This window comes from Pagrus major, chromosome 6 (genome assembly GCF_040436345.1).
Source record: "Pagrus major chromosome 6, Pma_NU_1.0".
NCBI lineage: Eukaryota > Metazoa > Chordata > Actinopteri > Spariformes > Sparidae > Pagrus > Pagrus major.
In genome coordinates this window covers 28,077,084-28,145,852 of record NC_133220.1, presented here as the reverse complement: position 1 = coordinate 28,145,852, position 68,769 = coordinate 28,077,084, and the positions used below count along the sequence as shown (strand labels likewise).

Below are 68,769 nucleotides of genomic sequence, written 5' to 3'. Positions count from 1 at the left end.
AGGATCATGCAGATATAATTGGACAGCTTTTTGGGGATGGTAAAACGCATGCCGAGATTTCTACCACGCTCTGGTAACGTCAGAGAATTGACTGGCTCTGCTAACGTTAGCTTTGCTCCAGGCCACTTCCGGGTGACGGTAATTTCCGGTGTAGGTACCAAATGCTTGCAACATGAAACGGGAAACGCTCGTTATCCGTTTTTTCCATTATTCATTTGAGCATAAAATCGAAAACTGAAAAAAACGAGTCGTTATCCGTTTTTTCATTTTAGTTTAGGAAACGAATACTGAGAAAAGGAATTGTTTTTTCGTTTTCTTATTTTTGGTTTTATTTTGAAAAACGAATGAACGAATGATACACGGATTCCCGTTTCATGTTGCAAGCATTTGGTACCTACACCGGAAATTACCGTCACCCGGAAGTGGCCTGGAGCAAAGCTAACGTTAGCAGAGCCAGTCAATTCTCTGACGTTACCAGAGCGTGGTAGAAATCTCGGCATGCGTTTTACCATCCTCAAAAAGCTGTCCAATTATATCTGCATGATCCTCAAGTCCTGCCATTATTTTTGTTTTGCGCGCCCTCGCAGTACAGAGACAGAGACGGTCACTTCCGCTTCCGGCTCATTGAACTTTTTTCAGATCAAAATGGGATAAAACATGAAACGGGAAACGCTCGTTATCCGTTTTTTCCATTATTCATTTGAGCATAAAATCGAAAACTGAAAAAAACGAGTCGTTATCCGTTTTTTCATTTTAGTTTAGGAAACGAATACTGAGAAAAGGAATTGTTTTTTCGTTTTCTTATTTTTGGTTTTATTTTGAAAAACGAATGAACGAATGATACACGGATTCAGCAACACTGCAACACTGCAATAATCCATCTGTACCTCATTACTAGTGCACGTGATTTTGTGGCTGTGGTGTTCAGAGCTCTGCCATGAGACTGAAACACTGCATGAGTCCTGCCATCTACTGGCTGTTAAATGTACTACTGCTGTGTGTCGTCCCCTGAAAAATAATGACTACAGTGATAGCTCAATAACCCGTTCAACTTTTATAGGCCTACAGTATTTTTTAATAATGTTTAATTAAATAAATGTTCACAATATCAAAATAATGTCTGAATGCCAATATATAATGTTCTTTGGATGGATGCTGCACATTGTGATCCCATCCTGCCATTATGATGACAACACGTGCAAGACACAGCCTGAAAATATGTCAGTGTACATTATTACATTCATTTTACCTTTAAAATATACAGTGTCCCGTGTATTGCGTCTGCCGAAACCCGGGATCGAACCAGGGACCTTTAGATCTTCAGTCTAACGCTCTCCCAACTGAGCTATTTCGGCTTCTTCAGCACATGCCACATGGTCTGTAATTGTCGGTGTACCCACCAGAGGTCGTTCTAGCACAGTATATGATCTACTACAGGCATTACTGATATATTTAAAATAATTGCTGTGATTATTTCCACACATTAATAATAATTACTTGAAGAAACTGAAGGGGGTGTCAAAAACAGTTTTTTAAATACAGAAATAACATATTACATACACTCATATGGGGATAGACTCCTGTTGCTCTTGTGTGGTGTGCTATGCTATAGTACAGTCACTCAAATTTAAGGTAAATTGTCTCAAAAACAACGCATAAACTATATGTTTCTAGATGTTAGAATGGTGTAGCTATTAAAATGACATCATATGTCTTCAATTTAAGGAATCATTTTGCTAAAAGTTAGACAAGAGTCATCTGTCCATCATTTATGTGATACTCACCAGCATCATGGGACACAGTGACAACACTAAAGGCCACAGAGTCCAACTCGGCAAGAAACAGCAGCACTGGTTATAAACAGATAAGTTATGTATGTGTAATATAATGACTGTACTTAATTAAAGGTGAAAATGAAGGTAAACCTCGTTAGTGATGACCCAGAACATCCATTAGATCAAATGCACACATCCATCATATTCTGCTGGGCTACCTCAACGTTGACCTTGAGCTGTACTTGGACAAGTGAGGATGTCCAAATCATTAAGTCAAATCTCAGGGTGTAAACAGACAGGGCACACACTGGACAAAATATGGCCCAGATGCTGCCATACATTTTCCCAGATGGCAAGGGAGTAGGTAGTCCATGATGGAAGAGGTCATGATGCAGATACAGCATGTGTGACAGATGTTAAAGAGAGGGCTGAGAGACTCTGCTTACATTTGTAGGCATTTCCACTACCTACTAAAAGGTTGAGCAGTCTGGGCTCGTGAAAAGGTTTATCATTCTAATTTTACAGTGTCTGTCGCTCTAACAATATCTAGTTGTTGGGAAGAGCAGCGGGAATTCAGATCAGCAGCAGGATCTGCTCAGCTAGTGCATCATCATGAGATTCTGTTGTAAGTACTTTACTATACATTATCATCATGCTGTTTGCCTCACAGTGGGGTCTTCCTGATTCATTTCAGCACTACATGTACCCTTTAAAATGCTTTGCAGTTATATAATCAGCATCCTATTCTATACACAAGCGAGCCATGCAGAGAATGTAACCCGAGTATTTGTTCCTTGCAGACATCTTCAGAGTTTATAGAAGGTGTTTATTGCATATTTATATGATTGCATTTTAATTATATGAAAATGTAACTTTATACTAAAAGAATGTAAACTGTATCTATGATAGAGGTCATAGATTTTATCAGGATGTCATGTGAATGAAATTAACCGAAAAAGGGGGGTATCTTCATGGCTTTTCATCTTCTTCTTGAATGATTATTCTGTTTTTTCAACCAAAATTGTGGAGATGTGTCAACAAACGATTCCTGGCAAGATTTCAGATATGAGGTTACTTACAAGCAGAGCCATAGATGTGTTTTCTGTTCTCAGGTCTGGACTAACTTCCAGTTGAGGATGTTTTTTTTTTAACCAGCAGCTGCAAAATAACTGAGTTGGGAGTTGTGAGTGCAAGTTGGGAGTGAGCGTCAGCCTTTCAGCATTTTTGCTTAGTGCATCAGTTCCGTAAACTCATGTAAAACCAGTTTCCTTCAGCAAATACCTCACATGAACTCATGCAGTATATCTTGTGCTTATCTCGTAATGCGTGTGACAGGATGCTGGTTCCAGACATTTGTCAGTAAGCCTGACTCTGCACGTGTCCTCACAGCTTAATACTCCCATCGCCTTCGGTTAATATCACTGTATGTTCATTTTACTCAGAAATGTTTTCATATTAATCAGTTTTCACATTGTGGAGCACAAAATACATTGATGTTTTCTATGTTATGCTGTGGAGAGTTCATGACAACAATTATTTTCAGCATTAAGTGTCACCTCTGATCATCATAGTGAGCATCCACCAGATCCATGATTAAGAAGCTGGAGTTAGAAGTCACGTCCTGTTTGAATGTTGTGTTTGCTTATACATATATAGTCTTGTCAGTACAGTCTCTGACTTAAAGGTATACAGGAACCGCTGATGCCCAGAAATGTCCCAAACAAAGCAAAAATAATAAGAAAATTAAAAAGATTACAGACAGAGAGCAGGGTCTCTGCAGATACAAATGCTACACAAGTATTATCATAGATGATGATTGAGAGGGACCATTTTATATGATTCTATACATTGTAGTTTTGGGGAATTCATGCAACATGTATAATTTTGTTAATACTTATTTATACTTGTTATAGACCATTGCTATACCTTTATACATTTTTTATGTTATACCTGTTTGCAACAATCCATTTGACAAGTCTGCAAATTGCATGGTAAGTAGATGGTAATTATAGAAGCCCTAAAGTACGGAAGCCCTAAAGGGCCATGCATTCATACATTTTATTTCCTCCGTTTTCCCGTGATAACGAGTTAATTTCATTTGTTTTCTCGAGATCTCGAGTTATTATCTCAAAATAACAACTGCCGTTTTCCTGAGATAACGGGATAATTTTCTCGAGATCTCGAGATAACGAAACTTTGTTTTCCCGAGATAACGATATAATTAATTTGAGATCTCGAGATAATGACTGTGATATGATAGGCCTGAGATTATGGAGAGTTATTATCTCGAAATAACAACTGCTGTTGACGAGATAACAGGATAATTTTCTCGAGATCTCGAGATAACGAAACTATTTTTTCCTGAGATAACGATATAATTAATTTGAGATCTTGAGAAAACAAAACAATAGTGTAGTATATTAAATCATTGCAGGAAACATCATTCAGTGTAGCAATGTCAGAGGAGCAGGAGCATATCGATCACCACGTCACATATCTTTTCAATCAAGGCCTGACACAGGCTGAAATAGCATTATGCCTTGCTATTACAGATAATATACACATTAGTGTGCATAATCTAAAAAGACGTTAGCAAGGCTTCAGCTATATCGGCGGCGCAATCTAAGTGAGCCTGATGTCATCGTTAACTACATAGCTGACCAGCTACGAGGTCCCGGGCGTCTCCATAATCTCAGGCCTATCATATCACAGTCATTATCTCGAGATCTCGAATTAATTATATTGTTATCTCGGGAAAACAAAGTTTTGTTATCTCGAGATGTCGAGAAAATTATCCCGTTATCTCGGGAAAACGGCAGTTGTTATTTCGAGATAATAACTCGAGATCTCGAGAAAATAAATGAAATTAACCCGTTATTACAGGGAAACGGAGGAAATAAAATGTATGAATGCATGGCCCTTTAGGGCTTCCGTAGTTAATCACCAAGTAATTTGAAATTTCTTTGAAATTGCATCAAATTTACCACAATAATTCCTTCAAAATGTATTGACAATTATCCCAACATTATTTGATAATAAAAATGTCCTTGCATGGGTAATTATTTTGTTAATTTGGGGTCATTTTCAAAGAAATTCTAAATATGTTGTAATATATGTAATTACAACCTACTTACCATGAAATTTGCAGACGTCTAAAGTGTTACCCACGTTTTTATTGCTATATATATATATATACATATATTATATTTATACTTTCATGCAAATTATTAACTCTATATCTTTATTGCCTTTAAACTCTTTACTTCAATTACATTGTGGTTCTATTCCTTATCAGTACATTACATTGCTTTGTACCTTTCACTGCTATTATATTAATTTATTTTCTTTATTAACTATTTTCTGTCGTGGAGCCAAAGAATGACACAACAACAGTACTTTACATCGTATAAACATCTTATTGATATCTGACATAACTGTAGATTTTTAAAAAAAAAAAAAAAAAAAAAAAGAGGAACACCCGTCCTGCCGAAACCCGGGATCGAACCAGGGACCTTTAGATCTTCAGTCTAACGCTCTCCCAACTGAGCTATTTCGGCGTGTGTGAAAAGCGGGTGCAATGTGGCATTATAACGGCAGAGGTCCCCCTCGAGTTGCCCAAAATGTATATATAATACTATATATATAATACTCTCTCAATCTGAATGGCTAATTACTTTTAACAAACTGTGTGTTGGATTTAAATGCCATTTCATTACAACAAGAACTCACCAATAAATGCTAAAAACATTAAAAGTGGTAGAAGTTGTCTGATTGTTCGCTCGGTTTTAAGTGATGCAGAATTGCTTTTGTCCTACAGGCTTCATCCCACATAGATGACCTTCTTTTTCCCATACTGCAGAGGTCTGTAGCGCCTCCCTCCCACGCAACACAAAGCCCACGCAAAGTTTGCAAAAGGCATGCTGTTGGCAGCTTTTCAACTGGGAGGAGCATGACATAAACACTGGCAGGTACTGTAGGTGCTCAGTGCCTACTGAGGGCACCCATACTGGACAATGGATGCACCCACAGGAGAAAACAGCAGAGGATGGTTTCTCATAATCAAGCAGTGAAGTTTGACTCTTACCATGCCAACAGCGACAAGACAGGGCTAAAATTAACACATACAAATTGCACCTCCTACTCACTATATTACTGGCTGCATTGTGCTTGTTATAAGTGCGCAAACAGTATATCATACGCAAAAGCAGTCCCTGTTCAACACAGACCACAATAAAGAATGGAAATAGATGTTCAACACCAGTGTTTATTTATTGCAACAGTGTGTGGCTGTGTCAGTGAGAACTTGATGTTCTTCTTCTTGATGATGCAGTAGAAAATGTTTGTCCCCTCAGGTACAGAGGGAATCATCATGTGAGCTATACTGTTCATTGTGCTCATGCTGCTCCCATCACCGCAGGCTTCCTTGTAGAAATGCATTCATCACAACTACACCCAAGGACAGGGCTGTTGTCCCCAAAAAGCCTGGGAACCCCCAGGCCCCAGGCATTTTTCTCAGAAATATATTTATTGTATACTCTGTAGTATTCAGTACCTTCAAACAAACTCATAGCAGACAGCTCACATGAACAGACCTCAGTATTTCATATTTATTGATATAATTCAACAATGCATGGTGATACATTCACATAAAAACAACACCATGGAGAAAACCTATAAACATAGCATATTCTTGGTGTACACACAGTATAATATATATCTTTGTCATGTGTTTACATTCAAGAATGCATCACTTTTGTGTGTGTGTGTGAGAAAAATCACTTGACCTAGTCAGTGTGAGTCCCAGTGTGAGTACAGCATTCAAGCAGTGATCACTGGTCCTGTGCGTAATCCCACCAATGTGACAGTGCTCGAGTTGACCCATGGGACCAGATGTCCTGGTGCTGACACCGAGACGAGCCAGCTGCAAGTGAAACACTCCTCTAAAAGTCAGTCTGTAATCACATAAAGACCAAGTGACTTGAACTGTAGATTCACATGTAATAAATTTAAATCTGGACAGTACTTACAGCATGTACATGAAAGTTATTTCAAAAGATAACTGCATGCCAACAACCCAAATTGAACCACAGGGACACCTTTAATATAATGCATTCTAAATTATAGGCCTGCAATGACTGCTATTTGTCATGAGGCTGTGAGTTTTTGTTGAGAATGTGTTGGAGAGGTGTAAGTTTAACCTTTTTTGTTGGTTTGTTTTTTTGAGATTGTGGTCTTTGGTGTCACACTGGACTGCATCATACTGAAAGGTTATCCTTACAGCTTTTTATTCCAGCTAGCTACTTCAACAAAGCAGCTGACTTGACCCATTATTCTGTTAACATTTAATTCATTTAATAAATCATAGAATAGATTTATTTTTCACTACTTATGGGTCAGTTAAACAATTTCGGAACAATGCCTACTTGCTTTCTTGCTAAGAGTTAGTTTAAAAAGTTTAATTCCCCACTTGCACAATGTAGTTTGACGCATAAGTGTCAACTTTACAGTACATCTGTCATTATCTCAGCGCTTTTTCAACCGTTACTCAGTTAAAATACTTCACTTCTCACAGTTCACTTTAATAATATTGTTAATAGTTTACCGTACGAAAGATAAAACATAAGCGACATAGCAAGCGACATAGCGAGCCACATGCTAACGTTAGGTCGCTATGGCTCTTTCTTACACTGGACTTGTAAGAGCTGCCAAAAATGCCAAAGTAACTGACGCACACCATCTTGTGAAGGTGAGCGGTAAAGCCCTGACCTCATTGCTGGATGCACATCACAAACTTGAGAGAAACGTGACTGGTTCTCCTAGCATGTGTAAATGCAGAGACAGCTAGGCTAACTGACAGGCTAACCTCGCTGGTATAAAACATCTGTGATTATCAAAATGATCAAAAATGCTAAAAACACTCAAAAACTAACGGTAAACTATTAACAATACATACACAGCAAACTGTAAAAAGTGAAAGCATTCTAACTAAGTTGGGGATGAAAAAGCACTGAGATAACTGCAGACATTTACTGCAGTTGACACTGGAAGCAAAAGGACATGCAGTTCCTGAAGCGGATATACTGTACATCACACTACATTGTTCAAGTGGAGCACTCTCATGTCCGTATGGTAGCTAAAATGATACTAAAGTCAGCAGCTAGTTAGCTTAGCTTAGCATAAAGAGTTGGGGAAACAGCTAGCCCTGCTCATTCTTAGGGTAACATGTTATATATTACGTTTTTTTCATCTGTAAAAAAGTGTAAAAATGAGTGGTTGTTTTTGGACAGGGTTTGTCCGTGTGCTCAGTTAAGCTAACCTGCTGCTAGCTGTAGCTTCATATTTACCGTACAAACATTTAGATATTATCAATCTTTTTTATCTAATTCTCTGTAAGACAGCAAATGAGTCTATTTCTCAAAATGTCAAACTACTGGGCTATTTTTAACAATGTGCTCACCTTCTCCCTGCAGTATATGCAAAACATGGGATATTACAGCATTTTATACAAAGTGAGGAGAAAATCAGTTTCATTTATATGAAGGAGCTCAGCAAGATTTTGTATACACACTGAAACATTGACCGTTTAAAAACTACTCAAGCTGAAGCAAAACTGGATTTAATATTTCACACTAGCCTTTAATTGCTCTCTGACTTGTTCCTCGCCTTGTATCTGTGTCCTCCCCTCCTCAACCCTGACACATTTACATGTCATCACCATGTTTCATGCATACTCTCTGTGTTTAGTTCAGAATACACAACATCCCATTTAGCTAAACTTTCAGAGCATAATTAAGGCAGAGACAAAATTAAATACATTCAAGGAGTTTTTTGACAAAGTGTATTGACATTTCTTTAAAGCTGCCTTGGAGCAATTGAGTGGGTGGGAGATCTGATGATCTTCGGTCTAAACACATTCTTTGGAGCCATTAGGTAAACACCACTATATAACGCTCTATCATACAGCTCCATATGTAAACAGACTTCACTATTTCACAGAGTGAAGAGGCATATTATATACAATTTTGTGTTAGTTGTTGTATGATTTCCTTCAGCTGCAGAGGCTGTGTGCACCGCCACCAGAGACAACAGCCCCCTGCTCCCACTGCTGCCTGAGGTGAATGTTCGCTGTGTTTCACATGGGCTTGCTGCTGGTGGTTACATTAAAACATCTCCCAGGGGTGGAAATGTGTTTTTCACATCTCTTACACTGGCTTCACGCACCAGTGATTTTCATAATGGAACACACCTGTGACTGTATTCTGGGTTTTAATTATACAAGTTGGGCCCTTGTGTGTCAGTCTCACAGGACCTCTGCCAGGCAGCGGTCAGTACCTTCGCTCGCTTCCAGTCGCACCTGCCGGCTGGTTTTTCTGTTCTCCACCCAGGAGTTGTGTATGACAGTGCCCCCTGGAGAAGGGTCTACCTGGAGCAGGGACACTACCCTCTTCTTAACCTTGGCACGGAGGGCACGGCGCAGCTTCTGTCGGGTGAAGGCGTAGAGCAGTGGGTGGGAGACGGTGGTGCCGTAGGCCAGGGCTAAGAACCATAGGCGTACGCTGACCAGGGTGTCACTGGGGCCAATGCCAAGGATTAGCACATTGGTCACAGAGAGGGGAGCCCAACAGCCCAGGAAGGTGGTGATGATGATGAGGGACATCCTGAACACCCGCCTTTGTCGCTCGCGTCGATCCCTGTGTCGCCGCACTGCCCGTCTCAGGGCAATGATGGCCGACACAGAGGCCTGGACGCCCATGGTGGAGGGCATGTGGGTGGCAGCACCCGTGTCAGGGGTGACGAGTGGGGCTGAAGAGGATAGGGCAGGGGGGGAGGTAGCTGTGGGCGTGGGGGTAGGGGAAGGGATGAGGGGAGGGTGGCTGTGCTGTTTTGTACCATCCGTGGTGCACTGCTCCCCTCCCCCTCCAACCTCCGCACCGTCATTCATTCTGACCCCCGCCTTCTTTTTTTTCTGTTTCTTGTGGCGCCCCCCGCAGGAGGGACCCCTGAACCGCTGGCTCTTCTTCATGTGGGAGCCAATGCGGATGTTTAAAGCCCTCAGTATTCTGGAGTAGGTAAACAGCATGACAGCCACGGTGGCGAAGAAGATGGGCACCTGCAGGATAAGATGGTAATACATACCCTGGCCTGTGTAGTAGCCCTGCCCACCAATACACAGCAGCGTCCGGTTGCGCCATGCTGGCACCACTGTGGCACTGATGTCACGTGAGGACAACGACAAGGGTGTCCCCTGCCCTCTCTCCTCTGCTCCATCCCCACTGGACCACTGCTCCTCCAAGAACGGGATGAAGAACACTGCCACCGAGGTGACCCAAACAGCAGCCAGGAGCAGCGATGCTCTACGTGTCGTCAGCATCCTGTTGGCCGGCCGTACCGAGATGTCATATCGGTCCAAGCTGATAACCAGGATGTTGATGGCTGTGGCTATGCTGGCAAAGGTGACGCAGGCCTCATGGAAGCAGCAGAGCAGGGCCAGGTTTGGTCCTGGAGGCAGCAGAACAACCACCAGAGTGAGCGGCAGACACAGCACACACACCGCCACATCTAGCACGTGCAGGTTGACAGTCACCATATTGCTCACCGAGTCCACTAAATTGGATTGAGAGCAGTAGAGCACCAGTACCGTCAGGTTGCTGCTAAAACCCAACACCAGCTCCAGCATGAGAAAGGCGGTGAGCGGCACCTGGAAGCCCAGCGAGTATGGCATTAACCATGCCGCGGGGCTGCTGGACGAGCCCCCTTCTCCCTGCTCCTGAAGGACTTCCATTCCCTCCAGGCCGGCCACCATTCCAGCCCAGTCAGTGGTGGCTGGGCCCGAGGTGTAGCTGTCAGTCTCCATGACCACCTCTCAGCCCTCATATATTGTGTCTGTCACGCCGTTGATGAGCTCCCATGATGCACCAGGCTGATCCTCCATGATGCAGGGATGAATAACAGCTTGGTGACAGCGCTGGGGAGACAGGAAGACAATCCAGACAGATGAGAAATGAAGTATGGAGGAGGGAATCAAAACACATTTTCTCTCTCACCAAATCTCAACATAAGTTGTCATAACACAGTGATCATTACCCAGATCTATCTGTCTATCTGTCTGTCTGTCCGTCCATCCGTCCGTCCGTCCATCTGTCTTTATAAAATATGCATATATCAACCCCCAGTGTCTGCAGATTGAACAGGTGCTGCATAATGCATCGATCCAGCCTCCAATCTGTCTCCTTTCAGTGTCTCTGATTATGATTTTGGCTCGGCTACGGTCTGAGACCTGCACACAGGCTGTCAGAACCGCAGGCCGTCACAACAGGCCATCACTAATGTGCTCTGTAGCTCAGGGGAATGAGCAAATTGAATGGAGCAAAGTAATCAGACCTGCAGGTAATCAACTGCCCCTTCATTGGATCAGTGAAAACAACACATTCAGCAACTTACACACAATTGGTTAAGATCTCTGCTCTGCCAGCTGTAGTAGACCACATGATTTATTTATAATACCTCAAATGCCAGAGGAGCATAAGTGTTGGACGCTTAAAGCCAAACTGATGACTACTTAAGTTAATTCACTTCATATCTGAAGAGTGTTTTTCATTTTAAATATTCTGTGAAAGGACCTCGAGGAGGAATAGCTGCAGAATGAACCAAAAGTAAAAACCAATCTCAAAGAGGATTTGGGGGAGATTTGTATGATTAAATGGCAATTTTATCTACATTTAAACCTACAAAAAAACTTTAAAAAAAAAACGTTTTACCGAAGCACATTCAATGAATTGCTTTTGGGGAATGTGCTAGCAGCTGGAGTCAGGAGGAATTTAGCCTAGCCTAGCACACGGACTGTAAGCAGAGAGAAACAGCTAGCTGTCTGCCAGCACTTCTAAAGCTCAGCAATTAACAGGCATTTCGAAACGACAATGTAAACATGACAATGACGAGGAGCAACAACTTTATGAACAACTTTAAACTCCCTGTTAAACCTCCCTGTTAATATTTCTAATTGTGTGCAGATAAAACACACAACATACAATGTGGTTATTGGTGATGTTTAGAGGTGTTGTAGGCATATTTTTCATAGTTTTGAAAGAGCTAAGCTAACTAGCTATTGCTAAGCTAATCACGTTCTTGCTTCTAGCTTTATATGTTACACATAAACATAACCAAACATAACTTTTCTCTCTGGCTTTTTTGTGTTTGCAACCACAATCATCTTGGGCAGTGCAAAGCCCAGCATGCAGCAATGATGCCCTTGCAAAACAGTGTAGGGGGTGAGCACTTGCATTAAAATGGCAAAATCTCTGTAAAGAAAAGGTAAAAGCTGCTAGCTTTATCATTTGTTGTACCATTAGTGACCAGATTAAGGTAGTTTGTTATTATCGGCGTGTAGTAAGGGTGGGTGGTTTACCGGTTTGGTCAACATCACAGCTGTCATGCTTGGTCCCAACATGTATTTTGCAACACAGTCATTGATGTCATGAATATTTTAGTGGGTTAAAAATAACATGCTTTACTGTGGCTGCAAAAACATGCAGCTAGAGGTCTAAACACATAATCATAGAACTAAAGTTATATCCAGTAACTACTGTTTTCTGTGCGGCGATTCAGTTCATTATCACAAACATGTTGAAGGTAACAAAGCACCCCAACTTTTCCGTTGTTGTCTGCAAGAACCAGTGGATAACTTCATTTTTGATGGACATGTCCCCACAACAACTAGGAAACTCTTACAGGCTATATGTGCGCTAACCATTTTACCTCGAACTGCTTTCTCAACATAAAAAGCAGGATGCGCTTCATAACTCAGCTCAAGAAAGGATCATTACCAAGTTCAAACTTAAACCTGTAAGCTTTGCCAGTGCTTCAGGTTACTTTTTTTATCAACCTGCTGAGCTTAGCATTAGCACATACCCACACTAAAGTGACTCATGTCTATTGTAGCACATTGGAGATTAGAGTATTTAGCGCTCAGCCTTTGTTGAAGTAGATTAAGTTACTACAGTAGTAGGTTAGTTGTGGGAAACTGTTTTGTCACATTGCTTTTTGTGGAACTTAATACTGCAACAAAAGCTCAGCTGGCTCGGTTGTTAATGTTACACGAAAGCTCCTCCTGCTTCCTGATCCTCGACAGTGTGTGTGTCTGTCGCTGCTGTATGTAAATGTACTTGGGTTTTCTCCAATGGGTTTTCTCCAAATTAATGCTGTTGAGATGCCTCATCCTACCGCTTGACTCACTGTGAGAATGAATCACATTATCTGGCAGGCTACTCCTCCTCATACCTCCTTTTTATTCCAATTTTAAGACACTAAATGTTTTGTTTTTGTTTTTTATTTTTTATTTGTAAAGACACACTGCCAATAGAGTGAACAAAAAAAGCTAGAATCATGTTTGAGTGGAATATCCCTTTTACTGTTGTAATAGTGTGATTTGTCGCTGCAAAAAAAACAAAATAAACACAGTGAAATTTTAGGCCATATCGCCCACCCCTAGCGTGTAGGTTGTAGTTGTTTCTTTCATGTATCCACCTGGATACTGAAAACGGTAACATGCAGATAGCTGAAGGGGAGGAGAGTGTCGCCTGAAATAGGTCGCCAGTGGCAGGCTCATACCAACAGTGTACATCAGATGAGTCAGACTGGTTGTATTTAGAACAAATACTGACGTGCGATACTGATAAGACTGTCAACAGCATCAGAAGACAATTACTTACATTTAGTCTCTGTCCAGTCTTAATCTGTGCTGTAAAAGGAACTTAAAGAGGAGGATGATGATGATGATCCGATCCATTGTTTTGAATTGCCTTTAACTCCCTCTGCAGCAACACCATGAATGGCATTACATGGAAGACAAAAAACATCACTCTGTCCAATTTACAAGTACTGACTACACTTCAATATCTGGATCCAAACAGTGTTATCTGCTGTTATTCAATGCTGTAGCTCGCAGGTCATTGAGGACTTTTGTTACAGGTTTCTGTGCTATCAGTGAAACGCAGCATGTGGGTACTTGTATGCACTCAGACGGTGGCTCACTGTATTATCGACAACTGCAAGATTAAAGGCAGTGTCTATTACACAGTCGCTTGGCATGGATTAGATGGCTACCTATTGCACCTGTGGGAAATCAATTGAACAATTAAAATCACAGCTTCTCTACTCCGAAATTCATCAAGAGGTCAAAAATCTCGGCGTCAGCATGGTGTTCGAAACATGTGATGACGAGCCCCCGAGTCAAAAAGCGCACAGAACAAACTGCAAACAGCGCAACAAATCAGCTCCCGACCTCTGCACAACTCCACTCTGGCAACGAGACATTCAGTTGAGTGATGGAGTCATTTTCTCCCAGTTTCTGTTGCTACGGCAACCACACTACAAGAGTCTAGATTAATGAGGACACAGGTGCCATAGTATTGAAGTGTGCGTCACCGGGCTCTTTGGTGACACCACGCTAGTGACAGTGAGGAGGTAGAGTAGTGGAGTTAAAACATCTCTCGACTACAGAACGGAGAGCTTGAAACGTGTCACATTCCCACAGGAGAGGATAAAAACACAACGTACTGCTGCTGGTCTGTTGAGTTGTGAGTCAAAATGTCAACAGCAAAGTGCAACAATAAAACCTTCTGCTGCTGATATATTGAATATTGCCTTTAATAATCCACACCACAGTGTCTGCTTGTTTGTTGACTTGCATGCGTTCCTTCTCTCCCTGGGCATGTCAACAACAGGATGTGGGAGGAAATGGAAGTCCCCGGAGATCAGCAGCACTCTTCTTTAAACTATTCCCAGTAACATAAGCAAATTACAGACTTTATGGAAGCAAGAGACAAGTTAAGTTTCTGCAGCACTGTCTATGTTAGAGAGGAAGCAGTTGGCAGTTGTAAATCGATGGTTTAGTTTAAATCTGTAAGAGCTGCCTCATGGGGGACGTAAGGAGACACTGGGGAAAGTAAGGGAGTCGGAAAAAGAGCCGGTGAAGAACTGACAGTGTGCATGAGCGCAGCCCTGCAGCCACTTTGCTCAACTCGCGTTTCCAGCTGGTCCGATCGTGAGCGGACTGTCTGATTGGCACCAGAGGCTGGAAATGGGAGAGAGTGAAGATAAGGGGGCAAAGAGGGGGAGTTTGGATGGATTCTGGGGAGAAATGGAAATGTAGAGAAGTATGGATTCTTGTTTATTAAGGTGCACCTGAAAGTAGGACATGTGAAACGCCTGCTAGAGAGCTGAGGCAGATTACAGAAATGACGCGGGAAGGAAGTAGAAAAGACAGGCGAGCCGGCAGCACTGGTAAACAAGATGTCCCAGGGAGCAGAGGTGGCAGATTTTTTTTTTACATCAGCCTTACATCAGCTTCCCCCTAACTGCCGCTGGTTTCCTGGTTTCCGCCAGTTCCCAAAAGACCTCTTCAGTCCCGAAAGACTCAGCTCATGATTGCCTGTGTGAAAAGCTGCATGATGAGCACGCAGGTTAGGTGGACAGATATCGGCAATCTTGAAATCATAGCTGAATAGCAATCTGGCTTTTGCCCGGCAGCTGATGGAGAATGGAGCTCTATATGTTATATAAGTTTTTCCGGTAATATAGGCATTAACGGTTTGGCAGTGCTAAGTTTGTGTGCTCTACTTTAAGGGAGGTTTTGTGTGATTTTAATACACTAAGGGGGAGTTTTCTGTGTGTAGTTACATTGGTTTTCTGTATTTTAATTAAAAGGCTGAGTTGCAAAGGGCATTCATGTGAAGTGGAAGTGTGAAAAACAATCAATATGACCCTGATTTGACCCACTGTGCCTTACCCTCGCCCATTTCTTTATCCACAGGATGGCTATTAAGAATTTTCTCTGCTCTTTGAACAACCGGAATCCATGTGACCTCTGGGTTAGAGCTTGTAAGGCACTGTTCATTTCTGAATCCAGATAAAACCTTGTCAGAAGGCAGCAGCCCCACTCCTGATAACTAGCTGTGAGCAGAGGCAGGCAAGTGTAAAGCCAGGTGCATTTTTAAAGGTGGCTTCCTAATTAAGTCGCCTGCGAGCAGAAGGCGCTCACCAGGGAGTGCTCCAGGTAACTGTGTGTGTGACCATTTTTTAGTTTTGCTGAAGGCAATAATCTCACTTAGACCCTGACATCCAGAGGACCAGGGGAGAAGTCACATCAAGGTGATGCATTTAATCTACGGGAACACTATCTCAGCAACACCTTCTCCTTTTAGCCTCTGACAATGTAATGAGGTCGAATGTGAGAGCAAGAACACATTTTCAGAGAAAACTAAGTATCAGGTGTTGACGTTGAGAACCGAGTGGACTGTACATGTTGACTCCAGGGTCTGACCTGTTTTTAACTGTTTCCTGCTAGCCTGAAGCTAAATAAACAGTTTGGCAGTTAAATACACTTATTTGCTTTATTTTAAAGAGTTAGATGAGAGGATCGACCCCACTCTTGTATATAGTCAACATGAAGTTTCAGCAAGCAGCCACTGGGAGCAGAGACACTTTTTGAAATGCCTCATTTTGTCTCCATTTCATTTTAAAAGCAAAATTTGTTAAAAATGACTCCAGCCCCTGCTGCTGATTCTGGTGCGAAATTGTGACAAAATTTTAACTTAGGACCTGATAGTTAAAGTACACTATTAACTAAGACTGAACAACAGCATACAACAAGTAAAGGAAAACAGTTATTGTGAAAATCTGTTCTAAAACTGTAAAATCAGAATGTAATTAGATCGACTGATAAGCTAGCCAGGTAACTAGCTAGAATAGTCTAAGGTTTACAAACATATCAAGATCATTGTTACATTTGATGGATTTCACGGCACATAAAAAGACAGTGGCTTACAGCACACTGCTGCATGCTAAAGTAGTTTCTCATTTTTCCTCCCTTTGTCCTCTTGTACATTGTGCACTTTGTGTAGCTGTAAATTATACGACTGTACCTTCTAAAAAATGTGGCGCTCGCCACTGTACTTCTCAGATTCAAGATCCTGTGGCGGCTGCTAGTGGAGGAGATTGACAGGCGTGGTATTTGAGTTTAATTGTGTCAAATTAATGAATTACTGTGTGTAAGTCTCATTACATTGCTTAAAATGTTGAAGACTGTTTAAAAAGCCCTTATGTCCCGACCGCTTTTCAACACAAAGTGACACCCTTGCTAACAGGCTGCTGGCTCCAGCTTCATATTGACTGTAAAGACATGAGGGTGGTATCAATTTTGTCATCTAACTCTTGGCAAGAAAGTGAGGAAGCAATAAGTTAATTTCCCAAAACGCTCAGTTCGTACTTTAACCAGATGTGTACTGATCTACAAGTCAAAAATGCACCGTGAAACTCCTATATGTACTGTAACTTTTGCTTCTTCTTCTTTTGTTGTTTAACGATGAACCAATGTTATTCTTCGTCACATTCAGTCTTATAGTTGCTGCCTGAAATTCTCACTACAAAAATGCAAAAATGTACACATACCCATACAAATATTTAAATGCATTTATTTTATTCCGCACAGCACTTGACATCACATCCAGGTCCTAATCTTAATCCTTTGTTTTTCATTCAGCTGAGAGGAGTGTTTTGTTTAATCTCATTTAGCTCTATTTATATGTAAAGATTGACAGTGTTTAATAGGTTATTTCCTATGCCATGGATTTTGTTGCTTTGTGATCTTGTTGAATGCCAATGTTCTTCAGGATAATCAAGGTTCAGTGAAGTTAATCATTATACATCAGGTTTTATAGGACTTAGAAAGCCAGAACTTTCAGTATCTGTCGGTGTTCAACAACAAGGCGCAGAGAAATCATTTATAAAGTGGAACACCAAGTTCAAAATGTACTAACCCTAACCCTAAACAGTCAGACTTGAATGCAACCCCTGGAGGGTATAGAAAGGTTTGTTCAAACATAAGAAATCAATGCAGGTTGATGAATAGTGCAATAAAAACATTAATTACAACACTTCATTACAACAACTCCCGAACACCAGACACCGATCTGATGATATAATGGATAATTTTTCACTTTAACGGCGCATCAAAGCCTCAGCAGGGAGGTTAATTCACAAACTGGTACAGCACATCCAGAGCTACCACTTTCCACGCACACAGATTTGAGTGATGCTCCACAACCTTTTCCCCTCCGGTGTAGGAAGCCAGAAAATATGTGACAAGAGACTGTATAGCATGTATAATTGAACAGCTATAGTCACATCAGCATTTCCCAGAAGCAGCAGCACAAAGATTAAAAAGATGAATGGCAGAGAAGATAATCTCGCTATTCCTGTGAGACAAGCTGATGTAACAGGTTGTCAAAATGACACATGGTGAGAAGACAGGAATGCAGAATAAAAGTACATGAATAATGAGGGGGAATACATTTTAATGTACGATTTTTATGGGAATACTGTGGGAAATCACATTGTTAACCACATGCCAAAAGTGATCATGACCAGTGTGTGATTTATCATTTTGAACAGGGGCTTCCTGTCACCTTGATCATGAAGGTGACATCACTTCAAAGAGTATATAGGCTACATTATAGTATAGAATTGAGTATTTATAGTGTATAGTTCAGATAATATTATAGCTCTGAGACGAAACTGACAGAAGGGAGGGACAGAGAGGAATGCGCAATTACAAATCTGCCTGCTACCTCAGCACCACGGACAGCACCATGGATTTATCAATGCACACTTACACTAATGATATCTCAAAACCATGATCAGGGCTGTAGATTATAACTTACACAAACTTCAGTCGGATAAAGGATCAATGAGTCAGACAAACTAGACTAACAAATTCAACAAAACAACCCCCCCATTTTCACTATCTTGACTAAGCATGATAGCAGGCTAACATTTGTTTATGAACACTAAAGTACAGCTGATCCTGATGGCAATCTCATTAGTTTTGTCAGGCAGACAGTCAAGGTGTTTTCCAATTTATCCTACAGGGGATATGAATACCTGTACCAGATTTAATGTCAATTAATCCAATAGTTGTTGAGATATTGATAAGATATTGAGACAGCTCTCCAACCACTGTTAGCAATGCAGCAATTTATTTACAAAAACACATTTATTTGCACTTTCCAGTATCTTTATCTATATCTCCACTTATCAGGAGCTCAGGATGTTACCAACTAAAGACTTCCATTATTAATAACAAATCTATTACAGTATTATTACAACATGTTTACCAGCGAGCATATCCACATTTTTCTATCGACATAACACATGGGTGTTGACATGAACTCCATATTTTAAAGCATCACAGGGTTATGGCGGTTTGAAGTACATCAGATTTTCTTCAATAAGATGCAAAGTTATGCATTAAGGTGCCTGAAAATCTAATCAGACCTTCTACTCAAGCAAGGGAAGCTGTGGGGAAAGTATGAAGTACTGTCACTAAGTTTCTGCTAGTAGCCGTGGTGGCAGGACAGAAAGAAGCGATGAACGGGGTGGGTTTTTAATGACCATATTTTTATTCTAATATATACCGTATGTAATGAGATTGTAAAGCCATTACAGAGACCTTAAGGTGTTTTTTTGTAATCTGTACAATAGGAGAATTCTAAAGAAGATCTTCCTTAAGTGTCTGACCTCCAAATAATCTGATCATTCACTCTTTTGTGCCAAAAAGGAAGCTTCGATCACCTCTCACAACAATGTCCCCGCAACGTTTTGGTGTTGACACATAACTTAGGACAAAGGAGTGCAGGGTGAGTAATAACAAGACAGAAAGTCCGGAGTCAACATGAGGACACAGACCATGTACACTCCCTCTATACAATAAACACCCATCAGAAGAGGGTGCGCACAAGTGAAAAAAGACTCCCCATTGAGACATCAAGCTGGGATTTGAGTGCTCTCTCCAGTCACTGCACCATGATGGAGACAAAATGTCATGTCAGAGCAAAATACTTGCAGGCCACTGCTCATCCCTGGTGCAGTTGGCCTAGAAGAGCAAGGCACACACATTTATATTACTACACACACACACGCACAGTTATACAACAGGACACCTGCTGAGTCTAAGTGGTCTTGTAGCTGTAGATGAATACAAAAAGGATGAAAGTCTCATCCGAGGCAGCGCTGGAGTACATTACAGGACTGTACATGTAAGGGATTATTTTCTCTGACAGCAATTGAAAAAACAAATTGAACACAGAATTCTCTCCTGAATCTGACTTCCAGCTGCTTGTCTGCCTGTAACACGGCAACTCTCCGAGGCCTGACTTTGACCTTTAAATGTGAAGACGACTACTACAGTGACATTATGTTGACCATTTTCAAGATCAGTATCATCATGTAGACTAAAGTATTATGGACATTCTCAATGTAAATAAATAGTTCGAAACTGCCAATATGACAAAAACAGTGACATGTAATTTCATGCTCCTAATTGTACAGCCCTCCTCGTACATGCTGCATGCCTAAAGTTTATTTTAAAAAACAAAACATGTGTTGTCAAACTCCATCCACTGATGAAGAACATGTGATGTGGTTTAACACTATTTCTGGGGATCTGAGTTCACAAACATCATATGTGTGAATCATGGCACAATTCAAATGGGATAAAAAAAAATTGTCTCTTGACACACTACACATATATTTTCTGAAATAAGGTCCCATGGTGGTCCACCTGAAGGGGAGGGACTTTGCCTGTCTATAGTGGGAGTACAGAGGTCTTAAATTACGAATGGTTTTTCACAGACATGTATGAATTATGTGGAAAAAACATTGTGTATCAACATCCTAATTGTCAGCTGCTGACAGGCAAAGTGCCCACCTAGCGTTTTGAAGCTTAGATTGCCCATAAATACGTCCAAAATGTCATTGGCCTCTTTTGAAAAATAGAAACATTTGCACAGTAGCTGTAGTATCATTATAGTCTATATTCCCTTCATGAAAGTGAGGAGAATTAACATTTCAGTTTGACTTTAATTGCTTATGGCCTCCGAAAAATTCCAAACTTTGCACACTTTACAGTGTATGTCATATGATCTACACAAAGAAATACACACATAGTACATCCATACACTGTGTCATCCCTCACGGCTGTATTAACACATTGAAGTCACAAGCAGGGTCAGGGGTCAATCTGGTCAAGCTGATTGGTTTATTGACGCTCTGTCCGCGGCTTTTACAGCCCTTATATGCGGCTTTTGTTAAAGCTGCATACATCCTTTCCATTCAGAAATCTAATTATTACTTCGGTCCAAGTCATAAATATTTTGGCTCATTTCATAATGGAGTTGAGGGGCAGCTGAGAAAAGTGAGCAGGACGGCATGAAATATGGAGAAATACAGAGAGTGCTTTAAGGAAAAGTATGAGGGAGCGTAAAATGAAGCAAAAACTCTTCAAGAGGCTCATCTTTAATGTATGTATATCTTTAAATGACGGCCGAGGAGGAATGTGAGCGATAACGTGCACACACTGTGAGTGCACCGGTTGCCATTTCAGTCAATGACCAGAATACAGACTCTCCAACGTTAGATGAGGCAAGTCAGGTTTAAACGAAGCATCCAGCCTCTCACTCAGGGCCTTTGTGTTGTCCTGTTACCTGAATTATTTATCGCCAAGCAAAAATGTGGACCTGAAATAGCCAGGCAATGGTAAATCCCAAGCTTGGGTAAGAAAAGAGGTAGAAAAGAAAAAATAGAGGCAGGAGAGAAGGTGTTTGTTGCAACTGACAGACGACTGACGCAAAACAGAAAACCACTTGGTGAGAAAAGATGAGGTTATCTAACTTCAGATGGAGGCAATTAAAGGACAATGCATCCATTTGTGTGTGAGCTCTACAGAAAGGGATGATGATGTTTTAGCGCACACACACACACACACACACACACACACACACACACACACACACACAAACACACACACTAACACACACACACACACACACACACACACACACAGACACACACACTTCCTGTCTTCATGTGTCCAGCAGCATTTGGTTTCCCCCCTTCATGTTCACAATCAAAGCCATCCACAGCAGAACACGGGGACGGCGTGGCGGAGACACAGCTCAGACCCAAACGCTTTCATCAAGACTTCTCCCTTTTTCTCTTTGCTTTCCTCCACCTCCACACTCTCGCAACCAACCCCTCCCTTCTCCGCTGCTCCTCATCTCGCCTGCTGTGTCTTACTGCATTTAGTTTCACTTTTACAGTCTTTATCGGTCCCTCTGTACAGTACAGTACATATGATATGATGGTGTATTATTTACGGCCTATAGTATTGGTCCTTTTGCTTGTTTATGGTGCACTATATGGTCTTTTCATCTGTGCTGTGTGCTGTACTGTACATGGTCACGATGACAATAAAGCTCTACTTGACTTGACTTTAACATAAAAAACTGTTGCTTGTGATGAAGGGCTGAGAGAGAAATGGCGTGCCACAGGATGTAGATTGCACGACACCATAAGTCTGAGTTATTTGATTCTGTGAGCACAGATTGTTCTGAAATGCCGAGCAGCATATCGCCCCATCTTGAAAGTGGCCAAAGACGCCTGTCTGTCGATCTATTGATTTATCTGCCAATTATATTCAAGATGAATCACTTGGTCTAAAACATAAATGATGACTAAATGAAGTGTTTCTGCCAACCAACAGTCCAAAACAAGGAAAAAAGTTATTTAAATTAGCTTCATAGAAGACGAAGAAAACCAGTAAATAATCACAGCTGAGACTCAAACCAAATATTTCTTTTCTCGCTTAAAAAAAATATTTAAACCATCACTTGCTTAACAAAATATTAAGGTGTGAATGTGCATAAAACAATAACAAGTCCTAAATGTTGCTCATTCTGCCCTTAAATTCAAGATTTATGGGTTTAACTCTAAGTTTAAGTTGTATTTTGTTGACTTCTCCCTGAAACTGCCATGGAAGAAGATATAGAATCATAATTCAGCGACCAATGGACCCTGGACGTCAGAGAGAACAGAGCACGAGAGGTTTTATGCATTTTAAAGATATTTTAAAGCATGTTTGGCCCCTTGGCTGTTGGCACACGCAACCAAACACAAATGTAAAAACATCGCAAACACACACAGCATCCAAACAGACAAGCGCACTTTGATGCGGGCTGAGATGTTTCCAGCGGACTGCAGTGAGGACTCCCTCAGGAGCGTGGGAGAAACACACAGCCTCGGAGCCCGTAACTGTGTCAAGCACCTACTCCCACATGCAGCCCGTTGTTTCTAATAAAACCCAGGTTCCTCTGCTAAATCGATATTTCCAAACAGCACAGGGCGGTGCGCCATGCTCTGCACGGAAGGAAGTCAATGCAATTATTTCATATTAATCCTCGCATCAAATAAACACATACAGTTGGATCTAATATACATTATCAAAAACAGTGTTTCCAGTTTAAAAAAAAAAAAGATTTCGTTAAATATCCACACTAATGGTTGGAATTGGATAAAAATACGCTGCGTAAAAGTTTATTTTTACGATTTCCAAAGTTAAACTGGCGTGCAAAAAGTGCACATGCATATTACAGAATATTAAAGAACTGTATTATTTTAATTGCCAGTTGAAGTCCTTGTTGGACTGGACTGGTGGAGGACATCTGCGTGCCGCTGCTTGCCAAGCGGCTGCGCAATTATACACCAAAATGTCTATCAGATAAACGGCTGCACACAAAAAACAATTACAGATTCGTAAACACATGCTTTCATTAACAAAACTGCACGCTTACCTCTTGTGACGGAGCCGTGCGCTCAGAGCTCCATGTCCACAACCTGTGTGTTGATGGGAAGCGTCCCTTCTGTCCTGTGGAGGAGCCGAGCACATGCTCAGCAGCAGCAGCTCCACCAGGGGCCACTGAACACGACACAGCTCTGAGGGACGGACCGACGGATGGGTGGACAGACGGCTGCACTGACCGCGGTCAGAGCTCCCCTGGATGACTTCAAGGTACTGAGTGGATGAGGAGGGAGGTGCCAGGTCTGCTATCAAGGACACTCACATCAGAGGTTTTTAAACTCCAGACCGTCTGTGATGGTGGTTTTTGTCTCTGAGGTTCAACTTTAAAGCTGCAGTCCAATTTTATTGAGGGATACATTAATATTCAAATGATTTCTTTGGGAGCACTACTGATTATGAAAGAAGCTGTATAAAGCCTTCTGTGGCTCCAGAAGATGTGCAAAACCTAATGAATAGCCTCATGTGATGTCACTTGGGTCAGCATCAGCTGCAGCTGAAAGTGTAAAAATTCACAGTCAGAGAGAAGTGATCTTACAAGACCTCTGCAGCCCACTCCTCATCTGTTTGAGGCTACATATTAAACACTACTTAGCATAACACTTTCTGACCAAACTGTCTGTGGTTCAGTTGTATTGTGGGAAATGTAGGCCCAGGTTTTAACAAGGAAGAATAATGTATGGAATAAAAAGACAATATCTCTGATTCTGCTGCACCAATTTGGATCCTTTTTTAAAAAAAATAAATAAATAAATAAATAAAACGTATCCCTCCAAGTGCAACACTTAATCGTCAGAGTGCTCTTTTAAGAATAAAAATCTATATTTTGAATATTTCTCAATTTTTTATCATCATGATTACAAGCTGTTTTCCAGCTGTTTCAAAAGACCTGCCAATTAATGAATATTAATGATAGCAGTTTCCAATTATTGGCTTTAGTTGTTTTTTTTAAAAGTAGTATGGTGACACTTTTTTCTATATTTAGATCAGAGGTTGTGCCTTCTTATGATGACATAGTATAGCCTACAGAAAAAACTATAATTTTGAGCTCAAACTTAAGGTTAAATGAGACAAAAGCAGTCTTTGATTGGATATTTTCAGCTGAAGCATCTGCACACCCTCTGTGAAGGGAAAGAAAAATGAAACCACTTGCCAGACAAACCTGTTTAACAGATTGGCAACAAGTGGAAACCAATCCAAATGTAGACAGTTATATGGCTACAATGTAATCCACTTGAATAGTGCCATTTAGGAATACTGTGAACAACAAATGTAGATTAAAACATGAGAGATTGTCAGCCTGCGCCTCGTGACTCATTTCAGTGCAGACAAAGAAATGGCACATGACCAGTGTTCACTTTTTATGTCGTGTTTGCATGTGGGTGTTCAACTGGAGTTCATGCATTCATATGAGATGTGATTTAACTGATGAGATGCCAATACAAAACAATAGGAAAATGTGGTCAAAACATTTATTACATTTAGACAACACCCATATCCCTCAATACATTTGCAAACAGATTAGTTTTGTGTGGAGTATTGTATTTCATGCAAACATGGAGCGAATCAAAAAATGACCTGACAATCATTTCTATTTCTTCTCGTCAATATTTTATGTAGAATCGAGTGAGCAGAAACCAGCTGAGGACACCTCAGAGTGAACCAAAGTCGTACTCTTCACCCAGTGAGTCCATACCTCAGCCATTTATCTTCTTCACCATTTATCAGACAGCCAATTTGGTTCCAATCTGTCTGCAGTTTTTTGATGCCACCTTCCAAGACAAGATGGCAAAAGTGGCACTTCTGCCGGCAGCTGAAGCCTTCATCTCTCTCTCTCTCTCTCTCTCTCTCAGTATAATGGTTTGCTTCCGTCCCCTCGCCTCCCTGCAGCTGCCTGCTCTTCCTCTGGTTTTCTAAGGCAGAGGCAGGCTGCAGCTGACAGGACAGCGCAGGCCAGGGGACAATTAAGGAAGCGTGGGAGAGACAGCTGGACCTGTTGCCAATTACACTGACTAGACCAGGAACCAACCCCCCCCCCCCCACACACACACACACGTACCTCTATATTTGTGAGGCCCCACACTGACATAATGCATTCCCCAGCTCCTTACCCTAACCTTAACAACTAAATGCCGAACTCCAACCTTTAAAAACAGTTCTTGAACCCTCTAACAGCCCTTAGAGGTTCCGTCTGAAAATGAGGTTCGCCAAAAATGTTCTTACTCCAAAGGTCTAAAACTCAAATTGGTTCTCGCAAAGATAGATTTATAATTGGCTGATATATCTAAACCCACTTCTGGACTTACTGTACGAAGACTTACAACCCTGATTCCAAAAAGGTTTGGGTGCTGGTCTTTCAGGAATCGGAAAATAAAAAAGTGATAGCTTTATTTATTTATATCATAGGAAAAAGTTACACAGTAGTGAGTAAAAGTGCTTTCTGAGGAATAACTTTTGGTGTACAAATAAAGAAATGTAACAGAGCAAGACTATAAGTGACTATGAAAAGAGACTGTCTGAAATGTCTGCACAGCAAACTGTGACATGAACAGGCAGAGACCTCCTGTTTCTTCTGTGTGTGTTTTTGCTCATCCATCGTAAGCCTGTAGTTCATCATCAATAAGATATCTTGCCCAGCAGCCTGCTCTGCAGCTGCCTGATCCTGCTCTCCTGTGGCAGAGTCAGGCTCTTCTCCGCTTGCTCCTCCTCCTCCAGCAGCTGCTCGATGTAGCAGGAGGAGCCCAGCAGGATGTGGCCCGTGGCCTGCATGGAGAAGACTGTCCATCGCAGAGCCTCCCTGGAAGCACAACGTTGAGAGAGAAAGTGAGAAGGCAAATTAAACAGACGTATAAAAACACAGAATTTGAGCAACTTGGGAAATACATATGCATGGGAATATTATGGCATGTCATTTCTTGAGTAATTGTCACAGAAAATGAAATAGACAAGCGTGACAGACCAGCGCCAGCTGACGAGAAAATGACTGACAGCAAATATTCACAACCTCAGATGATTGTTTCTCACATTAACTGCATCTCATAAAACTGACATCTTAGAAACAAACCTCTCGTGGTGAAATGTGAGTGCAAAAGCCTCATATTTGACAAGTCTGCAAATTTTTATCCTCTCCAACTGAAGCTTCGTGCCAAAGCTGAAAACCAGTAGATCTCAGCAGCGATGACATAACTCATCCCAGAATTAATCTGGGTAAAATCTAGCCTTTGTTCTTCTGCAATCTGACCATTTGAACTCTGCCACCCACATGGGTATACACAGTGAAATATGAATTTAGAAATTACATGTTGGGGGTTGTGTGCAGGCTACTGTAACTGGTATTAATATGGTTAAAAAGCAGCTGCTGTACAGTAGAAAATGATTAGTAGGTGGCCACATCACAAAAAAAATCATCCGCTTGGATTAGAAATTCATTAAATAGGCTGAATTTTCATCTCTAACTGGATTAAATTAATTTTTTGAAAAACAAACAGAGCTTCTTTTAAGTCACCAGAGCCATGTTTTGACATGAAGAAAAAACATTATGTAATAGCTCAAACACAAAAGCATAAAAATATCAGAAGCTTTTAGGTATTTGGCAGGCTCTTTCACTCACTTCAGCATATTTTTGGCAGCGTAACAGCGCAGGTCATAGGACACAGAATAAGCACCGTACAGGGTCGCTTTCACATTCAGGCAGCCGATGAAATCCTTGGGGTTGTTCTTGTAGAGATCTAAAGTCAGCTTGGCCACATCTGTTCGTTGTCGCGTCCTGCACTCGCTGAGTTGATCTCTGGAGGGGCTGTTCTGTTAGGCGACAGGAAGAGGAACATAAGTCGGGTCAAAAGGGTACGGACACATTTCACTGGTGCGATTGCAGCGAGAAAACTGGGTCAAATGGCAGCACCCAGCTCCACCAGCACACTGAAGAGGCTCAAGACTGAAGCAATGGTGACGACAATGGCAAATGACAATAAAACAAGGTCAGTGTGAGGTCACTTCAATAAACATTTAGGGTGGAAGAGGGGCTGCAAATCAGTGCATGCATCAATTTCTATGGAAATTAATTTCTTTTTGGGTGAACACAATTCAAATTTGATGATACCTCTTGGTCTGATTAATATTCAAACCCAGCCTCTGATTTGAGGGAAGGAAATGATGAAGGAAGAAACTAATCTCTGGTGTTCGCCCTGTGTTCGGGCTTTGCAAAATAACAGACATATCACTCCCCTATTCAATTTGAAGGATCAAATATTTGCTGATTAAATTTCACTCAACAGTCAGTGTATTATTCCTCATTCTACAGACTTAAGCTCCATCCATATTCATGGCTGCCGCATTAGAGAAACAGATTTCAAAGAATACATCAAAGAATCACTAGCATAACAAACGCTTAATACAAGTAGAAGATCAATATGTTCAGCATCACAGTGTGTGATTTTAAAGCAGAAGCAGCTGATCAACACTGTCACCTAGTGGTAGATTTGAAAAGGGTAAAAAAACAAAAAATAACTTACAGGATGTGGGGTCCACTTCTGGTCCTTCTCCAGGACCATGAGGACAGCATTTTCAGGCAGCGTCTGGAAGAACTCCTCTGTGTCAACTCCTGTGCCATCTTCATCCAGCACCAGGGCGCTGACACACGGTACACTCAACGAGTCACTGACCTGAGAGACCAAATACACATTACTCATTAGAAAACAATTCAGATATACATGTCAGACACACCTCAGTCTTATGAACTTTTACCAGCGTGAGCTTAAATCATGCTTGAGCCTCACAGATGGAGAAGCAATAACTCACAGGCCAGACTGTCCATGGTAATTTTAATCCTTGATACACACCAGGATGCTTCCACACTATATCTTTAGTCTTAAAGGAAAAGTTCACCCAAAAATTATAATTTAGTCATTATCTACTCACCCCCATACTAATCAAAAGTTGGGTGAAGTTATGTAGTCCACAAAATATTTCTGGAGCTTCACAGCAAAACAGCGTTTGCAGCATTCTCCTGAACAACTGAAGTAGATGAGGGCCGAATAAAAAAATTAAAAAACCTGCCTACAATTTCATTTTTTGGGTGAATTTATCCACTAATGTGTTTAAAAGTCACATATGACTGCCGAAACCCGGGATCGAACCAGGGACCTTTAGATCTTCAGTCTAACGCTCTCCCAACTGAGCTATTTCGGCCACACAGGTCAGGAGACCTCACAACCACAAACATTTCATCATCAGACAGTCTGACAAGGACCAACATTCAGAAGTATTGTTTTAATTTTTTGGTGAACTTATCCTTTAATGCCACTGTGTGATCATCATCCACCCTCAGCTACATCACATTTACTTCCTCAGCTCTTTAAAACACTTCACATCCCTTTTCTTACCTTATTTATCAGGTCTTGGAGCGTCTCTGCCATGATGCCCTTCTTTACACTGCGGTCAGCGTTCGTGACCCTGAAGGGTCTTGGCCGAGGAGCCCGAACCGACAGGAGCTGCTGGGTCACTGAGGCACTGGCTGAGGTCACACACCTGAGAAAAGATATGATAGAGTTTATAATATTATCATGTCTAATCAACTAACAGTTGATTATCACATCCACCTCACGGAACAGTGCTCTTACTTGGAGAGGGAAGACGGAGTCAAAAGGCTGAGTGACTTCATCGCGTAATCCATCTGAGAGCACCTCCACCTGCAATGAGCCAAAAGTAATATTACTCATAGTATCCAGGCCTCCATGTGAACATCTATCATAACAAAATCTAATGTGTAGGACAAACCTTTTTCTTCTTTAAACTACACTCATTTCACAATAATGTCCCGATAAAACACACCAACAAACCTAAAACCTAAATTATCTTACAGTTATAGAAAGGTGACACTTCACCCGCTGTTGTTCCGACCGTGTACGTAGAAAACCCCTTCAGTGGTTGTGTGTGTGGTTGTGTGTTCCTGAAGTGCGGCTCCTTATTCCGTTTTCACCACTGAACTTTTCTGATAACGTGCAGTCTTTTCTCTTGTTGCTTTTTCTTGCATCACTTGGTCTCTGAACTTTGTGCTAATGACTGTTGAGCCAGTTGCAAACCGTCAGCTTTATTGAGTAACTCTCTATGAACACTCCCACTGACCCTCCCTTGTGAGAGCCCCAATTACATAAACCTCAAGGGTCAGTTCACCCACTTAGCTAAAACACATTTTCTCACCCAACTCTGTTGTTATGTAGGCATGCAAATAGTTTTGGTTTGATATGTCCAAGTTTTGAGATACCAGCTTCTGTGGACAGTTTTCATCAGAACTACTTTCTACTGAAGAAATAGTCCAAATAAAAACATGCTGACTGTGTTACGTGGATTACAAAATACATCATTATTGCAAGGATTTAAAGACAGTAAATGTAATTTCTCAATGTTTTGAGCAGCACAAACTAGATTTTAATTACCTCCACTGTATTATATACATTTTTATCTGCATGGCTTAATATCAACTGGGGTATGTGAGAATGTATGTTTTGTATAATGGGGATGAATCAATCCTTTAAAGACAGGACAAAAAGATACATGAAAGGAAACCAGAAGTCAGTAGTCAGTTTAAAGTTGGCTCTTAATGGCTCTTCTGATTTCACACCAACAGACAAGAAACGGACGATAGCTGCCATGATTTCTCCCTTTTATGCAGTCAAAAAAGGAGTTGTGAAGTTAGTCATGATAAAAATAAAAAAATACAGGCATTTGGATACTGTATCATTAATTCAAAAGAGAAAAACTGGCTTTTATTGAAATATAGACCTACTAGGACTTCAACTTTTGAGACAACTTTGTAAACAAATAGTACCTTTTGTCTCCGTCAGAGGTGGAGGACAATATGTGACAGTGACATGAAGCACAATTCTTGGAAATTTCCCAAATTAGGTCATGGTTTAATGTTCACACCACACGTCATCTTACACATTGGTGTCAGCTGATGCAGACAGGGAGTGTCCAGACCTCCTTGTGTTATCACGTCATGTTTTACAACTAAAGCTACAGGTAGTCTGAGATCACCTGTGTACACTAGATACAACAGACAAAACCCAGGAGACGAAAGGGAAATGATGCGACAGAGATCTTACCTAGGTGCAATATTAAATCTGATGTTTTTAGTGTGAAAAAGTCGTCCTTCCGTGTTCCTCAAATGTTTTAAAAAGTAAGATGTCTTAATGATCGTTTCTCTGATTCTGTGGATCAGAAGTGACCTGGTGAAACCTCACTTACACTCACACCTGCTGTATAGCAAAGAGATACTGCACAGCCCCTAAACTTTAGTTAAGGTGAAATGCCAGAGAATAAAAGCTTGCACTGTTCCCTCACACTATTCATATGCCGTTGCCAGTGGCTGTATTTTACACCGTCTGTGTCTGACAGTTTACACCCAGCTGAGCAGCACATCATTTACACTCAGTAGCCTCTTAAAACAGAGGAAGCTGGAGTAAAACACACACTGCGCTGACATCATGGCTAAGAATACTGTTTGCCTACTGGACAGGCTGTAATCCTCTATTCATGTTTAATGTTGCACTACTAAAATGGCAAAGACTTTCTGTAAAAGTAGAAAAGGAAACATAAAAAGTGGGTCTGAATAAAAATGGGGGATTTTGAGAGGAGGTCTGAGGTTGTATGAGGAAATCATACGATCAACTCAATGAAGGTGAGGAAAAAAGTTTGCCTTGCTTTCCAAGGTAACAACTGTGCAGCATTCAGATAGACAGATATAATTTAATAAAATCCCTAAAGACTGTAAAAATGCTCTAGTATAATCTGTATGTGTTGATTTCAAAATAATGACTTAATGACTTTAACTTAAAAAAAGTCAATGTAAGTTAATATAGCTAACGACATTAGTGGAAAAACACGAATTGTACAAGTAGGCTATACACAGAAAATGGGTAAGACTGGTCAACTTCAGTACAAATAAAGTGAATACAATATCCACGTAGCATATTGCTAATTTAGTAGTAAGCTAATAGAAATGCACTGGTTTCAATAGTGAACCAGCTTGTTTAATGTTTTACAGAATAAACTACGTTAAAATCGCAATTACAGACAGTGTGACAAAAGTGGACCAAGGCAACAGTAAAGTATTGAGACTTACTTTTCCCCCTGTGTGTCCCTGTTGTGAAGAGCCTCCACATGAGCCTCACTGCAGCAGCAGCTGATTAACAACACCTGGAGCAGACTCACTAACGAGCCGCCGCCATCTTGACTCCTGTCTCTCTGTCTGAATACTCGCTCTGAAACAATTTGAACAACAGGCTGCTCGGTGAAGAAGTGGACATAATGGATACATATGACGATATGAAGAAAGTTTTTCGCCAAACTGTAGCTAATATTGAAGAGTTGTATTGTGCAGTCTGTGGGCGGAAGAGAAACAATGGGGACATCATGTGGACAAACGACGAAGTGCTCCAGGTTAAGACAGGTAGGAAACCCCTTCTTCTGATCTGTTTCACTGCCTTGTACATCCTCCACTCTGTAAAAGCTGTAATATCAGAGTGTAAAATACATGCTTCAGTCCTGTATTAAAAAATGTACTGAAGCTGAATAAAAGTAATGAGGTATCAGACTGTTAGCAACAAAATGTAGGCTACTTTAAGTATCCGGGAGACCAGGGGCAAATGTAGCAGATTTAATCACCAATAATACTTTCACCCTTCACACCCAAGAATATAGAGATAGTTAAAATGATTTAATATCAATTAAAAACTTATAAAAACGTCTAGTTTATGTCTACAGTGTAAGGAGACATGTTGTGCTCTGCCTGAAACGCTCTGTTTTAGCTCCTGTCTCTTTAAGGCCCCTCCTCCCAAATACCCAGCCTCCTCTGATTGGTCAGCATGCACATGCCTGACCCAGCACCACTAACAACAATGGAGCAGCTGTGCTAAATCAATTCTTACAATTCAAACCAACCTCAAGGCATAAATTATGAAAATGTGTGACTCCATGATGTAGTGTGATGTCACAAAGTCACAGAGTTAAAGGTGGGACTACTGACGAGGTGTTTCCTGTGGGAGAGAGGAGATTCTGTTGGTACGGACTTTGACCTTTTTTTTAACTTTCAAGACCTTTTACAGTCACATGAACATATATGAAACACTGAAGGAAAAGATAAAAAGACAAAAAAGCATAATAGGTCTCCTTTAAGTAGGCTACAGTGCTTGAGTAAATGCAAACCATCGGCAGTGGAAACTTCTTGGGTCCAAGTTTATTTCCTGTAATATAGCAGCTGTAGCAGAAGTCCACTTGTCAAGGCAAATCTGTGAAACTACTTTAAACCCAAACTGAAAGGGCTGAATACAGACTGTTCTCAGAGGACTGCGCTCATTACATAAAACAGAGTAGCCTCCAGTTAGATGTTTATTGTGATAACTGCCTAATGATGATGAGTGGAGTATTATCCATTTTTTATTTAAACTACAACATTTCTACTCTACACTTCCCCAGACTATACACAGCTGTAGTGTGGGGAAACAAGGCTTTACTGCTGTATTTTGAATATACAGCATGCTTTCCCATATTGTTCATTGCCAGAGATAACTGCTGTAACAGAAGGCTGAGGAAAACCATTTTGGCTACCTAAAATAGATCATTGTTACAATACTCCCGTGGCAATATGAACAACCCTGTGCTCACTGATGCCAGCCAGGGCAACAATCAAATGCTAAAGTCTGAATAATTGCTGGATAAATGTGGCTGGAGAGTTTCCTGTGATGCCCAGTAGTGACTCCACAGTGGCTGCATCATGTTATATTATAGGACTGAAGCTACCACAGCTTGAAGTGATGACATGACCGGCGTAAAACATAACAAATTCAAATGTAAATCAGATGAGCATTTATTTCACTCTGTTGCTTCACATTTCATGCTCAGTGCAGGAGCGCGGATGATTCATGCTACAGATATTAGTCTAATGGAGAGCAGATAATGCACAAGACTTAAAATAGCTGCGACTTGTTTGCCAAATGTATCAAGTATTTGTGAACAAAGGTCTAAAGAAAGGGTCTGTTCTTCTTTCAGAGGTCAATTTCCTGCCCATGTCTTTGTCCTGTTATCACATATCAGAGCGCGCTGTGGGTGACGCAGGCTCACTTGGCTAAGACCCATTCATTTGTGCTTTATGGGTTGCTGATGCTTGTAATTATACTAAGCGTGCCTGATATCAGTGCAGAGTGGAATGAATTAGACTTGAGAAAAAAAATAGGAGTATCATATTGGATTTAATTGAACAACCTTTGCTTTGAACTCAAGACTACACATACAAACACAAGAAACAGATTTGAGAACCTGATCACAGTGTGTGACCCGTGGGTGAGACAAAAGACCCGCTTCATCTTACATCATTTTACATTGTTTGCATTGTCTGTTTGTTTTACATCATTCTTTTTAATTACTTCTGTTTCAAGTCAGTCCATGGAGTGGTGTAGGTGCGGAATGAGGTATGTAATAAAATCATGTAATACAAGTATAAAAGTAAAGCAGATCTAAGCTCTAAAGGACTGCTGAACTAACACTGTTTCTAACCAAGTGCTAGTGCCACAATGTAAGAAGTTAGCTCCTCTGTGAGGTGAGATTTTGTCCATCGAGCCCCTGACAGCTCCCTGGGGCCCCGCTTCTTATTTCCTCTTGCCTATTCGTGCCATCAGTTCTGCATTGGCTGCTGCCTTGGTCCTCATGTCCTGGTTCTTGGCCAGGTCTATGAGGACACTGAGGATGCTGGTGGGAACATCGAGGGACAGGGCGAAGCGGGACCCCTGCTGGGCTCTCTTTGGCACCTGGGAAGCCGGACGTGGGGCTCGTGCTCGCCGGAGCACAGTGTGATGCTCTGATCGGAGCAATGAGTTCAACACACCACTGCGATTCAGGATGTCGACAGCCAGCATGTCCCTCTGTGTGTCTTCATCAAGTTTGGCAAGAGTGGGACTGCTCCTCTGGCTCTGGACACACCAAGGCAGCAGCAGAGCCAGGCAGAAACATACACGCACACTTTTCATGGTCAGGACTCTGTCTGCAAGGAGAGATGAAGGAGAACAGAACATTTCACAACTGTGACATTGAAGGGCTTCTCACTGTAATGGCATGATTAAGTAATATTCTTCTTTGCATTTTTTGGGACCACAAAAACCATCTGAAAACTACAAACAACTTCAGTCATAAAGTAAGACAACTGATGTAAAACAGGAGGCTTTTAGATAGGAAGTGTGCAGACTAAATTGCAACAGTAAAATGAAAAACCTTTTATTTTGCAACCAAGACCAAATTGCAAACCATGATGTCATATTAATCATCAGGAACATCCAAGTAAGATTAAGAATCAGTGGTCCATGCCAGTGCACAAATGAAAATAAATTATCTATTCTCTGTGGTAGATTTGAAACAGCTTCCAAAAAAGACATATAAAAAATATACAGTTTTCTGCAGAGAATTATACGTTTTCCAAAATTTTAGACCGCTTGTCCTATAATTAATTGCAAATTTTGTGCAAAATATCTATTAAATCATTTCATTTCATTATACATATAAACTGGGGTGAGCATGATCAAGTGTAATAATCCCAATCAATACTTACTGTGTGTCACCAATGATTGAAAAGTTGGTAACTTGACAAAAAGGCACTTCTTCCTCTGGTAAATAGCAGGGCTTTTCTAATGATCTCTTGTCTTTGACTCCCTGATATCCTGTGTTGCTCTATCTTTTGTCTCCCAGCGACTTGTGCGGCATGCAGTCGGATGCTCAACTGGACTTTTGCCTGCTCGTCCACGACTTCGTCTTCATCCACGTCGGTCTTCGCTGTGACACTGCCCCTTCCCCGCTCTGTTTATCTTTTACATCTCTACACCCCATCACCCTCCCCTCTTTTCATCTAATTTCCTTTACACTCGTAGACGTCTTTCTCTTTCTAAAAATAACACAACGGTAATCACAATAGTTTGTTCGTAATGAATTGGATGGTTGCCCCAGTCAAAGCACAACTGAAACCCACTGTCTCCTTTCAAAAGTCAAGTACCAACATGTTGTATTTAAAAAACAAAATTCACTTTTTCTTAGTGTTGAGTTCATGTGTTGTCATCAGTGCAGACTGGGTGACCTTAGTCTCCTTATAACAACAGGGCATATGATTTGTTAAAGGCCAGTGAGAAGACAAACCTGTTTTCCTTTATTTTCTTAAACATTCACATTTATTTCATAAGTTTATACATTTAACACAGAATTGCTGATAGCTTCATATCAGCTACTTTAACTGTCATGAATTTGTTGAGACAATCTCCAGTAAAGGGTGAAAGTGTGATAATACAGAGCCATGTGATACATGTATGCGTGGTATATAGCATGTTTAAAAAATAACATTTCTTATCCAATATTCAGACAAATCTCCAGGACCTAAAACAAGCAGCCTACGTCACAAACTCAAGGCAATTCAACATGAGAGAGCAGTCCCGAATTCTTTCACATTCACATGACAGTGATTTAAGTTGCATAATGGGATTTATGTGTTTTGGAATAATTAAAGTAGAATTAAAGTAAGTGCAAATTTGAAATAATTTGCTTGATTGAAGATCTAATATCAGTATGGGCTCTTTTTACTGCTGCTGTCTGATTTTGTGCAATGACAACCATCGCTACCATGTGCACGTGTCTCCTCATGAGGCATGTTGAAATGTTAGCCAGGTATGAGATGGAAAAATTTTATCACAGCACTGGACACATTGTTGCCACTTAAGGGAACATAACGTATGAGTATACGAATCTTTCTATTTACAGAGCATGGAGGAGAGGAGGGGAGTGATGGGATGTTAGAAAGGGGAGCAGTCATAGAAGAAGCTCTCTGAGAACAACAAGGATGAAGAGGCTGTCAGGCCCAGGAGGGAGGCTGAATAAGACAAAGCGTACCTCGTTTCCTGAGTCACCTCCAGTCCGGCCCATCAAGGGACTTATCCTCATCTGACTAATGATATGAATATTACAAGTACAGCCTGATGACAACAGTTGGGCCCTCGGGGGCCCTCAGGATTATGAGCTGTCTCAGTTAACCTCAGATAAACAAACATGGGTCACACAGATTTCATCCAGCAGCAAACATATGTTGTTGGCCATATACCAGTAGCATTATTGTCACAGATGCAGCATGATGCAGGACTACTCATGGATCTGAGATGATGTCATCGCTATGATTCATGATACAACATATATATCACAGCAGGTCCTGGTTTATCCGTCATGTGGCCTACTGACGTATGTTCTTGATACGAGAAACTAAATTTATTAGAGAATCTCATTACAATTACTTTGATCAGTGACATCAATCTGATTGGTTTACACACTGTTTCAATACAGTTATACTCTAGTTCTCAATAATCACGTTAGCAAATGATAGTAAGCACAGACTAACAAAGGACAAAAGCAAATACTGAGAAGACATTACTAACAGTGGCAAAATGCATGTAAGGCACCCATAAATGGCCAACAATCTAAAGCTGCACCACAAATGATAGATGACTGATAAATGTGATAAATCAAAAGACAGAACACAGGGACAATGCTCATCAATGTTATCTTGTGTTCTTGTTTCTAGAAAACCAGAATATTAGAGTAACACTGAAAGTCTAATGGCTTGCAGTCCTGGCAATAATCATACAATTAAATGTGGAGGACGCAAAATGTGTCAGTGCTTTTAAGATTCAGGGGTCTACAAACATTTTTGTGCTTACAGCTCTTATACTTCTTGTCCAAATCTATATTTAATTTTGTAATGTGACTGATTATGCATAAAAATATAAGGAATGAGGTCAGTGAGTGCAACTGAACAGAAACAAACATGAGGGTTATCCTTGTGCTTACATACTGTATTTTAGATCTTTATTTGAACTTGCACTTAAGTGTGTTGGCCTCTGTGGAGTTTGTTTGTTCTCCATGCTTACATAGGCTTCCCCCATTATCAAAAACATAAACCTTTCCAAGAGGGCAACCTGGTAGCTGCTGGATTCGATTCTGAACCACAGCCTTTACATAGTGTCCTGTCTTCAGGGTCTTCTGCTGTACTATCTCATAAAGGCACAAGACCCCAAGAAATAATAATAAAAAAACCTTTCCCTAATTAAGCAATGACAAAAATATTACAGTTTACCCATGACCCTAAAAATGGTGTGCTAAAAACTAACTAATACTAAAAGTATCTAAACTGTGTATTTAAGTCTGAAAAGTACAAAAGTAGAAATACATATGAATGACCAAACCACACTGGGCCAATGTTTAACAGTATTTTTATTTTGTCGGAATGAGAGCTTCTGTTATGTACAATAGAGGACAGAAACAAGTCTTACAGAATTTATAAATATACTTTTGCTCCTTACTGGTTGTATTCATTACAATGTGTGTCAAGTAGATGATTATTATTCAAGTCCGCCCTCTCTCCCCTCCGCTCTTAAACAGTACCAGGTGGACCTGTGTAGTACAATCAAGAGGTAACCAATGCATAACTTCAACACTCACAATGTGCAGACTTGCTGCCCCCCTCACGGCTAACTAAGAGTGACCATTGGGCAGGATAAGAGAGGGAGGCGGAGAGAGGAGAGAGGACGGATGGCGACCTGTGCCGTCAAGCCAACGTGTAGACGATCCTCCGGTGTTCGATCTCGCAGTGATGACTGGAGGAAAGCGGAGTGAGGTTGAGGACGAAGATGAGGAGCAAACATGGGACACTCGAAGCAACACAACAACTTGTCTTAAAACCTCAGCCAGTACATGGCACTGCGCATTCTGTTGTAGTCGGGTAGCTGCTCGCAGGGGCCTGATGAAGAGAGGCAGGAGGGACAGATTAGAGAAAATGATTACAGCATGGGCACTGACATTGCTGCAAACAGAATAAAACCACAAAGAACTCACCAACAGCAACCACAGCAGGACACTTGTCGTAGATATATTTGGAGCAGATGTCACGCACAACCCTGGGGGTCACAGCCTATAAGAAAAGATGTGGAGGGAAGTCAGAACACTGATCCTAAAGATAGACTGGAAGATTTTCAGCATATTTTGAAAGGCCCTGCTTTACGTAATCGAGTGTTGCCTTTTAATTGTACAAACAGTCCAGACAAGAACTCTACTTCAGAGTGTGCACTCACATCGATCCGAGCGTCCCACTCAGCCAGAGGAATACGCCGCCCGTAGTTCAGGATGTGTCTGCCGATGTCGTCACAAATTGGTGTTGTTCCTAAAAGACAAACAGGTTCGTTAACTCAGGTGTGATTTGGAGGAGTTTGTACTGTATGTGTTTGTGTAAATGTGTGAGACATGTAATGTACCATTGAGCTGTCCAACCAGGCTGGCCTTCAGAGCTTGCTTGCCTCTGGCTACATCACTCTCTGTCACTGTGGTGCACAGGTTCATCCTGATGGGAGCAGAAAGTGGAGGAATTAAGACAAAATATGTGCATTGTCCAATGATAAAACAACATACAGCTTTGGTGCTCTCTCTGTGCATCTGTCCTGTCATTACTGACCAGGCATTCTGGGACCAGTGCATCATGTCTTCAATGTAGTTCTTATCAGCCACAAAGTGAATTCCCAGCAAGCCGGTGTCGCTGTAGGAAGAGTGGAAGGCCTGGAAGCTGTGACACAGTTTCTCCTCCACTGCCAGGCGAGCCAGACGGCTGCTCAGATTCTGTAGGTGAGTGGAAGGAATTCACCAGTTCACAATCAAAAGTTATGTTATTAGTGGTACAGCAACAGTGTAAACAGGAAAATATAATCATGATGATGAAACAAGAACTGAACTTTCTTCCATAATTCAACATACAGAAGGGATAATAATAATAATAGTAATAACAACTTTAATTTATATGGCACCTTTCACAGAACCCAAGGTCACTTTACAGATAAAATAACAGTAAACACCAACAGCACATACAAAAAAACCAACACAAACAAAATGCAGATAGGGTGACACATATATATATATATATATATATATATATATATATATATATAAAAATAAGGGTCCAAAAGCCATGGTGAACAGGTGAGTTTTAAAATGTATTCTTCAAAAATAATACATTTTAGCTTTAATAAATTGAACAAACTCCATGACTAAGCCTATTTTGTAGCGACTGCTATGTAATTCAGGTCTTGTTCCTCTCAACAGATCCAGAGGCAGGGGTAAGACCCCTGACCCAGGTTTTCAGAGAGGATCATAGTTTACCCCTCAATAATGGCCACTCAAGACATCAACAACCTCAAGTGGGCAAAGCATAAAGGGGATACTGGTGAACCAATGACATGAATTGACTTTAGGAGATATTACAGTTGCCAATTTCATCCTTGTTGTCTTATATTAACTGCACAAACTAAAACATGCCTGTACTCATGTATATTTCACCAACCTTTCCACCTCCGTAGGTGAGGTCAAAGCTACCGATGATGGAGTTGGCCACCATGAGTGGCACGATGTCTGGGCTGGCAGCACTGGCCCCCTCCACAGCAATGGCTACATGTGCCAGAGGCAAACCATCATCACGCATACGGATCTGAAGAGAGGCAGGAAAGGAAGCGATCAACAAAACAATTTACAGTGACATAAAAAAAATCCCTACCCATGCTCTGTTCTCTGTCACAGGCCAGAATCACATGTAATGCATAAAAAACATCAATCTCAAATAGAAGTTTATTAACTTGAAATTAGTCTGTAACTGCTACATTATATGTGATAGATGCAAGATCACATTCAGTGTATTTATCAAATTTTGGCTTATAAGGGATTCGAAAAAACAAATGGTTTTGCAGTGGAATAAGTGATATAAAACTCACCAAAAAAAAAGAAAAATATGCCGCAAAGCATTCACAGCTCATCTCACCTCACTGCCTGTAAATCTGCAGGGTGACAGGACGGGGACGGCATCTCCCTCATACTCAAAAGACACTCCGCTGAAGTGAGTTTTGGCCAAATCAACCAGCTCCTTGTGGTTCACACCTGTGGATGAAATGCATTAGATTAACACAGAGTAATTCCAGGAAAAGTAGAAATTCACAGGTAACCAGTGTTTATCCTCAGAGTGTGTGTCTGGAGGAAGAGGATGTACCTCCAGCGGCAGCCAGCACCATGCGAGGGGCTTTGTAGTGGCTGTTGATGTAATCCACCAGGTCCTGACGGGTCAAAGTCCTGAAATAATTTAATACAATATTGATGCTAACATACACTATGGTGCAGAATTAAGTGTGTAAGAGACATAGTGAAAGAAAATTATTATAATTATATTCTGACAAAGTCAGACTGTTGGGATTTGTTTTACGGTACTTTTGAAGCCATAATTCATTACAACAAAGCAACGTTTTGACAGCAGTCAGCTTTTGACTAAAGCAATTCTGTGATTATGACTAATATTTCAGAGGATGTGTGAGAGCATGTAGTTCCACTTGCCTGGCATTGTGGGAGGGTCCCAGCACGCTGTGTCCTAGAGGTGTGCCCTGGAAGGCAGTGGCATGCAGCAGGTCCAGGCAAACTTCCTGGAGGTTACCCCCGATTTCCTCGAGCTCCCGCAGTACCACACCCCTCTGCTGCTCGATCTCTGCCTCACTCAGCGTGCAGTTTTGAACCACCTCGGACAGCAGCTCCACAGCTGGTACAACACAGAGAGAAAGATTGTTGTTCACATCTACGACAGGATACGCTCTCACTTAATGCTAGAAAACAGAGACGATCTTATTTGCTGCTCCAAACAATATAAGGCCAAGTTACTGGGATTCTGTACATGTAAATCACCATAACACCTTAACCTCACAAACATGATCTGTTTAATTTCATCCTAGTTTGTCCTAAAACAGGTTGTTGTTGTTGTTATTAAAACTAAGGAAAGCTCAGTTCACAGGTCATCTAACCTTTGGGCAAGTCTTTGGCAAGGGTCTTCATGTAGTATGCAGTGTGCTCCCTGGAGGTGTATGCACTCAGGTGAGCACCCATGGACTCCACCTGCTGCTCCAGGGCTGTCTGAGGGTGTTTCTTGGTTCCCTGGGGGGTGAGAAGAAAAGGGATTGTGTGTTACTGTATTGTATTACTGTGTAATAGCATTGTTTTTCTAATAGGTAGATATAAAAGTTCCATGAGAGACCTAAAGGCACCCTGTGGAGTTTTTGACCTCTACTACTGTAGCACTGGGGAGCAGTGCGTCCTTCTTTTGTTTTTCCATGCATGTTAACAATGCACATTTCAAACTTTTAAAAATTCAGCTTGTACAATGACAAAAGTTATGCATTTAAAATGTTTGTTAGGTTTCAAGGATGCACGCAATGTGTCAAAAGTGAGTAACACTGAATCTATTATTACTATTCAATTTGTTTATAGGAAAACACCTCCGGGTATCTTCATTGTCATGAAGTCTGCTAAAGTCTACCTTGAAAGCCAAGTGCTCCAGGAAGAAGCCTGCTCCATTGTTTTTCTCACTCTCATAGCGACTGCCAGTACTGATCCACAGTCCAACCTATGATAGGGAAGAGAGATGCAAAGAATGTGTAAACTGGCGCTATAACAACCTCCCGCATGGTTGTAAATAGACCCCCTTTATTACTGGATTCTTACAGTGCATGTGGCATGTCCAGTCTCCTCAGATGCAACCCTCAAACCATTGTCCAAGGCAGTGAGGCGAGTTTCAGGGGCTCCCACCAGGCTCTGGGCATAGCTGACTGAGGCCTGTCCACGCCTCAGAGACAGCAGGATGGGCTAGAGGGCCGAGACACAAGGAGTCTTTTTAATATCCAGTACATTTAATATTCTGTAACAGGAATTTGAAAGTATTCTGTCATTAGCTCTAGCTTGCTAGCTGGTCCAGCTGCTTGTTATTATTCTTGCCAAGCAAAAGAGGTTATGTCAAAGGTCCGATCTGGTCTGTCCGATAGTTATCTTGTTGTACCAAAAAGTACAAAACAGAGCATTTTTTATGCTCCCCCCCTTTTGTACTGCACGTAATCTGGCACATGTATGCCATGATTGATTACTTTTTAATGGTTGTGATGCACATTCAAAATTTCGACACATTTTCTATTGTAAAAATAACATCATTCACCCTGAGCGCAGTATTTGGGTAAAAGGACTCTTATGGGGTGTGTAGATTGTGCGTAGATCCACTGTGTGTAGATCTTAATCAGACTGTATTAAACACTTCAAGCTGACTTGTGTTAATAACATGCAAAGCATAAGTGGAATTTTTGGGTTTAGGTCTACGTCTTAACTTGACACCACTGCCACCACCTGCTATCAGTCAATGGAAGTACTAAAAATAGACCAGTAGATAATGTCATTAGACATCAGTTCTATTGGATGTACACATGTGAAACTGTCTAATTCAAGACATACGTCACAATTCACTGCGAGGTTATGGGACGTTATTCTGGAGCAATTTTAAATCTCAGAGTATTTTCAATATTTTGATTCGTAGCTCTTTCTGAAAACAAGATGACAATCACCGTTTAGTAGAAAATGAATAAAAGGAGACGCTGTGCAATAATTCAGGACTATTCCAAAATCTGGAAACACAGCTACGGCTCGTGTAAAGGTGGACGTTGCTCAGCCATGTTTTACACATAATCTGACATCAGTATCGCTAAGCAGTTTTCACGTCATTGTTCGTGATGGTGTATAAGTACCTATTCCACAATCAAACGTTTTGACAATCACCAAGTACAGGATTGACAGCATCTGTCTTGACAAAGTCACCGTGCTAACGCTGCTAGCACGAAAGCTTAGCCGCGGTATGAGGGCAACTGAGGACAAGTGTCAAACATCACAGCTGCTGACCTTGTGTATGACCAAGGACGACTGAAACGATCACCAGCTGGTCTTAGTAACGCGTATATAGAAGTGGACCTTACACATCAAGTTGTTGTGACAAGATGTACTTCCTTATTTGACAAGTGACCTTGCTTTCGCTGGTAGCTAATCGGTTAGCTAACCCATTCCCCACGTAAAGCCCAGTTAGCAATTTAGCAAGTAGGCTATCTTCTTCGATTACCCCCGTCGTTACGCTAGAACAAGGGCAGTAAGGCTAACCTGCTAAGATATATTATTTCTTAGAACGCATTTTTGCTTACCCTTTAAATATGTACTTACACTGCGGTTTTTGGCGAGGGCTCGACCCACAGTGCTCCCGACTCGGCACACGGACGCCGCCATTTTTCTCAGTACGGTTACGAAAGGGAGGAGTCTCGGCTGGGCTCGTGAAGCGCTTCTTCTTCGTCGCCATTGAACATGAGTGTTGACTCTTCAACTGGGTATGATCGCCACCTACTGTCCATTTTGTGTTGTTGATGGAGAGGTCTGAAGGTGACAGTCTTTGCATTCTCACTCTGTGCTAGTTTTTGTTGAACACTTTACTGCCATAATAGTAATATCTTGCATTCCGTGTCTAATAAACCTTCCCTCGTCACATCTTAATTTGTGAGGGCATATCATAATAAGACCGAAAGACAAAGCATAATATTTACTATTTCCCTTTTTCTCTTAGCTCAAGTCATCCAGTATCTCAGGTGCCTTAAGCAACTTGCTGTAGTAAAGGGTTGATCAATCCAATGACAACAAAAAAATACTGTCTCACTTACCCTCGATGGTATCAAGCCATGTAGTTCCCCTTTTTGCCTAGATTTTTGACTCAACAGTGCAATGAATAGCATTTTGCTTCTCATGCTCACAGCACTGGAAATGGCATTTAAGAAATTCAACAGCAACATTCCTGAAACAGCCTCCCTGTTACTCTGGATAATCCACATGTAAACATGTAACAAAACTACTTTCTATCAAATAAATAGTCCCTATTAAACAGTCAAGCCTGTTGTGTGGAAAGCCCAAACTAGCAGTGGCATTGTTGTATTATATCAAATCACTGAATCTGAAATTTTGAAATCTTTGAAAGAAAGAAAGAAAGACAGAAAGAAGTGAGTGACAAAAGACATGGCATTCTCTCGAATTCTGACTTTATTATGAAGCACAACCCCTGCAAAAAGTTCAAATTGAGGGAACAAGTGAACGATTTGGTCAACAAACCTTCTTTTGAAAGTTTTTTAGGCACTCATGGTGCTGGTCTGGACTGTTTATCTGTTTATCTCTAGAGTCAAAGCAGGACTTTGGTCTTTCTCTGAACAGACTTTGGATACCTCTGATCTCCTCTTCTGTAAAAATTCAGGGTAAGGCTGTGCGCTTAAGGGCAGCTGGATGGACGTCACGGTCATTGGCAGGCGAAGTGTGATGGTTTCAATAGGGATGGGCACAGGTGGCTCAGGAGGTAGAAGAGAAGGAGGTGGAACCACGCTGCTGGTGTTTTTGAGCTGAGTCTTTATCTTGGGCAGACGCTTTGAAGCAGCAGGCTCCTTCTCCTTGATGGAGCCTCTGCGTTCCGGTGCTAAACGGGTGAAGGATCTCAGTGGAGGAAGTGGGCAGGGGCATTTGACCTTGAAGCCCTCAACAAGCAGGTTGACTCCAACATACTGTGGCACTTCTACTGCTGCCTAGAGACCAAAAATGGCATCTGAAGTACTGTATATCACCCTCACAATATGGGCCACTTCAAAATACGTCATAACCTGAAGAAGAGGCAAAACTTTTACCTTACCTGCTTATATATGAGCTGAAAGTCTCCAGTGTTTGCAGTGCGGTTTGCTCTCCGATCCAGGACGACTCTTAACGTGTCTTCCTGCACAGCAGTGCAGAGGCGGGCTGTCACAGGGGTGGAGGGAGCCATAGTGGGACTGGCATTGATTTCTATCAGCCATGGATGCAGGTCACAACCTAAGAAACACAAACTTTCTTATGTTTTCATATTAAAATGACATAAAATATTAAAATCAAAAACAGTGACAACAAATAAAAAAAAACTATATACATTTCCAGCTGCTGCAAAAGCTGTTGCAGTGTTCACATCCTACCTAACATAAAGTCAGCACCATAGAGCTCAAATGTGTTTTTGCGTGAGTCCATAAGATCCTGTGTTGTCTGTAATGCGTGAATCACAGCCTTCTTCATCCCGGGGACGACCACAGCCTGCCACTGAGCTTCCCGACCCTGACTCGACAGAAAGGTCTTGAACTGGTCATCTGACCACATGTTGTCTGCTGGGATACCTCCATGGCGTTGCTGGGAGGGCCTCAGGTGCTTCTGGATGGAGTTATTGCACAGGTGGACAGAGCTGAAAGGATGGGGTAAAGAGAGGACAAGAATGGACAGAGAAATTAGAGGAATTGAGTGAGACAGTGTAATGACATAATGAGAGAAATGACACAAGCCTGTCACTACTTCTACTCTTTAGTTTGCTTTCAAACTACTTCGCAACGATCTTCTAACTTTAATAACAGCTTGAACACCAGGCATGCATTCTTTCTATAATTCTGCCAGGCTATAACAAGTGAACTGTAAAAAAGAGGGGAGAGTGAGTGGGTAAAGGGCTTACAGAAAGTATTTTTGGAGTATTTCTCATTTGTTGCTTATGAAACTTGGTCGAGGTTAAAGCAATCTTGCATGTACTGTAAGTGAGCAGGTGTTTTAGAGACAGCTTGAGTTTTTGGTATGACTTGAATGTTGCTAATGTTAAGGACATATTTGAGTATACCCAGAGGATAACAGCTATTTTCATACCACGCACTGACACAAAATCAAATCTCCCGCCACAAACGACAAGCATAATCATACTCTGTATCTTTCTCACACTTCCTCTTTTTCAAATTTGACGTTCATCTGGTTTCACATCTGCTTCTGCCTTTTATTATTCATTCATCCCTTCATCAGTATCACTGTCTTACCTGTTCAGTGTATCCAACGAGTAAGGCTGCGTAGAAAAGCGCAAGTAGCACTTCTTATAGAACCACACGGTCAGAGGGTTCCAGTCGGTGACCAGGAACCACTGCCGCAAGTCAAATTTGGTGCCGTGGACCAGAAAGGGGCGCTCCAGGTACTTCTGTACCACCCACTTGCTTTCCTTGATTAGGATTGGATCAGCGTCCACCAGCCTGAGGATCTGATCCAGACGCTTGGCACATTTGATACCTAGAATGCAGGTTGGCAAGTCAGCCTCCTTGCTATAGCAGATATTATGTGTCTCTGATAGAGTCTGACTTCTCACCTCTGCCTCTGGACTTAGCTCCTGGTTTGATGATCCAGATGTTGTGTATGCCGTCTATGCCCAGCTGTGGACAGACCTCCACCAGCCTCTGTAGCATGGCTTCGCAACAGGCCACAAAGTGATCACTGTTGCCAATCTCTGCTCTGCCACTGAGCAAGGAAACAGACGGAAGGAGAAACTGTAGCAAGTGACAAAGACCCTTTACCACTCATACACCCAACACACACTGTACTCACTGAACAACAAGGTAGTAACTGTCAATGAACTCTGCCCACTCCTCCTTTGTGAGTGTTTGTGGTGTCCCCAAGCTTTTGTCTATGTCACAATGCTCTAGACTCTCCAGGAAGTCCTGGCATACTTTGAGTGCGCTGTCAATCATTTTGGAAAGGACAACTGGTTTAGATCGCTGTTTGCTTCGTTTCCTTTGATCTGATGGTGGAGCAAGAAAGTGACGTCTGTCTTTATTTAACTACACTGAGTACGAACACAGTCATGTAAGAGATGCTCATACCATGAATGCTGTGGCTCGTTTGCTCTCCCTGAACAGCCCGCTCCTTCTCCACAATGTACTTCAGAAGACCAGCGCAGGCTGTTCTCCTGTAGTCCTCTACACAAACGACACAGAGGGAAGTATACTGAGCTCTCTCTGTAAGTGAAAGTATAGGGATGATGGAAAATACATATGTGTTATATAGTGTGATGGGCCATAGAGTAAGAGCTGACCAATGAAAGCATGCTTCTCATCCTGTGCACAAAGTCTGTAACAGCGGGGAAAGAAGGTGTCTGGGTCAGCTGAATCAAACCAGTGCAGGTTCCTCAGGTTCACACACAACCCCACCTGACAAGGCAAACAGTGGTAAGTAAGTGTGGCAGGAGAGCACTGTTACTGTGAGAAAGGATAAAAGCATATACTGTAAATGTGCAGTACCTTGGTGGCGAAGCTGCCTGCTTTTGCAAAATGATTGATAATCTGTTCTGCCTGCAAGCTGTTGCTGTTGATGGCGTCTCTACGGTTTGTCCAGTAGAAATTAACCATTTCATTCCGCACCAGACGAGACTGTATGAGAGCAGGGGAAAGATGACGGCTGATACTGGCAATCTAATGAAGTTTGCTATTAAGAACTTTACATATGTCCAGCATGATTATCAGGCACTTTTACCTTGAGATCATAGAGTTCATCTGGATCCTCCTCTTTTTCGACACTGTCTGAGTTGTCTGGAAGATGCAGCAATGTTAATAAATGATGGGATGTAGACAGACATCTGATTTCTGTAACAGTCACACTTTCATCATCTGGCTCACCGTCATCATCATCGCTGTCACCAGCATCATTGGAGCTCGCTCTGCCCTCCTCGCTGTGACGCAAGTGAGCATGGTGGGTGGGGAGGTGCATATGCTGCTCTACCCAGCCTCGGGCCCTCAATGCTGCCCTGATGACAGGGTAAGGGCCCTGGACAGAGAATACCTTATGCATCTGAGTGTACAGAGAGGAAACACAGAAATGATGGACAACTTTTAAAACAAATTTGACCTTGGAGATAAGTTTTTAATCCTTCCAGTAATGTAACTCACCTTGACAGCTTTGTCCACAAATGCTTTGGCTGTCTTCAGTCTCTCTGGGTTAAGAACAGGTGGGCTGACAAAACTGCGACGAACTTTGCCCTCAGGAGAGGTAGCTGTCAGACACACACACACCTACAACCTGCACTTAGGAGTTAATGCTGCAAGGGTATTAGTTGTCGACTTGCAAAGTATACCTACCTGTTTGCAGGCTTTTGCTTTTATCTTGCCTGCACTGCTGGACCACAGGTGTGACCTTCTGGTCATTAGATTGGCCTTCTGTTTCTCCTGCAGTAACAGTAACATCAGGAGCACTCTGTCATACAACTTACATCAGTAAAATGGGCCATCATTCATCCAGAAAGATCCTAACCTACCAAAGCATGTTTGTACCCGATGAGCGAAAGAACATCTTGTAAGAGGAAAAAGAATATTCACAAATGCATGGATACAGTTTTATCGTAACATGGAACAAAACATTTGGAACTGTAATCGATCTATCAAAAATGTCTACAACATGGCTGATGAAAACATAGGCCAAATATAACTGATGTAAGTATTTACATATACAATGATAAACCAAAAAACAATGTGACTAAAGCTTCGGCTTGAAGCCAAAAGAGCAAAGTCATGCAACTTTAATACATGGCCTCTAAGTTCAAACATTTGGCCACCTGTTCTGAGTTTGACCTCATGATTAATTCAGCACTCGTGATCTATAAGCAGACGCTATGAATACCAAGGACAAGTCCTCTGGAGGTGTGAAGTGATACAGTAGAGACCTTTCACGTTTCAGTCCATAATTTATTGACAATATGAAGTCATAAAATAACAGTAGTGTATCAATGAAAATGAAGAATTTTGTGTGTTTTTTATTGGGTCACAACTGACAATATAGGCATGTGTGTTACAAATACAACAATTGTCAACCCATTTAAAAAATAGATGGTTGCAAATCCTCTGCGGGCCAAACTTTGATTAACAATTCAAGAAAATGTTTAGTGATTTCCAGTATTATTTGTCGGGTGTTCAGACAGGGACAGTGTTTCCCGTGCTGCTTTCTGTCTCTCACCACTGTCTGGGCATGGTGTGCAGCATCTATCAGAAGCCTGGTGTCCCTCCTGGTCCTGCTGGACAGACTGATTGGACCTGGTCTCCTCCATATTAACATTAGCTCTCATTCTTCAGGGGAACCTTTTCTCTCGCTCTGATTCATGGTTTGGTCAGACACGAACTGCTGCAGAGGACACAGCATTTCAATCATTGCAACATTTAATCATCCAGCATTTAATCACACAGTGTAAAAGTGTACAAAAATGTTACATAAGTAATATACAATTATTGAAACTGTAAACAACTGCAGGTGTCACACAGACACACCTGTGGCTACTTTTAGATCAGCCTCTCTCCAAGCGCAGTGGACTATGAAGTGGGTCAAGTTGCTGTGCAGGAGACTGCTTGGCTACACCTGTCAGGTTTGTATCTAACACCCCAGGTAGGCTGTGATACTCAGTCTGATTTCCTTCAGTTACCTGTTGAACAGAGGGCTGCGACTGGACACACAACCCAACAAAAGAAATGCTCATTCAAATCCTGCCCTGTGCACCGTACGCACAAAATATTTCTGACATTTTTGCTAAAAAGCCACCACAGATTACAAGTCATTTTTCTTTTGTAAAACTAGCATCACATACTCTCTAAAACAAACCACAGACGTCTAACTGTCTCCTTTTAAAACGTATTGTAAAAGTAGCTCACTATAGGTGTCTCCTCAACCTATTACCGATATTTGTAGCAGTAAACCTGTAAGTAAGCGTGTTTCTTACCTGCTGAGGTCTGCAGGTGTACTGACTGCAGTGCCGGTTGAGTTTCAGCGGAGGAGCGCGCGATGCGTCGGACTCTCTCCTTGTGTATTGTTACCATGGCAACCTCAGAGTAGCCGCTCATGCTAGCACTAACCGGGCGGTGAGTGTTTTCAACCTTTTCTGTGTACGCCAAGGTTACAAAACCTTAAAGTTTATACGCACACATTGTTTATTTTTACGTATAGCAATTCAGACAAATTCAATGGACTATTTGTTTATCCTGTACGTGTCAGTTATAGTATTTGACTTCTTATTTCTGACTCTAACATTGATTTATGAAAGAAAAAAAGTCAAATAACCTTAACTTGGTTAACTCTTGTAAAATATTTAAATAATTGTGGGGTTTTTTGTTTATATTTTGGATATTTGTCTTTGTTCTGTCGCCATCTTGGCTCCGGCAAACGCGGGGAGGGGCGGGGCTGCTGTACGTCAAGGTGTCACGTGCGCGCTTGCTCTGCAGCCTGTGTCCAGACAAATCCCCTCTCAGTCAGCAGTGCGTTCACACACGTAGCTGTGGCTGTATACACGAAGTCTTTACACAATTCACGTAAAAGTGCAACGGTACGCCTCTTACTCACCCGGAACAGGTAAGCCGAGCAATGTTTTATTTGGCTCCTTTACAGCCAGTGGGAAAAGATATGTTTCTTGAAATCAACTCAAGCTAACATGCTAACACTGTAGAAGTGTAAACGTAGCTAACTAGCTAGTAGTTACTCAGCTTAACTTCTTTTTCAGGCGGCCGTGTCAGCTGTAAAATGTGTGGAAGAACCGCTTGTACTCTTGCTCCTGACGAGGTGAGCCGAGCCTGCTCCTACAGAAGCCGAGGAGGGCGGCGGAGACAGCCCCGCTGGAGGGATGGAGATGAGGATAAATACCGACCCTCTTACAACAAGAGCCCCCAGAGTATGAGTCCCGTCCTGCTGTCCCAGAGGCATTTTGATGAGGTAAGAACAAGTGTACGGTTGTGTATGCACAGTGTAAACACGCAAAAACGCCACAACTTAGTAACTGAAAGAATGACCCAGAACACATACCTGTCTGAACAATATGGGACATTGTAAGCCCTAATGTAGTATGGACAACAGGATAATTGCATTGGATAGCATGATATAGTGCAGGTGCTCATGTTTTTGTGTTCACAACTTCTGTGTCTGCAGACTGCTCCTGTGGATGAGTGTGTGTTGGCCTCGATGCGTTGGGGTCTGGTGCCTTCCTGGTTCAAGGAGAAGGACCCGAGCATGATGCGATACAGCACCACCAACTGCCGCAGTGAGAACATACTGGAGAAGAAATCTTACAAGGTGCAAACACTTTAAGGCACTGCAGAGCTATGTTCCCAATGTTTTGTGTCTGTCTCTCAGTGTTGTGTATGTGCACACAGGAGTCTCTAATCACTTTGTTGTCTCCACAAAGGACCCCCTGGTTAAAGGACAGCGCTGTGTCATTCTGGCTGATGGTTTTTATGAGTGGAAGAGGCAGGACAAAGGCAAGCAGCCTTTCTTCATATACTTCCCTCAGACTCTGGAGAAAACAGAGGATCAGGATGACCCCACAACCTCAGCTCGCAATAAGGAGAATTCAGAGACAACATGCCCTCCAGTGGAGGCCTCCCCCGACTTAACAGAGGTTTGTATTGGTTTTTCTATTACAATATGAGCACCATGAACATGTGCTTTCATCCAGAACAGAAGTAGAGAGAGTGCAGCTGTGGCGGAAATTACCACTGCTGAAAATATCCTGTGTGGGAGACGAGCCAAAGCAAAAATGTGCATGTGTCCACCAGCTGGTTTTGTAGAAATTTCATACAAACTTGATTTAGTTTTGATGTGTCAAGCTGAAGATGGTCAAAAACAAATTCTTCCTTTTTTTTTTTTTTTTTCCATAAAATCTACTTATATTTACTACTTAAAGACACTGTTCCCCTCTGCTCTATGTGTTTGCCAGGGAGAAGAAGCAGCAGGTGAGTGGACTGGATGGAAGTTGCTGACTATGGCTGGACTGTTTGACTGCTGGACACCTCCAGGTGGTGGAGAACCCCTTTACACATACAGCGTTATCACTGTGAACGCTTCCCCTAAACTGGAAAACATCCATCATAGGTGAGGGTAGTTAACTGAAAAACATGCTCTGTTTTTTCCACTTTACTCATTACAGACATTACTGTCTGTAATGAAATGCTAAATTACTTTGTGGTTGTGTTTTAGGATGCCTGCAATCCTGGATGGGGAGGAAGAAGTGAGAAGATGGCTTGATTTTGGGGATGTGAAGTCCCTAGATGCCTTGAAACTGCTCCAGTCTAAAGATATTTTGACTTTTCATCCCGTCTCTTCACTAGTAAACAACTCGCGTAACAACTCTCCAGAGTGCCTTCAGCCAGTGGATCTCAACAGCAAAAAGGTATCAGATTTAATATGATGTTTTATTTGCTAAGTTTGGATTTTAGCGGTGTAGTGCCGGCTATTAGGCGAATAGAGATGTTTCAGCTGACAAATCTGACCCTTTACCCCCAGGAGCCCAAGCCCTCAGCCAGCAGTAACATGATGAAGAGCTGGCTGACAAGCAGTGCAGCAGCAAAGAGGAAGGAGCCCAATACGTGTGAAAGTAAAGAAGAGCAAGAATGTAAGGCTAAGCGCAAGTCTACAGGAGGACTTCAGCAGTGGCTTCAGGGAGCCAATAAGAAACAAAGAACCCACAGAAGATAACAAGTGTGACTGAACAATCCACCGTGTTTCAAAGGCCATTTAGGCCTCAATTATTCCACAATACTATTTGAATGGGTATGAGAAAGATGTATGTTCTCGTATAAACGTTGTTGTAATAAAGTATATGCTACACAGATACCATTTGATTTCAAAATGTTATCAATAAATATCAAATAAACACAGAACGCTTTATTCAAGATCTTTATTACCCTTATTACTTGAAACGCAAAGACATTTTGAAACAATGTAGATGCTATGCATTTATCATATTAATAATATAATAATGATGAATGCCAATACTTCCCCCACATTTTTTTTTCTTTCAAAGTTACAGTATGTATGCTATCTTGTAATCTATAATGCATTTCAGAGTTTAAACATAATACGAACAGACAGATCTGATCGGTTAAAAGAAAAGTCAAGCACTTAAACTGTTTGCCAACACGAGCAACTGGCAGAGTCAGATATGGAGATTTACAGCACAACTATTTGCCTTCCCCACACAATGACTGAGGTTTGCAAATATACAAAGTCTTGCAATAATTGACAGTAAAAAGAAATGTACTAGCTAATAGTACTCAGTTATGAATTACATTTATACTCGAGAAAAAAAAATCCCCAGGACTTCCAGGTAGAATGACATGCCGCCTTGATTTCGTTTATTCTCACGTCAAATGTTGTACCAAGAATAACTGATTACAAGACGAACCTTATTTTCCCCGATAGAGGAACAGCAAATACCATGTTAGGGACAGCACTTACATCAAGGAGCTGAGTCTGGATTCTCAGATGTCCTTAACCTGAGCTACAATTGCATTTATTGTGGCTCCAAAATGAGATGTCTGAACAAGTCTTTCATTATTGTGGATGACAGAAGTGCCCAAAAAAGAAGAAAAAGATCTGTACACACTGTCTGATAGACCGGATGTTCAATTCTGTGCCAATTAGCGCGAATCAGCAGGCAGCATATTCATGTGATCCTCACATGCAACTTCACACGTTCTGATCCTTCATTTCTGACCCCTCTTTAGGTATCAGTTTTTTTTTTAAGGTTGCACGAGGTAAAGTGAAACCATGGTAATAAGTGTTTTTGGAGAGTGGAACAAATTAAGCCACAACACAAATGAGTAAAATGGGGGAGCAGTGTTTCCTCTATTCATGCAGCAGTGGCGGGCTGTGAAAGTAAGAAAACAACCACCACTGCTAAAGAAACTTTTTGATTAAAAAAAAAAACAAAACAAAAAAATTAGTTTTCTAACTTTACTCATCAACACATACATGTATAGAGATAATGCTTCGATTTATCACAAAGTATCCAAATAAAAGCAGTTAGAACCAAAACTGGGTGTGAAACCAGCAATTTACATGGAACCGAAAATGAGATTAGCCCAAACCACCACCGCCATGAAAAAGTACAAGGGGAAACACTGGGAAGTAATAAGCATCATACAAGTAAATTCCATAATGTTTCCTTAAGGTGTTCTTTGGGCTAGGAGACTCATATTTTATAGAAAATGTGTTTTTTGTATATATAAGGAGGTGAGTGCAGCATGTCTGTGTGTGTAGTAGTATACTCTATGGGTTGAGTGGGATGCTGCTTGTATGTTGGGCATCAGGGATTAACACAGTGGACCATGGGAAAGGGGATATATAGACAAGGCAAGACAGGGTAGTGACAGCGGTGACGACCCCCCCGGAAGATCTTCAGCGTCCTCAGCAGCTGCAGGTCTCCGCTGATGGCTTGGCTCGCTCGTTCCGGTCCAGCTTTATCGGTTCTGGGAACTCGTTGTACAACTCCACTTCGGTCTCCTGAAATCAAAGCGCACATTCGAGTGAGAGCCTGGCTCCTTATCTCCCAGCTTTCACAGAAACAGAAAAATCTTTTTCTCGACATCGAAAAGGCTGAGTTAAAGTGCAGGCAAGAATTTCTCGCTGCAGTCCGTTACCTGTTTAAGGGCGTTGCGTGCGATAGTCTGAAAGGCCTGCTCCACATTGATTGCCTCCTTGGCGCTGGTTTCGAAATATGGGATGTTGTTCTTGCTCTGACACCAAGCCTGTGCTCGCTTGGTTGTTACCTGAAACACAAAGGAGCTGCTGTTAGATTTAGAGAAGGCATGAGATAATGACATTGCAATTTTTAAAACTGTTTCATTAGTTGAAAGTCTAAACAAACCAGAATGGCACTCAATAGAGCGCATACCTCCGCCAAGGTCCAACAGTGCCCTTTAATTTAATCAAGCCTAATCCAATAAAAATCTTTATCTAGCGGATTTAAATATGTTTTATTTGAATTCTCATCAAATTGTATTCACTGATAGATACCAGCCACCTAAATACACCTTATTTTTTTAATCATTCCCTGAGAAATTAACAAAAATCTCGCAATGGTAAACAAAGGGAAGAAAATTTCCTACATCCATACCAAAATTTTATCTGGTCTATTCTGGGCCGAGACCCATCCTCCATCTAAGTTTCATGAAAATCTGTGCAGTAGTTTTTATGTAATCCGGCTGACAAACCAATCAACGGACACAGGTGAAAACAGAACCTCTTGGCTGAAGTAAATATTTAGTCCTCAAATATAACCAACCACAACTGTAGTTGTTTCAAAAGAGAAAAAAAAAATAATACAATGATGCACATAGTATAATGTGATTATTTGGACCCACCTGTCTGTTCTCCAAGTCGATCTTGTTGCCCAGGACCACGAAGGGGAAATTCTCCGGGTCTCGAGGGCTGGCCTGGATCAAGAACTCGTCCCTCCAGCTGTCTAGAGTCTTGAAGGTGTTGGGTGCTGTCACATCGAACACCAGGACGCAGCAGTCTGCTCCGCGGTAGAACGCTACGCCTAAAGACTGGAACCTCTCCTGACCTGCTGTGTCCCAAATCTGAGATAAAGAGTAAAGAAGGCATGGTGTGTTTACTTGCGCAAAATAATCAGATTACTGTAGATCAAGAGATTAAGGTAATACTTTGACTGAAGTGTTAACATGGATCACATTAACCACATCTTCCTAATGTGTTTGTGCTATCGGCTGGATGTTTTTGTTGCTTGCCTTTGTAAAATTTGGTTTTAATGCAGCAACACCAGCTATAATGCAGCTTTGTACTCAGTTTGTTCTGTCTCTCTGTGGACCATGTGTGGAGTAAAATACTTAACAAGACAACATCCAAAGCCAAAGTAAGCTTAATTATCCAGCTCTGGAAATAAAGTTACACTTTGGATTTTAACCAAAACTCAGCAAACTGAACTCAACTAGGTTGAAATTAATATGACTGTTACAAAAGAATTGTGGTTATAAAAGGTAGACATCTAAAGTTAAAGCCTCAAAAATGTGTTTTCCTTAAAGGAAATATACAATTTTGGGAAAATGACATGGTGATGAACAGCAAACATGAAGAAATAATTTAAAAAACTCAAAGAAATTATTAATTTCTCCAGTGTCGCACCATTCAAACCATTGTTATTTTGACCAATAACAATTAGCACATCAATATCAATATATCAAAGCATTTCTATCAGCTTTTTAGTTATTTAGATGTGTTACTTGTGTTTCAATGAGAGAGAAGTCAGTGTGACATTCGTGTGAGTTTTAATTTCCTCGTTACCTGCATTGTGACAAGTCTGTCATCCACCATGACTTCTTTCGTCAGGAAATCAGCACCTATTGTGGCTTTGTACTGGTTACTGAACTTCTTATTCACATACTGGTTCATCAGTGAGGTCTTGCCAACTCTAGGGGGGGGAAAAATATCACAAGACAACATTCAGAGAGCATGAAGGGCAGAAACAAGTGAAACAGGAAAAGTCACAGTGATGAATTGATTGGCAAAGCACAAAAATGCTTCCTCGCTTGTTGTATTAGAACGAGCGTCTTATCATTAGACTCGATTCAATAGACATATCTAGTGTTTTCTTTACCATCAGACTCATCAACACTCACCCGGAGTCTCCGAGGATGATGACTTTAAGTAGTACTTTCTTCCTTGACGTCATTGTCCCACAGCTGTAAAGACAAAAAAGTAGATCAGAGGGGAGAACAGATAGAAGCAGATTCACACTGGAATTGCTGAGACAACATGGATAGAGCCATGCCATAGTGATGACCCTTCTGATATGGGCCAACAGGTTTCACTGAAAGATGATAAGCTCAGTGTGTGTCTCTAAATACACTCCGAAGAAATGGACCAGTTCTCGGAATGAAACCGAGTGTAATGTCTCCCATTTTGAGTTTCCTTCACCTCGTAAACAAATAAAAAGCTGTTATATGGGTTAAACAATATGCTACACTGCTTTGTAGCGTATTGTTAACAAAATACAGTCGGGTCAAAGAGTCAAAGACCACTAGAAAAATGTGCACTAATTTCAGAATCTCTTAGTTTATCACCCCTTTTGCTTCAATGAAATGATACACTTGAACAAGTATGGACTCCACAAGTTTGAGTAAAACCTGATGACTCATACTATCCCAACATGATTTGACAGAGTTCCACAAAGCATCTTGTGATGTCACAGAAATCTTGGCGTTCGTCTTCAAATGACCCCATAAATGTTTATGGGGTTGGGGTCAGGCGACCGTGAAGGGAAGTCAATGACTTCTCGGTGTTCTTTGACCTTCGAGTAGTTCTTGCATTATCCTGCTGCATTATGAATCCTCTCCACAAATACCAAACCAGAGGGTGTAGCATGTCTCTGAAGAATGGAGTGGTACTTCTCCTTGTTAAGGATGGAGTCATTTCTGTGCAGGTGTCCAACTCCAGAGGAGAAAAAAAAAACAGCCCCAGCCTTTAATATTCCCACCATGTTTCACTGTGGACTTGAAACACTGTGGTATCATTCTCTCTCCTGTGCATCTTCTTACACACAACCTTCTGTTAATGCCATGAATCTCAAACTTGACTTCATTAATAAACAGGACTTTTTCCAGTCATCCACTGTGAAATTCTGGTATTTTTTTAGCCCTTTTCAAGTGTTTGGTCTTGTTTCATCTCCTGAGAGTAGTTTCAAAACTGATACACATCCTCTTAGACCTGTACCAGACAGCCTTCTTTTGACAGATCCTCTGCTGATTGGAGTCTTGCGTTATTCATCTGTGATGACGATGCTTTTTTATCTCTCAGGAAACTAAGCTTGATATACTGATCTGGTGGTGGGGTCATTTTGGGTCTGATTGATCTTGCTCTGGATGCAACTGATCCAATTTCTGCAAAGCATTTTAAAGTTCCATGCACTGTCCCCTAGAAACTGTTAATCTGAGAAAGGCCCTCTTTGCTTAGAATAACAATTGGACTTCTGACACTTTTGCTTAGTTCTGATGCCATGTTTCCCTGCAAGTGAACAAGCCTGTGATGAGTGAACTTCATCCACCTGAGTGCTTTCTTAACACATGCTTCAATAGAAGGGATACAATTCTTGGAAATCTGACCTTTTGTACAAAGAGTTAAGTTGGCCAAACCACATATTTGCTTACATTTGTTACTAACCTAGAAATCATGCTGGGTTTCAAATATATCTTCTTCATTTTACATGTTATAACATAATTGTGTGTGTAAATGTTTCTAAATGCTCAAAATGTCATCATTTCCGGGTTTATGTAAAAGTAAACAGATCTTCAATGTGGTTTCAGACTTTTGGACTCCACTCTTTGTTTACCAAAACAGTGCTAGGGTTGTTGAACTAATATAATTAACATCTTCTATTATTGTCACCACAGCTGGTTGTTTTTATTGTACTGTAAAATGCTGATTTTGTGATATCAGTGCTTCTGACAAACCATTCGATGGGAAATAAAGCTTCATTGTTTCAGTCCCAACATTACAATAAACTGAGAACAAAAATGGGACACAATCAGTCTCCATTAAAACATTCAGGATGGAACCACAAACTGTGTTAATCATTACACGTTTATACTGTAGTGTATCATTCTGAGTTAGGCTATGTTAATTAATGATCCATATCATCTGAAGTACGGATTATTTTTATACTAAAATCCATGTCTGATCAAACATCCTCTTCTTTGTGCCTGCTCTAGACATCATCAAGCCTTAGCTGACTGTGCTATGTGATAATAAACGACCTCATACAGTTGTTATGACCAAAGTCCAAACACTGTTACCGGTGGGCTTTAAAGCCATCATTCCACTTGAGACAGACCTTGGAGAGCGCATTATTGAATAAAAAGATTATTCAAAGGTTTTATCGACAGATCGCTTCACGTTCACAGCCACTTGTGAGAAAGAAAAGACACGGTTTGAATCCACATCAGTGCTGTTCTGTGGCAAACTTAGCATAGAGCTATCGGTGCGGCTCTCATAATCTGCACCCCATGACACTGTGTCAGGGACTGATCACATGGTTTTAAAACACAGGACTAACGGAACCATGACTTGGCAAGCATGATTAGCACAGCAATTGCTGTAGTTTCAAGTCAATACACAGACCGGTATAATCCACAGCTATAATAAACCTGTCATGTGAATACTTCCACTTTATAAACCGAAGTAAAGTCTTTTCTCAACATTTTATATGACGATCATGAAGAAATCACACACACTTGCAAAGGGTTAGCAAGGTAGAATAAACATTTCATTTGGACATCAAATGCTAATTAGCAAGGCGATAAAATGCAAGAAAACGATATGAAATAGGTTGGGGAACAGAAACATTATCAAATGGAGGACCTTTTCCAAACAACTACCGTTATAGCCAGTGGCTTTAGATACCGTGTCCACTAACAATTACCATATCAGTGACACTTCTTATTTTAAGCTAACGTTTAGTTAGCTAACAAGGCTTATTAACAAATGTTAAACCCTGTTAACAACAGCTATATTGTTAACATATGTGGTTAGTGAAACCAATAACTTAAGTCACCACATACCGACCTGGGCGATGATCCTGCGGTAAAAAATATCAAAAGTGGACTTTTCCTCCGCCTCGGTTGGAAGCGTTAGCTAACGCTCAGGCTAGCTAACAGGCTAACGGCTCCTTTAAATGTCTGCTGTAAAAAAACAACTCGTTTCGAGAGTCGACAGCTAAATAATCTCCGACAGCTAGCCTCGCAGCTAACTCTGCTTATCAAAATCAACACTGCCACTACCGATATATAGCTCTCTTCGCGATTTGGTACAATAGTCTGTGTCGCCCTGTTCCCGTTGACGCTGGCTTTTCCTGTCGAGCTAACGCGCTAGCTGCTAGCCGAGCTGTGTGCACTTCCTCCAAAACAAGCTCTGTCCGTGAGGGCTGACGTCACGCGCTGGGCACGCCTTGTTCCACAGGACCTGAGATGTCACAACAACACAACTGACAGCGTTTATAATATTCCCGAGATGTTAATGACATCTATCCAGCAGATCATATGACTGCTTACACAGCATCACAGTGCGTACAGCTAAAAATGTCAATTCATCTGGGATCAAATTTACAAATGTATGGAGGACTGAGACTGCCAGAAAGAAAGAAAGAAAGAAAGAAAGAAAGAAAGAAAGAAAGAAAGATGTGGCTCAGTAAATAAATTATATGCTAACAAACGCACAAAAAATGATATCAAAAGTAAATATCGGGATACATCAATTAATAAAATATGACATTCTGTTTTAATGTACTTCTGTATTTACTAGTCCATATTTATTTACTTCCTTATTTAATTTTCTGTTTTATTCATTCATTAACCATTTTCAAGTTCATTACAACATATTTATCTGGGTATCTTTTCCCTTTGCATTTTGTAAGATAATAAATAAATACATGGATGAAAAAGAATGAATGTATGTGAATGGGGCTCCTTTTGTAAGTTAATTAATGCCTACATTTAATTTCATGGTATATTTACTATTTATTGAGCCATTTCTTTATTTCTTTATTGACTTTTATTTTGGCAGTTTCAGCCCTGATACTGCTATAATTTAGAAAAAATAAAAGCTACACATCTGATGATCACATTATAGCAGATGAGATACAAAAAGTAAGGACATATTCAATAAATCTGCCCTTATTGTGGACACATTCAATAGACCTGTTGTTATTGTGTAGAAGAGCAGAAAACTACTACGTGAGAATTAAACTACATGCTGTCCATGCGTAGTTACAGTCTTACTTAAGACTTGTGCCTATTCTTTAAGATACAGAAGAACAAAATGTGGGCCAACAGATACTCTCATCTACAGTCATTCTGCACATGGAAGAGGGTTTTTTGTTTTAGTAATGTCTGATTGATCAGAATAACAAGAGAGCCTGCCCAATGTTTCTATGACTAGCGCCTCATTTCTATCCTTCACTCCAGACTTTCCTAGCCACAGATAGGATGTCCTGATGTCACCCGTCTTCACTCTCTCTAAATGGGGCCAAGGAGGGTCTCGGCTTGCCATGGCTCTTTTGCAGAAGATCTGAATTCACACACAATGTCTGCAGTTGTAGTATTTTCTTTACACTTTGATGCTCAAGACCCAGTTCACTGAAACTGATGTCAGTGTCAGTGAACTGTGAACTGTGACCTGTGATGTTTCTTTTTTCATTAACGACACTGACTCAGTCCCACCTCCTTTCCAGCCAGCGTACTCGGTATGGGTGCTGGACTAAATGTAATAATAATGAGTTTCCAGGTCTCTATCAGCTTCTGTTAGCAGCTTACATTGGCCAGCTCGCTAGACTTATCTGGATATCTGATGATGACTGTTAGGTGATGATAACTTTGATTTTGTTCTTGACATTGAAGTGACAATAGATTATTTTTCTTATTATATATGTTATTCCATGCTGCTCTCTTTATTAATGCCTCCTTGTGATGTGATCACTGAAATCTTCACTGTAGCTGCTAAGCTAAAAGCGTTAGCATGGGCCCTGTCTGAAGTGGATGCACAAGATCGACCTCTCATCAAGGGTGTAAATATCGTCTTTTCTAATCTATTTGGGATCTCAGGACCTCCAGAGACTTAGATTACACCAAACGAGCTGTATGGAGCCATTTCATGGATTTTTTCCATTTTCAAAAATGTCCCAATCAAAACCTACGACAGTTGTTTAGGAACACTGATTTGCTGTGACGCTCTGGAAATTATATTGTGGCCTAGAAAAACTTCACCTGCCTTTCTGCTGACATAAAACCGAATATATTATGTCTTAATTGTCATTTGAGGGTGAATTTATCCTTTATCACAATTAAAAGCCATCTTCGACTGCCGAAACCCGGGATCGAACCAGGGACCTTTAGATCTTCAGTCTAACGCTCTCCCAACTGAGCTATTTCGGCCTGTTCACACGGCCAAACTGTCACAACAATGCATTTGTACAACATCAGAACAATGTTTGATGATATATAAATCTGTTTTTGATATACAGACAGTAGACGAGAGCCATCAGCAGGCCAGGAGAGGTGACTGTAACAGACATGTCATGGTCAGACAGTCTGAAATGGGCCTAAACTCGTCAGTAAGAAGCTGTATCGTGTGAAACCCTCATGTCTATGTTTGTTTTTTACGTTTGTGTCACATTTCACAATCGCTCGCTTTCGACGCACGGCTCGTTGTGAAGAGCGCGCCGTGACGTCATCACGCCGGGCTGAATGAAGCGTCATCCTTTCTGATGTAGAGCGGCACGGCGGCCTTTCTTTGCTGCTCTACATTTCCCCCAATCTCTCCGCTCTTACCCCGGTATTTCAGCTCTTTTTGTTTCTTTAACCATGACTCGAAAGTCGCCACTCCTGGCCGCTTGCCTGCTGCTTGTGGCGGCTCTGAGCTCCGAGGTTTCAGCGGACGGTCTGGTGAATGAGGAGGTGAAGAGGACAGTGGACTTGAGCACTCATCTGGCCAAGATCACCGCGGAGATCGTGTTGTCCAACCATGGACACACTGCCGTCCAGAGCTTCATGTTGGCGGTAGAGGAGGACCTGACCCCGCACCTGGCATACATTGGAGCTTCGGTGAGCCGAACATTAGTGAATGAAACCCCGCCAGCACCTCTGTCTGTACCCGGCTCGCTAGCTTTAGCCTGTTAGCCGCTTCATAGTAACTTGGGCTACACATATCGTGGCTTTGCAAAATCTGGCTGCTCTCATGTGTAGCATCTTTCTTTGTTAAAATGACAGCAGCAGTAGTGCACAGGCTAATAGCATGCTACTATATGATGTTACTGTATGTTCACTGAATGCATGAAATCACAGCTGTTAGCTGGGGTTGGCTGTGTGATGTGATTCAGTGCGGTCCTGCGGACAGTGGGCTCTGCAGGCTCGGAAGTCAAACAGCTACTGTTAGCCAACGCTAGCTACCACTTCAAGATGGATGTTGCTTAGTGCGAGGTATTTGCATCCGCTCCTTTAGTGTGAGCAGATATAACTGGACAGCTTAACCTGGATCCGATAAATTACATTTGTATTGTAAAGGATGTGGGTAGCAACACGTTAACTTCCGCAGCGCTGCACGCTGTCAGTGGCTGAATGACACGTATGCGCTGGGCAGCTCACTTCCGTGTGTGACTGCGCAGACATGCCCCTTCCACAATGAATGGAGCTGTATCAGTGGTCTGTTTTAAACACAATAATAAGATATACATGGGTCCTTCAAGAACCTACCATGAATTGCATTATAAACCTCTCACTTGTCCTGTATTTGGGTTGTATGTGTTTTATTCCAAAGAGAGTTTGCTTTAACCACCATGTTTCCACAGGTGAAGGGTGATGAGGAGGAAGATGGCACCCTTGAACTACATCAGACAACAATCCCAGGACAAAGGTAAGAGATCAGACTCTTACATTGTCATCGACCAGGATTCTCAAGCCTAGTCGAACAACTAAACTGATGGAAACACAGAATTGGTGCATTCGAATTAACTCTTTTATTATAGTGGTTGAAAACTGAATGAATTATCTAACTGATTTCCGTCAACATTTGGCAACTTGTGAGATGCATATGTGGAAAAAAGTACCATGCAGCCTTTTGTGGATCCAGAGGAAGCTGCATGTAATATGACAAACATCCTCCATTGATGTCATTCAGTGGCTAAGTTGCATTGTGGGTAATGTAGGTGCCAGCTTCTGAAAGCAGTCCACTGGTCTTGCATTGCACTCCTATAACACTGCTGGATTCATTATGGACAGTTGAAAAAACAAATGATCAAAATTGACACAGCAGAACCAGAAATATCACCTTTTGTATTACATGCATTCTTCTTCCTTTTCAAAACCTGTTGCCTACATTACCCACAATGCACCTTAGCTACAAACTGCTATCACTGGAGACAATTAATCAGATTACATATAGCTTCCTATGGAGCCACAAAAGACTTTATACTACTTTTTTCATATATTTAGTAGTGCTTCCCAAGACCTGCAAATGCACTTTAATGTGTAAAGTTGGTGGAGTTACATTGCATGATCATGTTGAAGGGGATCTTAACCTTTCTCCTCTCTGTCATGTCTCATCTGTTCCCACACAGTGGTCATTTCTACAAAGTACAGCTGCCCTCCAGCCTAGCAGCAGGTGCTCAGCTGAAAGCAAAGGTGGAGATGACATTTAGTCATGTCCTGAAGCCCTTCCCCACACACGTCACCCAGGCCGAGCGCCAGCTGGTGGTCTTTCAGGGGAACCACTACCTGTACTCCCCATACCCCACCCGCAGCCAGACCACACGTGTCCGCCTGGCTTCCAAGACTGTGGAGAGCTACACCAAGCTGGGTAACCCCAGCAAGAACGATGAGATCATTGAGTACGGACCCTTCCGCGACGTGGCTCCATTCAGCGAGGTACGGCTCTGATCTGATTTAACAAGCTTCCAGTAAAGCTGCAAGAAAGTTGCTTAAACATATTCTGTGTTCTGTGTGTCCTCTGCTATCCAGGATACAATGAAGATCCATTATGAAAACAACTCCCCCTTCCTCACCATCAGCAGCATCACTCGGACCATCGAGGTCTCTCACTGGGGTAACATTGCTGTGGAAGAGACCATCGACCTGAGGCACACAGGAGCCGTCCTGAAGGGGCCTTTTTCACGTTACGATTATCAGCGTCAGTCCGACAGCGGCATCTCCTCTGTCAAATCCTTCAAGGTGGTGTATTTAACACAGACCACGGTTGTCTGACCTGTTTGTACTGTTTAGGTGACGATAATGACTATATATGCATTCTCCTCAACAGACTATCCTTCCTGCCTCGGCCCAGGACGTCTACTACAGAGATGAGATTGGCAACATCTCCACCTCCCATCTGCAGGTTCTGGATGACTCAGTGGAGGTGGAGGTCAGGCCTCGCTTCCCCTTGTTCGGAGGCTGGAAGACCCACTATATTATTGGCTACAATCTACCCAGCTACGAGTACCTCTACACCCTGGGTGAGTTGATTTCTGATGACACTAACTAATCCAAACACAGGAGATAACTGTGATTCCTCCCCATGTTATGAAGGTCCAAGGAGGATGAGCACAGATGGATCGATGCAGACAAAACCAGTGTCTCACTCATGTGCCACCTCAGCAGGGCGGACGCTTGTGTTTGTTGCTAACATTTCACATCGTTTTATCGTCTAGGTGACCAGTATGCACTGAAGATGAGGCTGGTTGACCATGTGTATGACGACCAGGTCATTGACTTCCTCACTGTGAAAATCATCCTGCCAGAGGGAGCCAGGTCAGTGTCTGTAAATGAATCAACAGTTTGTTGTTGCGCAGAGAGTTTTGCAGTACTTGATGTTGATTTCTCATATTTCCCCTCTCATGTCCCATCAGAAACATCCATGTGGATACACCTTACAAAATTGATCGCATGCCAAACCAGCTGCACTATACATATCTGGATACGTTTGGTCGACCAGTGCTGGTCGCCACCAAGAACAACCTGGTGGAGCATCACATCCAGGATGTTGTGGTAAGATGATTTAACAGCGTATTTATAGCTACCACAGTGTTACTGTGTCCACATATGTTGGAGCCAGATAACCTGCAGAGCTATAGACAAGTTTTTATTTTAGCTTTGATAAATTTTTTTTTTTCTTTTTGTAAAAAAAACTCTTCTGCACTAAATGTATTAGTCATTGTACAAACTGACGGTTTGATTCAATTATTTCACAAATGGGGACTCTTTTAACAGCCATGTTTCAGGTTTGAGGAGATTCTGAGTTCTTTTCCAGCAAAGCAAAGTTATCTGGATCAGGGCCACCCCATGTGGGGCCCCTAGGTGAAAGTTGGTCTGCCATAAACTTCAATTTGGCCTACCAGATGTTCTAGTGAAAAACGGTTAAAGACAAATTAAAATAATTGTAATGTACATGCTGTTTTTATTTTGAGGTAACAATGCTCTTTGACTCTGTAGGATCCCTCATAATTAATTATTTTCATAATCTTAGCATGGCATGTAGAGTGACACTTTGTGCAGGAAATCAGACAATTAAGGAAACATGGGATGCTAGTGACCTATTGCATCTTAGCAATATTATACAGTATGTTTTTGCTGTTGGCTCATGTCCCACCATTTAGTTTTTGCCCTCCAAGGGAAAAAAATGGCGACCCCTGATCAAGATGAAATGGTCAACTTGCTTTTTGAAACAAGGCTCAGAGAAGCTTCTATGTAGCTAAATTGCCACTAGGACTACTAGTGGGGATTTAGATGCTTCGTGCCATTAATGTTATTAATATCTTCGTGGCTACACTTTACTTTCAAAGTACACTCTTCACAGTACTGTAACCTCACAGAAGAAGAAATATTACAAAGAAATATCATGCAGTACCTCATATTTTACAAGCTTTAAGCAGTACATGTTTTGTATTTTTACCTACTAAAATAATTGATTCAGTAGTAATTGATACAACTTGTTATATCAACTAACTAATAAATCTAATATTTTTTAAGCACGACAAACAGGGTCATGTAGTGACTCCATGGTCATGTTTCAGTCTGGGGAATAACATTTCTCACGGCGGCCCCATGGCTTATAGGTTAAGACACAGACAACTGACCCCAACATTCCTGCCTCCAGTAAGGCTGTAGACCTTTGCAATGTGTCGTTCCTCATTTTACTCCTTTCATTTTCTCTCATCTCACTGACATTAATTTAATAAAGGCATTAAATGCCAAAGGACAAAGAAAAGAATAACATTTAAAATAATCCTTTAGTCAGATACATGTTTGCTTAGTGTTTGTATTAAAACATTAATTTATTATTATTTACTGTGATGGGCGAAAATCCTTGTGTGAATTTGATGAACTGTGAAATGAAATTCAAATCTGTATTAAAAAACCTATTTTGTGTTTAACAGGTTCATTATAACTTCAATAAGATCCTGATGCTGCAGGAGCCTCTCCTTGTTGTGGGAGCTTTCTATATCCTCTTCTTCACTGTCATCATCTATGTCCGCCTGGACTTTGCCATCACAAAGGTATGACAACCTTCAGGAACCTCTAAACCCTCATTTATCCTTTGTATATTTCTGTCTTCAGTCAGTTCTTGTCACTTCACTTACATGCGTCTTTCTTCTTTGTCTAGGACCCTGCAGCTGAGGTGCGTATGAAGGTGGCCTCCATCACAGAGCAGGTGCTGACTCTGGTCAACAAGCGTCTGGGTCTGTACAGACACATGGACGAGGTGGTCAACCGCTACAAGCAGTCCCGCGACACAGGGGCGCTCAATAGTGGCCGGAAGACTCTGGAGGCCGACCACCGCGCTCTCACTAACGAGATCAGCTCCCTGCAGGCCCGCCTCAAAGCTGAGGGCTCCGACTTGGCTGATAAGGTGAGTGATGCACATTTTTGAATCGCTGTTAACTCACCTGGATGTGCAAGCGAGGCTCACTCCCCTCTCTGCGCTCTCAGGTCGGGGAGGTGCAGAAGCTGGACGGCCAAGTGAAGGAGCTGGTCTGTCGCTCCTGCCAGGAGGCGGAGCGGCTGGTGGCGGGTAAGGTCAAGAAGGAGGCTTACATCGAGAGCGAGAAGACTCTGACCGGCAAGAGGCAGGAGCTCGTCAGCCGCATCGACAGTCTGCTGGACGCCCTCTAAACAACTCCTGCCACACAAGCACACAGAAACAGACAACACCCACGCTACAACATACATCCGACTGTTTGTATGTATGAGAATTACATTAAATGTGACACAAATGCTTACACATTTCTTTTTTACCATCCTTGAAGTCAGATATGGACTGTTAACATGTCATCTTATGGTATTGATGGGTTTATCTTGCGCCTTTGTGCCTTGTGATAAACTCACTGTGTGCTCAGCTCTCCAGCAGCTACATCACAAGTTTTTGATTTTCTTGTTTGTCTGTTTTTGAGTCTGTTGATCTACACTTAAACTTTGTCACACCTTGCTCAGACTTGTCAGACTTGACTCTTCATTTTTATGTTCAAATCTGGACTTTGTTTTATTCCCCCCCTTCTCTTATGTATGTATGGTTATGGGACTTTTTTTGAAACCAATAGCTGAAGGGCCCAAGTGTTTTCAGTCTCATGTCTTTGCTCACATCTGCCGTATTCTAAGATTGAATCATCTAGTTCTGAAGTTTGAAGATGAAAGTCTCTTCCAATCTTTTCTCTGTTGCACTTACAACTTTTTCTATTTGCCCCTGACTGACATTTATATTTGAATGAATTTGAAAGCTCTGATTCTGTGTCATCACAAATGCTCTTTTTTGATGTTCATCAGTCACATTTTCTACATTTTGTATGATTTCTTTTTTCTTCTTGGTTTTGTAAGTGTTGTTTTTTGACCATGAGATAAGTCAATACATGAGATTAGGTTGTATGGGAGAAAAGACATGGGAGATGGGACACAGATTGTTTGTGAAATGGGCAATGACATGAAAAGCTGTCAAATTTGAAATAAAGTTTTGAGAAACTCATCATTTAGCATATTTTTTAGATTGTGAAGCTGGAAGATGGAGTTGATTCAGTTCTGGTTGAAATTTTGGGGACGCAGTACCCATAGTTTATCAAAGGAGGGCGCAATTGTGTCAAGTACTACCACTTAACCATATTGGACACTTTTTTTCCCCTTAAAATACAACTGTGCTACTTTCTGACCCTGTCAATGCCTTTGAATACCCTGCACACATATAGATAAAAGTGTCATCCTAACATCCCAA

At 41.5% G+C, this 68,769-nt stretch overlaps 7 protein-coding genes and 5 non-coding genes across 15 annotated transcripts; 2 read left to right on the top strand and 10 right to left on the bottom strand.

The window, feature by feature from the left end:
* Positions 1 to 1,282: 1,282 nt before the first annotated feature.
* Positions 1,283 to 1,355, bottom strand: trnaf-gaa (transfer RNA phenylalanine (anticodon GAA)). The gene has a single exon. It is a non-coding gene; the product is annotated as a tRNA-Phe (tRNA).
* Positions 1,356 to 5,259: 3,904 nt separating this feature from the next.
* trnaf-gaa (transfer RNA phenylalanine (anticodon GAA)) lies at positions 5,260 to 5,332 on the bottom strand. Its single transcript has one exon. It is a non-coding gene; the product is annotated as a tRNA-Phe (tRNA).
* Positions 5,333 to 9,075: 3,743 nt separating this feature from the next.
* LOC140998714 (G-protein coupled receptor 22-like) lies at positions 9,076 to 10,629 on the bottom strand. The gene has a single exon (XM_073469074.1). The coding sequence runs from the start codon at positions 10,627 to 10,629 to the stop codon at positions 9,076 to 9,078; it is 1,554 nt and encodes a 517-aa protein (XP_073325175.1).
* A 14,292-nt stretch (positions 10,630 to 24,921) lies between these two features.
* Positions 24,922 to 31,650, bottom strand: cidec (cell death inducing DFFA like effector c). Of its 3 annotated transcripts, none has more exons than XM_073468542.1 (6): positions 31,586 to 31,650; positions 29,082 to 29,150; positions 28,845 to 28,989; positions 27,975 to 28,124; positions 27,074 to 27,264; positions 24,922 to 26,260 (listed from the first exon to the last, which is right to left on the bottom strand). In XM_073468542.1, the coding sequence occupies exons 2-6, from the start codon at positions 29,132 to 29,134 to the stop codon at positions 26,080 to 26,082; spliced, it is 720 nt and encodes a 239-aa protein (XP_073324643.1). In that variant the 5' UTR covers positions 29,135 to 29,150; positions 31,586 to 31,650; the 3' UTR covers positions 24,922 to 26,079. The 3 variants fall into 3 exon arrangements, with proteins under 3 accessions (XP_073324643.1, XP_073324644.1, XP_073324642.1); XM_073468543.1 differs by lacking the exon at positions 31,586 to 31,650 and adding an exon at positions 29,346 to 29,508; XM_073468541.1 differs by lacking the exon at positions 31,586 to 31,650 and adding an exon at positions 29,322 to 29,507.
* trnaf-gaa (transfer RNA phenylalanine (anticodon GAA)) lies at positions 28,578 to 28,650 on the bottom strand. Its single transcript has one exon. It is a non-coding gene; the product is annotated as a tRNA-Phe (tRNA).
* Positions 31,651 to 37,734: 6,084 nt separating the features above from the next.
* uqcrc1 (ubiquinol-cytochrome c reductase core protein 1) lies at positions 37,735 to 43,672 on the bottom strand. The gene is made up of 13 exons (XM_073468613.1): positions 43,582 to 43,672; positions 42,055 to 42,195; positions 41,870 to 41,956; positions 41,358 to 41,487; positions 40,900 to 41,098; positions 40,562 to 40,641; positions 40,337 to 40,452; positions 39,866 to 40,009; positions 38,987 to 39,147; positions 38,790 to 38,875; positions 38,610 to 38,698; positions 38,374 to 38,449; positions 37,735 to 38,278 (listed from the first exon to the last, which is right to left on the bottom strand). Exons 1-13 carry the CDS (start codon positions 43,642 to 43,644, stop codon positions 38,214 to 38,216), a joined length of 1,437 nt encoding a protein of 478 aa, XP_073324714.1. The 5' UTR covers positions 43,645 to 43,672; the 3' UTR covers positions 37,735 to 38,213.
* On the bottom strand, positions 39,610 to 39,730 carry LOC140998914 (small nucleolar RNA SNORA26). Its single transcript, XR_012179467.1, has one exon. It is a non-coding gene; the product is annotated as a small nucleolar RNA SNORA26 (small nucleolar RNA).
* Positions 43,673 to 44,509: 837 nt separating the features above from the next.
* LOC140998428 (tubulin monoglycylase TTLL3-like) lies at positions 44,510 to 50,112 on the bottom strand. The gene is made up of 16 exons (XM_073468721.1): positions 49,967 to 50,112; positions 49,521 to 49,693; positions 49,213 to 49,377; positions 48,342 to 48,428; positions 48,153 to 48,256; positions 47,883 to 48,054; positions 47,740 to 47,795; positions 47,508 to 47,636; positions 47,303 to 47,417; positions 47,100 to 47,186; positions 46,816 to 47,008; positions 46,580 to 46,728; positions 46,260 to 46,503; positions 45,390 to 45,649; positions 45,077 to 45,252; positions 44,510 to 44,972 (listed from the first exon to the last, which is right to left on the bottom strand). Exons 3-16 carry the CDS (start codon positions 49,319 to 49,321, stop codon positions 44,559 to 44,561), a joined length of 2,295 nt encoding a protein of 764 aa, XP_073324822.1. The 5' UTR covers positions 49,322 to 49,377; positions 49,521 to 49,693; positions 49,967 to 50,112; the 3' UTR covers positions 44,510 to 44,558.
* Positions 50,113 to 50,501: 389 nt separating this feature from the next.
* hmces (5-hydroxymethylcytosine binding, ES cell specific) lies at positions 50,502 to 52,892 on the top strand. The gene is made up of 7 exons (XM_073467788.1): positions 50,502 to 50,592; positions 50,741 to 50,949; positions 51,163 to 51,306; positions 51,419 to 51,631; positions 51,950 to 52,104; positions 52,210 to 52,402; positions 52,516 to 52,892. The coding sequence occupies exons 2-7, from the start codon at positions 50,761 to 50,763 to the stop codon at positions 52,705 to 52,707; spliced, it is 1,086 nt and encodes a 361-aa protein (XP_073323889.1). The 5' UTR covers positions 50,502 to 50,592; positions 50,741 to 50,760; the 3' UTR covers positions 52,708 to 52,892.
* Positions 52,893 to 52,894: 2 nt separating this feature from the next.
* Positions 52,895 to 59,942, bottom strand: LOC140997770 (ras-related protein rab7). 2 transcript variants are annotated; one of them, XM_073467789.1, is made up of 6 exons: positions 59,593 to 59,942; positions 56,652 to 56,714; positions 56,317 to 56,443; positions 55,377 to 55,595; positions 54,654 to 54,782; positions 52,895 to 54,516 (listed from the first exon to the last, which is right to left on the bottom strand). In XM_073467789.1, exons 2-6 carry the CDS (start codon positions 56,702 to 56,704, stop codon positions 54,421 to 54,423), a joined length of 624 nt encoding a protein of 207 aa, XP_073323890.1. In that variant the 5' UTR covers positions 56,705 to 56,714; positions 59,593 to 59,942; the 3' UTR covers positions 52,895 to 54,420. The 2 variants fall into 2 exon arrangements, with proteins under 2 accessions (XP_073323890.1, XP_073323891.1); XM_073467790.1 differs by having other exon boundaries at positions 54,330 to 54,516; positions 59,589 to 59,672.
* A 1,940-nt stretch (positions 59,943 to 61,882) lies between these two features.
* Positions 61,883 to 61,955, bottom strand: trnaf-gaa (transfer RNA phenylalanine (anticodon GAA)). The gene has a single exon. It is a non-coding gene; the product is annotated as a tRNA-Phe (tRNA).
* A 311-nt stretch (positions 61,956 to 62,266) lies between these two features.
* On the top strand, positions 62,267 to 68,526 carry rpn1 (ribophorin I). Its single transcript, XM_073468169.1, has 10 exons — positions 62,267 to 62,624; positions 63,368 to 63,432; positions 64,136 to 64,442; positions 64,536 to 64,745; positions 64,834 to 65,026; positions 65,222 to 65,321; positions 65,420 to 65,558; positions 66,947 to 67,066; positions 67,174 to 67,419; positions 67,500 to 68,526. The coding sequence occupies exons 1-10, from the start codon at positions 62,385 to 62,387 to the stop codon at positions 67,680 to 67,682; spliced, it is 1,803 nt and encodes a 600-aa protein (XP_073324270.1). The 5' UTR covers positions 62,267 to 62,384; the 3' UTR covers positions 67,683 to 68,526.
* Positions 68,527 to 68,769: the final 243 nt, after the last annotated feature.

Bases quoted from the DNA above. Each gene is read 5' to 3' on its own strand.
- LOC140998714 (XM_073469074.1), bottom strand. From the start codon at position 10,629: ATGGAGACTGACAGCTACACCTCGGGCCCAGCCACCACTGACTGGGCT.
- hmces (XM_073467788.1), top strand. From the start codon at position 50,761: ATGTGTGGAAGAACCGCTTGTACTCTTGCTCCTGACGAGGTGAGCCGA. The intron at 51,307-51,418 runs GTGCAAACACTT...GTCTCCACAAAG, and splicing joins TGGAGAAGAAATCTTACAAG to GACCCCCTGGTTAAAGGACA. The intron at 52,105-52,209 runs GTGAGGGTAGTT...GTTGTGTTTTAG, and splicing joins CTGGAAAACATCCATCATAG to GATGCCTGCAATCCTGGATG.
- rpn1 (XM_073468169.1), top strand. From the start codon at position 62,385: ATGACTCGAAAGTCGCCACTCCTGGCCGCTTGCCTGCTGCTTGTGGCG. The intron at 65,559-66,946 runs GTAAGATGATTT...TGTGTTTAACAG, and splicing joins ATCACATCCAGGATGTTGTG to GTTCATTATAACTTCAATAA. The intron at 67,420-67,499 runs GTGAGTGATGCA...CTGCGCTCTCAG, and splicing joins GCTCCGACTTGGCTGATAAG to GTCGGGGAGGTGCAGAAGCT.
- uqcrc1 (XM_073468613.1), bottom strand. From the start codon at position 43,644: ATGGCGGCGTCCGTGTGCCGAGTCGGGAGCACTGTGGGTCGAGCCCTC. The intron at 41,957-42,054 runs GTAAGAATCCAG...TCCCTATCATAG, and splicing joins CTGGACATGCCACATGCACT to GTTGGACTGTGGATCAGTAC. The intron at 39,148-39,865 runs GTTGGTGAAATA...ACTCACCTACAG, and splicing joins TCACCTACGGAGGTGGAAAG to AATCTGAGCAGCCGTCTGGC.
- LOC140998428 (XM_073468721.1), bottom strand. From the start codon at position 49,321: ATGAGAGCTAATGTTAATATGGAGGAGACCAGGTCCAATCAGTCTGTC. The intron at 48,055-48,152 runs GTGAGTTACATT...CTGTACACTCAG, and splicing joins TTGTGGACAAAGCTGTCAAG to ATGCATAAGGTATTCTCTGT. The intron at 44,973-45,076 runs GTAAGGTAAAAG...TTTGGTCTCTAG, and splicing joins TTCAGCTCATATATAAGCAG to GCAGCAGTAGAAGTGCCACA.
- LOC140997770 (XM_073467789.1), bottom strand. From the start codon at position 56,704: ATGACGTCAAGGAAGAAAGTACTACTTAAAGTCATCATCCTCGGAGAC. The intron at 54,783-55,376 runs GTGGGTCCAAAT...TTTGTGTTTCAG, and splicing joins TCGACTTGGAGAACAGACAG to GTAACAACCAAGCGAGCACA. The intron at 54,517-54,653 runs GTAACGGACTGC...CTTTGATTTCAG, and splicing joins CACGCAACGCCCTTAAACAG to GAGACCGAAGTGGAGTTGTA.
- cidec (XM_073468542.1), bottom strand. From the start codon at position 29,134: ATGGATTACGCGATGAAGTCACTCAGCCTTTTGACTCCGTCTTCCCTC. The intron at 28,125-28,844 runs GTAAGAAAAGGG...TTGGTCTCTCAG, and splicing joins TCCAAGACCTGATAAATAAG to GTCAGTGACTCGTTGAGTGT. The intron at 27,265-27,974 runs GTAAGTTATTTT...GTCGCCTAACAG, and splicing joins AGAAGTGGACCCCACATCCT to AACAGCCCCTCCAGAGATCA.